Raw genomic sequence first — 63689 nt, forward strand, 5'->3', positions numbered from 1 at the left:
ATTTTAAAACGCCTCGATTCTTTCTTTGCTAAACATTCTGTGATTTCGGATTTTCAATATGGTTTTCACAAAGGAAAGTCAACTGAGTCTGCATTGCTTCAACAAAAAGAAATTATTTTGAAAAATATAGAAAATCGCCTGTTTACCCTTGGTATATTTATAGATTTTAGCGAGGCGTTTGATTTCATAAACCATAACATACTACTTGATAAACTATACTGTTATGGAATACGTGGTGTAACTCTGTCCCTTTTACATTCCTATTTGGAGCACCGCAAGCAATGTGTTGTGATCGATGGTCATACATCGCCTTTTCTTAACATACGATGTGGGGTTCCCCAGGGTAGTATACTAGGGCCAATGTTATTTAATGTGTATATTAATGATATTGTAAATATAAACAAACAAATAAAATACATAATATACGCTGATGATACCAGCCTATTTCTTGCCGAAACGAGTGTTGAAAAATTAATCGTAGACGCAAATGATGTTCTTAGCCAGTTCCTTATATGGTCCAACAACAATGGCCTTAAAATTAACATTCAGAAAACGAAAGCTATAGTTTTTCGACCAAAGAGCAGGGCTCTGCCAATTAATTATAATATTACAATAGGCAGCGTACCAATCGAGTTAGTGAAACAACATAAAACGCTTGGAATAATTTTTTCTGAACATCTTTTGTGGAATGATCATGTCAATTATCTTGTTACGAAGCTGTCTAGGGTGGTTGGAGTTATGTCACACTGCCGCAATATTTTCCCAGTTAACGTGAAAACACAAATCTACTATTCACTATTTCAGTCTTACATTAATTATTGCCATCTCGTTTGGGGGACAACTACACAAACAAACATAGAAAAACTTACTTTACTTAAAAAAAAGATGCTTCGTCATATTGCCAATGAGCACTATCTCGCTCACACCAAACCTTTGTTTGCCAAATATAAAATAATTAATCTTGATAAGATGTATGACTATAGATTACTGCACAGCTTTCGTTTTTCATCTCCTGAGCATGCTTCGCTTTTAAGGCGCGTTCACACTCTTGCAACCGAGTACGACCGAGAAAGACTTCTTGAGACCGGATGCGCTGAGCGGAGCTGGTCCTAAGAGATCGCAAGAGGCTTAAAAACCGGTTTGGTCTCTCTCGGTCGTACTCGGTTGCAAGAGTGTGAATGGGTCTTTATGCAAGATGTCAGAGCTCTCCGAACATCCTCGTAGTTTCAACACCCGTCTTTTCGAAAAATGGATAGTACCACGAGCTCGTACTAACTATACTTACCAGTCAATTACATATCGTCTACCTTTATTACTTAATCATCTTCTTAATAATAATACTGATATATATCAAATGGGAAGGAAATCATTACTTATGCATTTCTTGTGAATTGTTCCGTGAAATTTCTTGGGCACACCCATACCTTTGTATAAGTTTTGCATTTTGTACAGTGCTGTTAGAAGTTATGCGTTTTTGTGCGCCTTGTGTTGTTTTGCGTAATTTTCTTCTATATGTAGCTGTATATGTTTTCAATCTGTCACAAGTTCTGCGAATAATTTTTTTTTTCTTTTTGTATAATGCTGTTAGAAGTTGAATGCATGAAGTGATTACTCAGCGTATTTTTGCATGTAATATCCTTTTGTGTTCTGAATGGATGTCCTGCTGACAAATTTTAGACGGGCCCCAGACCTCGTCAAGCTGCCACTGGCAGCTTTTTGTCTAGGGTCTCCGTTGGCTTAAAGGCCATAAATAAAACGATTGATTGATTGATTGTGAAATGGAATCGCATGTAAGCCTAAATTTTTCAAAATTGAGCGGAGTTGCCCTTTAACGAAAGCTATTTTGCCATGCGTGACCTGGTGACTGGCATCAGCAAAATACATATCGTGATTTGTCTCATGTAGGTAGCATATTCGCTTTTTGTGGGCTTTGGCGCGGAGTTTTCGTGTCTCAGGGTTGTTGTGGGGGTTCATGTTTTTCGGTAGTGGTTCTACTGTAACATTTGGGTTGGCGCTTTTCCACGGAGGGGGAGGTATGGGGACTGGGGGAAGTGAGTCCGTGCTGATATCTAGTGTCTGCAAAATTGTTTGCCCTTAGATTGAGGTAGAGTCGTAATATCTACCCGTCTTTGTGCATTTGTATGCGCTCTGTAATGATGTTGAAAGTTCCCGTGTTGAGAAGGCGTTCGCTAGACGTGTAGCCCGGCACTCTCAAGGCGAGTCGATACAGTTTACGGAGACTGGTTTCGAGCTTTCTGATTTGGGTACAATGTTTACATTTAAGTGATTTGGGTACATGTTGTCGTGAGGTACGGTAGTGTGTATAGGAGACGAGATATGACGAAGGCGTCAATGATATGGAGTAGATTATGCTCTTTGAGTCCGGTTCTGTGATATGTGGTCCGTTGTATCAGATGTGCGATCTGATTGATTTGGGCGTGAAGGCGGTTGAGTGATCCTTCTGGTTTACCGTTGAATTGGAATACTACTCCTAGAATTTTGATTTGATCAACTTGTTGAATTCCCTTGTCCTGTAGCCTGATTTTGATGAGTTTTCGGTCGGGGTCAGGTCCTCTCTTGGAGGATGTGACCAGTAGTTGAGTTTTGGAGGGAGATAAGGTGAGTCCTATTGTGGAGGTGTAGATTTCGACTGCATCACAGACCCGTTGAAGAGTTTCTTCGATTTGTCCGGGGTTTCCTTGTGCTGTCCATAACGTAATATAGTCCGCAAAAATTGAGTGATGGAGCACCGCAACTGTGGCAGGTTTCAACGAAGCGTTTCGACGAAGGAGAGAAACGAGAAAGGGGCAGCCGGTGGCTTGTCGCTCGCCCGACTCGGCTGTTCAAAAGTTGTTGCCGTGGTAACCTGTACCTGCTCGCGTATGCCATGTAATCACGTGGTAGCGGGAGGAGCGTACCGAGGGCTCCCATTATTCATCGCGCGGTGCACGAAGCCTTTTGGGAGTTTTGCAAAGGGTCTATTGCTTCAAGTGGCAACGTGCTCCGTGGCATCAACAGCCAAGACCTGCCATTTATAACAAAAAAAATATATATACTACGCAAATATCAACGCATGGAGTGTCGGCCAAAACGAACTCGCTCCACATTTCGAGTAGGTACACATGGGCACGAGTGCCCATGTATACATGTAGTCGTACACTGGGCACGAGCATGTGGCTTCGTCTTGCATCTTGTTCGCGTGCAGAAGTTGCTTTGACAGCATTGCAGAGATTACACTAGCGCTGACAGTGAAGTAAAAAAAGGTTCGTGCCGAGTCTAGACACTGCTACAAGATTGCCGAGCCAGGAAACCTAACCCAGCCACCACTAAATGTGTTCCGTTTCAAAATGGCCTAATTGGCAAGACTGAACTGCCACCAAATGTGTTCAGTTGTACAACACCAAAGTACATCACCAGACATGAGTGTCAAAAAATATACTTACAATAGCTAGCGACGCCTCATAAAAGTCATCCGATGACCCTCTGCTTGGCCAGTTAAGCCACACGCAGTGCCGTGCAGGGTACAGGACGGCATCCATGAGCCGGCCGGTGCGTCGACACAGGGTCCCACCCATAGTGTTCCGCTGCTGCCTGGGACAAGGTGAAAGCCAGCTCATTGATGTCATGGTCCTCGGGACCTGTGGTGTGTAACCATTGTGTTTAAGTTTTACGGTCACTGACCAATATTTCGGAACATGAAGGGGTCGCGCAAAGTTCAGAATAATCGAGCAGTCCAGAAAAATGAATTTAGCCAAAAAATCACTTTGTTGCAATTTTAAGCGCTAAGTTGCTGCAGAAAGTAATTAATACAATAGGTTTGTGATAATTCAAACTGATATCTCGTACTTCCGGTTAATTCAAACAGACTTGAAAATTTTGGTTGTCCCGCTATGTTTTTAATGTATTTATAAGCCACTTAATTCAAACGGCGTTTTTGCTTAAAGGGCCCATGAAACAAATTTTGGCTGGAATAAATCAATTTATATTGGGATTTTACTAATAACACATCATTCAGTTGGCCAAAAGAAAAAAGGTAGAAAGTCAAATGCCTGACTTTCGGTACGAAAATTCGAAAACACAAGGGACTATTTCGTAACTCCTTCCCTTCGTAAGCTCTCTGCCTTTTCACTGTGATACATCCGCGGTCCCCGCAGCGCGTTGCAAAGCCCCCCCCAGCGCGTCACCAGGTCCAAATGCACGTCACACGGCACCGGACCTCACTTAATCCCTTCACCCCTAAGCTGACATTGTGGTGGAAGCTACGTGCTTGCCGGACAATCAGCCGCCTCCCTTTCATCACCTGGCCTCATTCTCTGCGCATGGGTATGCGCGGGAGAGCGTGATCTTGTGGCAGAAATGTGGCTGGCCCGACGAGCACGTAGCTTCCGCAGCACTGTCAGCTTCGGGGTGATTGAGGTGGGGAAAGCAACTTTTGTCTGAATTTTGAGCGACAAGCTAATCTTCTAGGGGGACAATGGCTGTGTCCCGGTACTCAAACGAGAGTCCGAGCAAGAGGGGACTGCCCCGTTTCCATCTTCTTGAACTGCTTGGTAGAATGCGCGATTTATGAGTTGAAGAGGAAAGCTAAACAGGAAAAAGTTGGAAAAGCATTTCATGACTCCTTTAATTCATACTTTTGTACTCGCGGCCCCGTTGAGTGTGCTTCTGTTCGAGCACCGGTGCACCGCAGAGAAGCGATGCCTGCGGAGCGTGATTTCACGAGTGTTGTTTCTCCGCAGTGCACCGGTGCTCATAAAGAAGCACACTCAACGGGGCTCAAGCGGGCACACATTAGCGGAAAACAGCGTTCACATTATGTGCTTCAAGACTAGCAATGATGACCAAGACGACATCGAGGATGAGGACCAGCTCACTGGCATCGTGCTTTCTGGCCTTGAACCACATAATGTGAACGCCGAGCAGGCGGAATATGGTAGTCTTGACGATGATGTGTGTGTTTGTCGTGATGACTCATTAGAGGACATAGTACAGGAAGTAATGCCAGCACAGTGCAGCAGTGAGAGTGAAGATGACGATGAAGAAAGGGATGACTTGCTACCAACTGTCACAGCCATAGCTTTGAGCACATCGCTCAGCTCCGGAAGTTTCTGTCTGCAAAGGAAGAGTCCCGTAAAGAGCTACTTGCGTTGGCTGGTATTGAAAATTTTATTTTGAGATTGTATGTGCTGACAAAAAACAATCGACAAATTTTTTGCCGGATGAATAAACTCAATGTCACAGCTCTTTCACGAATGTGTTATGCCTGTACTTGCTTATAATTAGGCCTATGTAGAGGAAACTGGCAAAAATCTGCTTTGTATGAGTAGCTATCCATGTAACGAATCATAATGCTGTCTAGTATCATATTTAGATGAATTTCTGATAATTCAAACTAAAATCTGTGACTTCCTGGAGTTTGAATTAATGAGACTCTACTGTAGTTTGCTGTACGGCATTTCGCATTCAGCTAGTCATTTTGCCACTGTACACAGACGAAAGCATAAAAGCGTTCAGACAAGTTACGCATTCACGGCTGCACGATGCTGGCAACTGTAGGGCCGGTCGTTAGACTTTGCCCTTGGTGAAAGAGTCCTGTTTGTAACACTGTGCCGCTGGAGCAAATGCACAGAGTGATTGCTACTTCCTTGGCGATACAACCGCTGCCTTCTCACGTCGACACATGGGAAATACCGCAAACAAAAGCAGACACCGTCACGACTTGGCAAGGTGAAACCGGAGAGGTCAAGAGCGGAAGAATTGCTTGAGTGTTGACGTGCTATGTGGCATCAACAGCAGAGGCCTGCCATTAAAAAAAACAAAAAAAACTAGTTTGCAGTTTCTTTGCTGGACGTGACGTCACGACAACTGACGGCAGCGATTGGCTGGCAGTGACGTAGATTCTTTTGGGGGGAATTTGCCACTGAATTCATAACCTGACATCAAATGTAGTTTCTAAACATGGCAGATATAATCAGGCCAGTTTCTGTCCACAATGCTGCCGCCTAGTCTGTCGCACAGATTATTTCCGTTGCTAAGAGGCAATTGGGGCTTTATGTAAACATAGGCTGGACATGCGTGTAGAAAAAATAACATGAATGACCGACCACATCATTGACTCTTCCAACATATTGCAAAAAAAACAAAACAAAAAAACCGACAAGTCAACATTTTTTTTGTTTTTTCTTAATTTTTTAGTGGCTGTCGTGTAACATGGAAGTATAAGTACCAAGTAAAATAAAACTAAAGAAAATGTACATAACGTAAGGTGTACATGAACTCTATAGATATAATACCAGTCCCAATGGTTTAGCAAAAAAGCCAGTCTTCTCAGAAAAAACCCTCTCTCACTTGAGTCTGTTTTCTAATATTTGAATCTTAAAAAGAAGTTGCCCCGAAAAAACGGCAGAAAATACACAAAACAAAGTGACAGTGCCTAAAAAGGTCACACCTGCCTTTTCACATGGCTCTCGGAACTACATGCAATGCAGGATGCAGAACGGTACCCATGGGCTAGCTGCAGTTGTAACCCAGTGCGTGTAGTGTATCGCAGCTGCTTGGAAGGGAGAGAGGCCACCTCCTTCATGCCGTGGTACCGGGAAAAGCAATACCAATGAGCTGCAGGCGTCGAGCACCTTGTATTTCTGTGCATCCCCAAAGCATTTCTGGGACAGCAACGACAGAAAACTTCAGTAACACAGTGAACAAAAAAGAGACCAAAAAAGTAAGCATGCAGGCGAGTGTGAATTGTAGACACAGCTAAAACTCAAGGCACAAGGAAGCAGAAAGAGGGCACATGAAGAGGCCTTTCGACTTCCTTGCATGTCGGGTTTGAGTCTCGTACCGGGTAGTAAGAAGCAACAATACTGGTTCCCTAGCCTTTCCTGTCTCAAGAAGCCTTGGAACAAAGATATCCTACTCGTCATTCATCTCGTTTTCCCTTCTCGGGCGGATTAAAGTGCACGCTGCAGCAGTAAACTGCCTCAAAGGGGCTCAACTCGCACTTCTAAGAGAATGGTTGGCGAGCAACTTCTCCATTGTGTACTACGTGCACTCCATGTTTTAAAGGGGTACTCCAGCATTTTCTTCATTGTCCCCGATTTGCCTAAAAACTTGCTAAACACATCAACAAACATCGCTGAAATAGTAACCGAAATATCTGGCCGAAATAGCTTATTTTCGCAAAGTTACAGAATTTACAATTTTGGTCATCATTGTGTTTTTCAAAGTGAAAAGCTCTACTGGCAACATTGAAATTGGGACGTCATGCGAAGGCAAAGGTTCACCCTTAGGGCTGTAGACTTTGTTCACAACTGATCACAAACAGTTTCATGGTGTCAAAAGAATGCTTTGGAAGGTCGCCCCAAATCCCACCCAGCAGCACGAAACAAATGCTGGGCATAGTTCCTTTCTACACAGCCGCTCGAACCGTGAGACTGTCCCATCCCGTGACGCAAGCACGTAACTAGAGGGGGTTCATGGAGCCCGGCCCGGCCCGCCCCGCCACTGCCGCCCCCAAAACAAAATCCTGACTATGTGCCTGCTTGACGTCACGGCAATGAAACGCACAAGTATATTTCAATCTTGGATTGGCATCATACACGACAGTGGTAGGAACATTACTTGTGCCGAGCTAGAGAAGCCATATTGGGAGCTACCCCAGCTACGTCCACGCTGGATTTCATGGCAGTTATGTGCGATGCAGACAGCTTTCACTATTTCAACCGAGTGCCTAGGCAAACACAGAAGCAGCCACATAAGACAATCAGGAAAAGACGCCGAGTTGTTCAGGCTAAGGAGGAAGGACATAGTGCAGCGAGCTATCTAGTCCAGGCTATTCCTGAGAAATGCAGTCGGTGGAAATGTAGGTCAGTTATTCCCGCCATTAATTTAGGTAACTAATGCAAGCATTACACTATTTTGCATATTTCTCTACTGCAACGCTAGTCATCCGCAGCAGAAACAACGGCCCAAACTAAAAAGAAGTCTCGTTGCATTGTTAACACAGACATCAAGTCCGTAAGCGACCTGGAGTTCATCAAAGCACAACCGAGACTCTCTCGGAAGTACTTGGTTCCTTTTCAGTAGTTATTAAATGAAAACACAGTGCAGTGGTGATTACCATCAGCACAGCCTTGCCACTGCTGTCCCTCGGGTGGCACATGCACGACATGGCCTGCAAGCCACATATATCCCTAAAAGAAAGCTGCATAGGATGCACTTACCGTGGCTAGCGTCGCCACCCAGCGAGCTTGCACAAACCCTCTGCATGGCGCGCAGTGCTGTTCAGAACAGAGCGGCACTGGCTAGCCAGTTAATGCAAAGGCTTGTAGTGTCTTGCTGCTGCCTTGGCAAAGCTGCAAGTCACCTCTTTCATGCCTTGTGGTGCCCATCAGCTTCAAAAGAAACGGTGTTGAATCGCGACCAGCTGTAACCTGTCGCACAAGGGAAAAAAGGGTGTGAATGTGCAAACTCCTATCTGTTTGCTTTTGTCTAGCGTGTGAGTTCTGTTTGAGAAGAAAACAACAATGACACTTCTTTCACAGTAATATGCAAAACAAAAACGAGAACGGCTCGGTTATTAATAAGTTGTGTGCAGCAGAGGCACGGGTGCGAGTGCGTAGCTCCGCAGAATGTTCTTTTTGCACGGCTGCTCGTGCAAAAAGGGCGCTTTTGTGCTCGGGCCTGTGCCTTTTCTGCACACAGCCTATGTTACAGAGTGTATAGCACGCCTTCGAGAGCACTCGCGTGCGGCGAGAAATCCATAATATACAGGGTACGACCGCAGGAAACCTCGCAGGGGTGCAGGAAGCTGCAAGTGCACGGTGCACCAGAATGTGAAACTAGAGGTGGTGATAGAATTTCACAGTTTGAGAATATGACGTTACTTGGGTCAAAATATAGAAACGAAAAACGTAACTGCCTTACCGGCTGATGATAAGGGCCATCGGAGCACGACCAACTATTTGTTGTGATCGGGGCATTCGATTGGACGCGGGTTGGTAAAGATTTGAAAAACACGAAAGAATAAAACATGCAGGAACGAAGACAGACAGCGCAGTTCTTTGTTGACATGAAATGTAAGATCAAGCACATTATTCTGTCGGATCAAATGGTTTTGTTGAATTAGGTTTAGCTCGCAAGTCAGCCGTTCTTCGGCGGGCTTTCAGCTTTCTGCGATGGTTGTTTTATTTAATCGTGAACGCAGGCTCAAACAATGTACGCAGCGGCGCCAATTAGATCTGAAACGAAGAAAGAGCTCGGACGCGTGGAACGAACACACATAGAGATCACATCACAGGAAAACTCAAACCACTCACTTTTCGTTCGACGACGGTTCGTCAGGCACGATGTTTCCGATGTTTCTCCGGTTTCTCCGGGCGTCCGGGCGTCCGGGCGTTGAGGAGACCGCGTCTGTTTCCGTGCTCCTATTGGTCGTGACGTCACCAAATTTCATCCAATAAAGTGCGCGCCGAAGTTCTCTCTAGTCGCCGGTAAACGTACAACGTCCAAAATAAAACCCCAAAAATGGAGTCGGACATAAAATCAACATAAAATCCTAAGTAGATTATAGTATTTAAAGATTTTGCTGTAAAATACACTGTGCCGCCGAAGCAACAGCCGAATCCGCTTTCTGCACGCCGCTGACGCCGCACGCCGCCGACGCCGCCACGCCGCCACGAAAGGAAAGGGAGGCGGGAAGTTATTTGCGCGGGAAAGAAGCTGGGCACCTTTTCGACGAGATGTGCGAATTGGGTGAGTAACTTTTAATTACTATATAATATTCATTTGCAGCGTAGAATGAGGAAGCTAGGTCTCCTAGTGAAGCGTAGGCACAGTTCTGAGGCTAGCCAGGAGTATCTGCTCAAGCTTAATTGTGTTTAGTGCAATGTCTTTGTTGCATAATGGCGGCTTCCGACAGTGCCGCAGGTCGCCTCTTTCGCCGAAAGCTTGCCCGATGTGTGAGTGACAGTGTTGCGCTACTTGAGACCTATTCAGACTCATCGGAACAAGCAAGCTCTAGCGATTCTAGTGAAAACCACTGTGATGCTGTCGCAGCTGTTGCATGTGCTGTCACTCGAGCGAGTGGAAACGACGCCGACTGGGCGGAAGGCTTGATCGCCGAAAGTGGACTCGGGCGGCTGATCGCTCGTGACCGCATTAGCGAAGAGAATCCAAGTTTACAAGACTTGATTGGTCATGAAGAAGTCGACGACCTCGAGTCGTTTAAACTCAAGCTACGAGAGTGGGCTGTTGAATGTCGTGTTCCGAATGACTGGGTGACTCGCTTGCTAGCGGTTCTTCACAGTCACAAGTGCTTTGCTGACCTTCCCCTCTCTGCAAGAGCTCTCAAGGGAACACCGAGAAAATCCGGAGTGATAGAAGATCTCGGCAGTGGAAAATACGCCCACTTTGGTCTGGCAGCTGGTCTTGACCTTCACCTGAAGAAGGAGGTGGAACTGCCAGACTTTCTCGTGCTAAACTTCAATGTTGATGGCTTGCCATTAGCCAAGAGTTCCAAGAATCAGTTCTGGCCTATCCTTTGCCAAATTAGCAACTGTGAAAATAGTCATCCATTTCTTGTAGGAGTGTTTTTTGGGCAAAGTAAGCCCTCCTCAGCAAACGACTTCCTTGCTGCATTTGTTCGTGAACTTCAGCAGTTACTGATCTCAGGAATCTGCACTCTCGGTAAAGTAATTCCTGTCAGAGTAGGGGCTATCATTTGCGATGCTCCTGCTAAGGCATACATACTGAGCACTGTAGGTCACACTGGGTACTACAGCTGCTCTAAATGCACAGTAGAGGGGGTCTACCTTAATAACAGGGTGTGTTTTCTTGATTCTGCTGCTGAGCTAAGAACAGATTCTAGCTTTCGAGGCATGTTGCAGGAAGAACATCACTGTGGGAGTAGCATCCTCATGGAATTGCCGATTGACATGATTAACCAGATACCCCTAGATTACATGCATCTTGTTTGTCTGGGGGTTGTACATAAGCTCCTGATCTTGTGGGTTAAAGGGCCTAAGAAAGTGTGGCTGGGGCCCTTGGTACGGGAAATTTCTGCAGGAAACATCGAGCTTGTACCGTATGTTCCCTGTGAGTTCAATCGGAAACCGCGAAGTCTGAATGAACTTGACCGCTGGAAGGCGACCGAGTTTCGTTTCTTTTTGCTTTATGGTGGACCAGTTGTCTTGACAAAAATCCCTGAGAGGATGTTTCACAACTTTCTTGTTCTCCATGTAGCAATCACCATTCTGGCTACTCCCAGTTCAAGTTCAGATGATCTCGACTATGCCGATAGACTGTTGAGATATTTCATCAAAGTCTTTTCAAAGATCTATGGACAGGAGTATGTCTCGCACAATGTCCACGGGTTGTGCCACTTGACAAACGATGTACGATCGCACGGTCCTCTGGATTTGTGGAGCGCCTTTCCATTCGAGAACCGCATGGCTGCACTAAAAAGGATGCTTAGAAAACCTGGCCAGCCATTGGAGCAGCTCTGCAATAGAATTGCTGAAGAGAGAAATGTTGCACCAGGGAAAAAGGCAACCATCCAGGCAGAGCTTTCCTTCGCTGTTGAACATGAGGACGGCCCCTTGTTGCCACAATGTCAGGGCCCTCAATTCGGACGCGTGACTGTGCCGCACAAATTTGTTTTAAAGAGAGGCAAAAGGGACAGTGTATGCGTTCTTGACGATGGTACCATCGTTAAGATTGAGAACATTGCTTACTTCTCAGGATCAGGTGTTCCTTGCATCATTGGTCGCAAATATCTCAAAGTGAATGATTTGTACACTACTCCTAGCTGTTCTTCAATCCTCGGTATCCATGAAGTTTCTGGTTTGTCAAGCCTGCGTTGCTGGCCAGTTGACAGTGTAGCAAAGAAGTGCCTGAAATTCATTGTTAACAAGCGACACACCGTGTTTCCTCTTGTTCACACAAAACTGTAATCTGGACTCTGTGTTCTGCAAGGCATGTGTGTACTGTGACACAATAAAGTGTAAGTGGTTAAGCTTCACATGTTCTCCTATTTCACTTATGTGCAGAGGGAAAGCCATATGTTGTGGTCAAGTTCCCGGATGAGGATGATGGTGACACTGTGGCGGTGGTGCATCAAAGATGGATAAACGGTGATTGGTGCTATTGGCCCAACGCAAAAAGTTCGAAGATGATAAACATGCTTACTGAAAGAGGCGCAAACCCTACAAAAGATTGGAAGCGTGTGCTGTGCATTCCAATACAGTCATTTCGTAAGTATGATAGTTCTTCTTTATAGCACCAGTTTATTTCACCAATAGCCCAAAATGCGGGGAATTGAATACTTTCTGGGTGTTCCTATAAAGCTTTTTAATGTAGTGATGGTCAAAGGGCAATAAGAATTAACACAATGCTGCTTGTATATCTGGCATCATGAGGCATATACAATTTTTCTGTGACTTTCAGGCGACAAAACAATGTCACGAGTAGTTATTTTAAAAAAGTTGAGATTTTGCTCCTATAGGCCTTTTTTCTCTTTGCCCTAAATAATTACAGCAGCGTGCCACAGACAGCCTAAAACATCAAGCATTGTTTTCTCAAAACTGTTCTTTTAGCGTTCTGTTTGGCTTGAGTGGGGTTTTTGGGAACCACTGTCCATTTTTAGTTTGTTTGGCTTGTTGCAATCTGTGATCCAGAGTGCAGGGAATTGCATTATTATTTTTTGGTTTATATTTAATTAGTTACATAGCCATGCATTTGCATGTCAGACCTGTATTTTCCATCCTGGTGACAAAAAAAAACTTGAAAATTCGGGGATATTGCGTTTGGTAGTTAAAGCAGCCTTTTAACAGTAAAGCTGTTTCGGCTCACCGTAATTTGTCTGATGTTAACAAAAACTCGGAGCGCAGTGACCTCCTCGCCCACACGTGCGCAGGGGCGCCGACAGTGGCATTGTGGAAGGCGTTCGTGCCTTCCACAGTGCTGGTTGCGTCTCTGTGATTGCCTAGGTGAACACCGCCACCTACGCTGCGTTTCATGTGTAGCGTGCAGCGCTGTCAAGGCTACTAGCGTGAGTGCGTCGCCTTGCATACCCTTCGCCTCATTCGAGCGTGCTCTCGTGCAGATGGGACGCTAAAGCCTGGTTCAGACAGTTGCGTTTGACTGCGTTGCAGCAGCGAGAAACCAGGACATCCCTGCCGCTTGTATCGCGTGCCAAGATGATTCCTTGAATTGGATTCCACGCTTCATACGAAGCACAGATGTGCCGGTGACTCGCTTTCGGTTCTCGACGCAACGCAGTCCAACGCATTAAAACGCAAGTGTCTGAACCGGCCTTAAAAGAGCCATGCTCTCGTGCCTGTGGCTCTGACCGGTTAAGGCGAGCACAGCCAGTCAAGCGACTTCAGGCGGCGTGAAAGCAGTCCCGGCAACCGAGTCATGCGAAAATTTCAGTGTCGATTCCGCCAGTGCATGGGTGGCGCGAACGGCCGTTTCCAGTGGGAATTTCTGGGCATTGAGTTTGGGCATGGCTCTCGCGTCTGTGACAGTCTTTGGTTCGACGTCAACCTGTCTACCCTGAGCTCGGTTCGAGACTATGAGAAGCGGAGTGCGGCCTTGCAAACCTTTGTAAAACTTAACTGAACTTAGGCAAAGCTAGGTCGACTCCCAGCTCCGCCGTTTCCCTAGCCTTGGACCGCTAGTGCAAGCTGCTCAAATTTTTTTATTTTACAAGCCCTGCATGCTTTCCACAAGGTTTAAAGAGAAGAGAAATATGGTAATAAGTTCTTGAGATTTCAAACTCATATTTTTATGGTGGATATGTTCTAAGAGTGTAACATATTTGAGAGTTTTTATTGAAATCTGTGTAGAAATAAAACAAGATTTTGTTGAAGGCCATGTTCTGCGTTAAAAAAAAAGCTTTGGCTCCGTAGCTCGAGGCTCACGGAGCCAAAGCTCATGGTTCGGAGTGCTGATAGCCTGACTTCAATCCCGAACCAATCTTGTGGAGTTTCTGTTAACTTGCTTTTTGCGAGGAAAGCAGCTTATGGTGTACATCTCATGTTTACATATATCATTCAATCATATATACCATTTTTTTTTTTGGTGGCAACTGTGTTCCAACTTAACTTCTAAATTTTGCAGAGTCTTTTGAAAAAGCTCGCAGAAAACTCAAAACAGCTGAAGATACCTCGGACCTGCAAAGCGAAACAGACCTCGGAAAAGGAAAGAGGAAACGAAAAGCAACACGCATCAGCGACTCCTCCGATTCGGATGTTCCACAAAGGAGAAGGCGACAGCCCATGCCTCTGGCAGGGTGCAATGCCATGGATGATGAGGGCTCCTCTGGTCCACCCACTCCACCTCCTGCAGCGACTCTAAGAGGTACCCTGGTTGTCTGATGTGCCACCTTTGCAGATCTATATGCCAACTAATCAATTGATTCTTGAATAGCTTGTTCTATTTTTACTTATGAAGTCTTATGAGAACAGAAAGGAGCATCATGCTGGAAAGAATGACCCGAGGTACAAAATTGTTACCCCAGGCTTTTAGTGCTTATGAAAGGCCGTGAAGCAGTTTTTATCTTGTATGCATGCTAATATTGCACCGTTACAGAAGATTCTGTTGTCATTAAGGATGATTTAAAGAATGGTCTATGAAAAACTAGTAGCATAAGAAAAGAAATAACACCTTTGTCCTTAGAAGTACCTTTATAAACCTCGGGAATAAAAAAAAAATAAAAATACTGGGTAAATCACTTGCTATGTGCTTGTTCACATGAGTGCTCTTCCTGTGCAGTGTTCAAAACACACAAAATAGTTCCTGACTGGAACAATAGCAAATAGAATAAGTGCTCACGACCTCCAACGGTTTTAAGACTGTTCGGTCCTGAAGTCACTTATTTGTCATTGATTTGTTTTCAGTGAAACTGTGTATTTTTGTGCAGCACTCAAGCAATCCAGTACAACCTTCAGCTCTACACCTGCTTGCCGTAATGTTGCCAGTAAAACTGTGTCAAAGGAACCTGAGCCTGAAGGTGTGAAACCTTTCTGATAGCCTTTGATAGTTGGTTTTAACAATTTTATACAATGCTCCTGTTGATGGTTCAGGTTTCAGGCGACACACCTTGGAAATTCTACACATGATCCGGCTGAGGCTTGATAACCTGACTGCCCTGATGGGCACTGTGTTAGAAGCTCTGAACAAGCACAAGGAGGAGGATGATGATGACAACTGCCCCGTTCAGGAGCCACACGCAAGCTACGACAGCTTCATGGAATTTGAGTGCCAGCTGCAGGCTAGCGAAGCTATGAGAAAAAAGCTGGTAAGTAAACTATGGAGCATTTGGCTAGATGCCATGGAAGTGCCTGTTATTTATATAAACCTGTTTTTCTGTGACACAGGTAAATTGGTTCGCGGGACTGGGAGGGAAGACTGTGGGAGCCACTACTCGTCGACTGCTGGAAGCTCTAATGACCCAAAACGTTGCGGTGAATTTCAGCTGGAAAGGGCAAAAGGGCAAGGCGAAATTCCAACAGCTGCAGTGTGTTGAGCTCATATACCGTAAGTACACAACACATTATGGCAATGCTTTTTTGAAAGGATGGTGTTTGGGAGTAGTGTTTTTTTCCCCTAAGTAATTGATAAATATCTAATATATGCTCTGAAACAGCACCACAGTTTCACAGTGTGATCAGTTGGCTGGCTATAATAATCAAAGTATTTCTGATGGTTATAATAATCAAAGTATTTCTGATAATTCCTCGATCACCTCAAGGAAGGAATGAGCATACTCATGCCATTGTTGCGATTTTGCCCTATAGCTAGCACTCTGGGTTTTGGGGGACTAGTAATAGCAAACCTTACAACTTTTCAGAAGCTGTAAAAAGAAACCCCCGTATCACAACGACACGTCACGACGTTGAAGAGGTAATCAAGACGTGGCTACGACACGCGGCGGAGAAGCTCAGGAAGCTTGAGGAATCTGGTCTCGGCAACATCCCCTAACTTTTTATGAGCATCTATATCCAAGTATAGTGTGCACCTTTTTTAATTCATTTTGTTTTTTCAAGCCCATCTTCAGGTAATACCTGTTTGACCTGCAGCTGCAAGCACACTACTCAACAAGTTTTGTTAGTTTGTCATTATCATTTCCAATTATTTTAGTGTTCAAATTCTAGTATCTTTATGTAATTTTTTTTTTGCTCATTATTTCTAGTCATTTTACTCCTGTTTTCAAGTATTGCTCTTGCCTGACAAAGCTAGTCATTCTTAATCATTTTACAGGTGTTCATATTAAGGCATAATGAATGCCTCTTGTCTGCAGCTAAATGATTACTTGTTAGACCAGCAGCCACAATTGCACAACACGAGAAGTGATTATTATTTCCAGTTATTTTATTTTCCAATTTTAGTACCCTCGTCTTGTTCTTTGATTTTTATTGTTTCCAGCAATTTTGCTTAGGATTCCTAAGAAGCCCAAATTCATACTTTCTTTGTCTAAATAAAAAAAAATAGAAAGAAAAAAATCGCTCCTCCTTTCGTTTATCTAGGGACATTGCAGGAAGCCTTGTCGCTGTCATTCCTCAAGGCTTTCCCATGACGTCCCTCGATAACCGAAAGGAGGAGCCCAGATGGGAAACGCGGACCGGGATTTTTAAAGGGTGCGCTAGCGTGCTAGGAATTTTGTTTTGAGAAAAAATGATCTTAGTTTTTTTTTTTTTTTTTTAGGACAAAAATTTGAAGTTTGGTCTTAAATTGATTAAGAGTACTGTTCTTCCTTGTTCTATTCAATAAATATTTTGGTTGGTACTTTCTGCCTACTCTTCTGTTAAAATAATTCAAATTTTTTGTGTGTGTTGGTTTCATGGTTTTCAAGGAGCCTGCGCAGCATCCGTCGCAAGTCAGTTCAGCATTTGCATGGGTGACCCCAAAAAGACCAGTCAGCTATCAAGCATCGCCTAATGGTTCTTTGGAGACATGGTGCCCTGATAACATGCAGCAAACGTTAAAAAGAATAAGCACCCCAGGTGAATGAAATCAGCTGTATGTTCTTAGCAGCAGTGTCAAAATTTGTCACTATTTTTAATTGTGACTATTTCTGTAAAATTAATTAAGTCAGCTCTTTAAATATTGGTTTAAGAGCTGAACTGATTAGCAATGTTGTAGAACATCAGGAGAAAGCAATTATACTGTTTAAAACAAGGTGTGGTTTCTGTAGTCCTGTTTACAAAACAAAAAATGCCTTGCTATAGCGGTCTGTGTGCCTTGGTTCACGGGTGTTTTTTCTTGCCTTCCAAAGAGGACTAGTCAAAGCACACACTGTTGTAAATATCATAATCGGTCATTTCTCGTGACATTCCAAGACTTCAAATCTCACTTGAGCTCCTAACCAATAAAGAAAAAGTTGATTAATTAATTTTACCTAATTAGTAAACCGCAATGAAATAAATAGGGACATTTCTTGAAGATGACTGCATCATAATATAGTTGCTTTTATCTGTCTAGAGTGTTTCATTATTTCATGAAATTCGCTGCATGTTATCTGGGACACCCTGTATATATATACAGGGTGTTTCACGAAAGGTGGACAAATTCGATATTGTGAAAACTACGCATCACAACAAAAAAATACTTGTGTTGTTTTCGTCCTGGGCCAGGGGCCTATTTAGGAAAATTATTAGAGTCCGGGATAATTAGATTAATTATTTTTTTGTCATTAACTTCTTTAGTATTGTGCATAAGGACATGGTTTCAATTAGAAAATTCCTCAGCATCATCGAAAAACACTAAATCAACAAATTGCAGAACGATAGAATGCACGCGCAACATTTTACGACTTTCTGAAAAACGGCACAAATTCAACGGGCTTTTAAGTTCGGGTTTGCTATCGGAGCGCATCTCGGCCCCGACGGCACCGCGCCCCGTGGAGAGATAGTGCAACCAGCCTGTGCTGCGTCGTGTGATGACAGCACAGCAGAGGTTGGTCGCGCTATTTCTACACGGGGTGCGGTGCCGTCGGGGCCAAGATGCGCTCCGATAGCAAACCGAAACCTAAAAACCCGTCGAATTTGTGCTGTTTTTCAGAAAGCCGTAAAATGTTGCGCGTGCATTCTATCGTTCTGCAATTTGTTGATTTAGTGTTTTTCGATGATGCTGAGGAATCCTTTAATTGAAACCATGCCCAATATTAAAATAATACACAATATTAAAAAAGTTAATTGCTCAGAAATAATTAGCAATCTAGTTATCCCGGACTTTAATAATTTTCCTAAAAAGGCCCTGGCCCAGGACGAAAACGACACAAGTCTTTTCTTGTTGCGACGCATAGTTTTTGCAATATCGAATTTGTCCACCTTTCGTGGAACACCCTGTATATTTCTGACCTTCATAAATGATCAAATGCTTCCTTGACGATATGCATTGACTGAACCAGTGGGGTGCCTTTATCCCAGAAAGGTCCCCATGCAGTCCTTAGGGCTGGCAACTCAGGATGTTCTCAGGACATAATGGGTCTGGACAAAAAGACCATTTGAGGATCATTCGAGACTCTTTCAGGATGTCCTCGGGACTACCCATCATCCTGGACTCGACATCCACAGTACATCCTCAGGATGCCATTGCGTTGACTGGGTTCACTCCTCAGAGCAGATTAGGTCGGCTTGGATAGAATCACTGCAGACAAAATAAGGAACAGGCTAGCTCAACAAAACGCTTTGTCTATTCAAAAGGTCGTGGGCAGAAGGCAATTTTTAAAGCCACTTGCTCGCGCCTTTATGGCAGCAATGAGCGCTCCATTTTCTTTCTTTTTTTTTTCCCCCGGTCACACGTTTGGTTGCATTTTCTACCTGGTGCACAAAACGGGTACCGGACATTTCATCGAACACCGTTTCATTGAACGCCGTTTCATCGAATAAGTGGACATTTCATCGAACACCCTTTCATTGAATCGCTTGACGCCGTTTCATCGAATTTTACTTCACCTAATTTTGGAGCATTAGAGTGTGTTTTGTATCATTTACTCCTTCTCGTCTGAGTTGTTTCAACGCTGCTGTCGAATCGCCAGAAATAAAATTACTACCCTGGTCACTATTTCTCCAAATATTTGATTGCTGAATCATAGAACATAACAAAACTTGAATGGGTAGTAATTAGTGTTCTTTGTTTCCAGGTAAGATAAGCGGCTGTATTCCACCAGGTACTTTGTTTCCTCTCAGTTCAAGCATAAAAGAAAGACCCGGAAAACTAACCATATTCTTCACTATGCCTTTTTGTTTAAATTTATCTATTAACTTGATTTTTCATATCCTAGGAGAATAGCTTGCTTTCTAACAACAAAGGTTGAAAAGCCGCTTAGTCCACGATACTGCCGATCACGAATAATAAACGAAGAAGACACTAGTTCCCCTTTCTGTGGGAAAAAATAAGGTCTGCCAGTTTAAGACAACTATTTCTTAGATACAAATGACTTCGATGAAACGGCGGTTTATGAAATGGCTTTCGATAAATGGCGTTCGACGAAACGGTATTCGATGAAATGATTTTCGATTAAATGTCCGGTCCCAGAACAAAACACGTGTCCAGACAATCTTTTTCTTTCTTTCTTTTTTGTGTTTACGCGGTTATAATATCCGTGAAAAGATTAAATGCGCAGTCGGGGTGGTTGTAGACTGTGGTGCTAAAAAGGAAGAAAACTCTAATCGAAGGAACATACACAAAAGGGAACGTATCCTGCTGTGTCTGTTGCCTCAACTAAGTGTGTTTTGTTTTTTTGTTTATTGAATTACTGAAGTGTCACTGACAACCCCCTAAAACCTTCTCTTTTTTTTTTTTTTTTTGGCCAGGCGATTTATTATGGTGTCACAAGACTACTCTAATCAATATTTTGTTACAGCGTCACGTATGTTATTAATAAAGTCTAAAAACACACTGCTCGAAAACGAAACCAAAACTGGACTGGAAAAAAAGTTACTCACGTTGCTATGCAACTTTTGTTTTTTCAATTAACGTATTTTTAGTTTTTTAAAAGCCGAAAAAGATAGGTATCATATTTTTTTGTCCGACATTGTGATATCGGTTGAACTTATGGTCGTAACAAAACGAGCAAAACGTGAATCCGAAAGTTTCTTCCACTACGCGGCGGTTCCAACAACATCCGTTTCCGGTCGCATAGATTTTCTTTTCTTTTTTTTTTAATCGCGTTTGTTTTGTTATTGCAGTTTCGCTTCAAAATTTTGCCGTGTGTTTGCTTGTACAAACCTCGCGTTTTCTGTTTCCTCGGGCACCAATTCGCCAAATGAATCAATGCAGTACTCTCAGCTGATACAAGACAAAGACGATTCGGAAGAAGAAATCTACGATGTACGTGAGTTTTCGCCTTGAACGCCGCGCGAACATATCGTCAGCTGCGATGTCCCGATCTCGCTTTCACGGTGAAATCCGTTGGACTATTTCGCGTATTCAAGCTGTTGCCGCAATGTCCTCGAGCATTCGCTACGTTTGCCGGTTAACCGTTTACAAACGACCGCACAAAAGCCACGTAGACGTGATAACAAATAGCTCGATCCCGCTCGTTTCGCAGAAAGTTGCACACAACTACGTCAGTGTCGTGAAAGCTTTTGGTCGCTGACCACGGCCATCACTATGCTGAAATCGTATAAAGTTGTAAACCGGTGCTCATAACCATTTCGTAGGGTTTGCAGGACGCTGTGATAGAGCCAGTTCTTGCCATATGCACTTCTGTCGGTGCAGTGTATGTGGTACTGGCACAAAGCGTTTGCATGTTTGCTCAGAAATGTACGATAACTGGGAAAGAAGGAAGGGCGAATTTCAGTGTGGAAAAGTTTGAACGGTGCTCTATCTACTCGTAAGGGGGCTGGAAAATACCCGATCGCCAAACGGGCAACGTTTGCACAGTGCATCCTCATACGAGACCCATTCAGTAACGTTCTCCGCCAACGTGCCTGAATGAGCTATGGCGAGCTTGTCGGTGAGTTCGAACCATTTGAAAGGGATCCCAGTCGGAAAACGATCAGTACTACCGGTACCACATAGTACCGGAAACCTGCGTTTTCCGTGTTTGCTGCGTTCATATCGCTCGTAATCTCTTGTGTCCTTATCGGCACTGTCCGCGCTCGGGGGTGTGCTTCGCAAGATCCAGTTTGTTCACCTGAGTTTATTTCGAGCGTTTTGGAGATAAGTCTAACGTTTTAAGTGTCCAAGAATGAGAAGTTCGCAGGAGTCCACTGGGCGCTGCGACGTTTGGACGACGTCGGAATCGCTCTTGGTACGGAGTTTAATTTTAGTCTTCCGTACGTTCACTGCCGTGCGGATCTTTCCGTGGCCGTCTTCGAACATGCGACGGCTACGTCCCTTTCTCATCCTACCCTCTCCAATTTTGCGTATCACGACGTCACGCAAGCAGGCGCAGTGAGTCACGCAGGAGCATTCAGTGTAGTCGCTCACGGGGCGGTGTATGTATGTAGTGCGAGGACAGACAGGCTTAAATCCCCTGAAGCAAGCTGTACGCGCGCGGTAGGCGGTCGCAGACGCGACGAATCACTACGCAATCCTGTAATCGGAACCAAAGAAGCGCATCTATTGAGGTCTTGACGTCCGTAGTCGAGCGCATGTGATTGCCGCCTGCGTTTGCGGTTTCGGGAGATCCATGGACGTGAACAGCGATTCAAGCGCGTACGTTCGCGTGGCAGACGACGCTCTCTTCAAACTGAGTGGCCTGTCTCGTCATTCCGATGATGTAAGTGTCTTTTTTATGTTTTTTTCCCCCCTTTCTACCCCCCATGCTTTTATAGGCTTCAGAGTCAATTGGTAGGCAAGACGTACAGAGCTGTTTCAAAACCGCACCACACTTTGCTTGTATTTTACCATGGAATTACCTCTCAGTTATCTTATTTTTCTGCACAACCAGGTTACTTGTCTCCCCAAATCTGGATTGGGCTGCATGAGTGGGTAGCACGCTTAAAGTCAGCTGATCCAAGTTTAACAACAAATGGTTAAAGGCCGACCTACAAAATCATTTTCCGCAATATAGGAAAATCCTTCTCACCCTTTTCCCATTTCCTCCTCTCCTAATCTTAAATTGACAGGTGGGGGGACTCCTTTTGTTGCTGTATCTTAGGGCTGGATAAGCCAAGAGTTTGCCATGGCTCATCCAGACCCAAGATGCAGCAACAAAAGAGTACTTCCCCCTCTTCCCCTTGCCATCAAGTTAAAAAGGGGAAATCGGAAGGGTGGTGAGGAGGATTTTTCTAGTTTGCGGGGAGTGAACAGGTGATACAAATCAACACATTAAGCTGACTTTGGGATGATGGAGCTGGATCCATTTTTCATCTGTCATTTCTTCCCTTATTCCTAGTCTCAGCCCAGGTGAACATTCAAATGGGGACCGCTTGCACGTGGTGCCATTTACAAGTGGTACCACTAGCAAGTGAGGCCGGTTCCATTACCCACTTGCAAGTGGTACCACTTGTAAGTGGTACCACTTGTAAGTGGATCCAGTGTCATAAACCCTTTGTAAATGCCAACCAACCGCAGATATTTGGTGGACATTCACTAAAGGTCTGCGGATCTCCAGTGGACAGCCGTCGGACATCCAAGTGGTAATCGATCGGGCACCTTAACACTCATTCGTGCTCAGCTCTTCCATGTTCTGAACTGTGTCAAGGAACAACCACGAGCCAATTGATATCGGCCGGATCATTTTATTGCCCCTTCCGTCATTACATATCAGTGCTTTTGGTGGCCCGGAGCATCTTCGAGGTTCGCTGTTAAACCTTCATGCGCTGAGAAGCCTTGTTGCCGTGTCATATAGAAGCCGTCTTGCCATTGCCCTATAAAATAATTAAAAGAAGAAAAATCTGAATGTACAACGCACAAGCTTTATGTCCCTTTTTTTTTTCTAATGTCCACAACCGCCAATCCGACTTGCTTAATACAGCTATCATATCAAGACTGGCACTTACTGCTTCCTTCCATTGAGACGGAAGCAATCCATTTGTTACTGGGGCTCGTTTTCAGTCCTTAAAGTGTTTGAAGGTTACCACAAAGACATAACATACGACGAGTGAAGTACGCAAGCCAGCGGACGCCGAAGGAGTCGGCAAAAGGCTCGAGCAATCGCAGTGATTCAGCAATGAATGAGTGTTCGGCAGTGAATATGAGTGTAAACATTTTTCAAAATACTGGCATAATAGTTATGCAAGACTTCTTTTAAAATTATTATCTCAAATATTTTACAATTTTGTACATTATATTACCAACCATTTGATTGTCTATGCATTCAATTCCTATTATTTGTCATTTACTCAATGGCTGCTTCTATCAAGATGTTTACTCCTGTCAGTCTCGCTTGTTTTTTTAACTTTCGAGCTTGGGTAGGTTTGTGAAATTGTGTTGTGTGATTCGCATATGCTTTGGATAAACATATCCAACTTTTGGTTTTCCTATATACGTTGTATATTAGTTATTAGCCCCGAGAGCGAACACAAGCGTCGCTGCGGTCGCCGCGCCCTGATTGGGTGAGGCGTACCGTGACGTCAGGGCGATGACCCCGCTCCACGATTTCGCATCGGATCGCTTCCCAGCACCGGTTTCCTGGTTTGGCATTGTGTGCCGCAAGCTCTTTGAGGAGCTGGACTTCGTTTACCCGGTATACAAGACGTTGAGTTAGGCCGATATTGACGTGCTTCCGTACATTTTATAAGCCTGCTTGTCCCTTTTACCTTTAAAATTGGGTTACAAATCCCGAAAGCCATCGGCGGAGGCAGTTCCGCCGATGAACCTCCCCGTCCGCCCACACAACACAAGGCAATTTTGCAAAGGATCGGTGAAGCGGTGGCGCAAGTGTTTCAGACGCTGGAATTCTGTTCCTTGCATGTTCATGATTTAGGACAATATTACATCCCGCTTTCAAGGCATTTGAAGTGGCATTTATATCATGGGCCTTTGGGTGGTCGGCAAATTAGCTCGAGACTCCTACTTTGCGCTGCCACTCTGCATGCGCTGGTTCGCAGATGTTTAAAAGGCCCTGTGTCTGATTATCTTTGATGTGCTCGTGGAACAGGGTTGTTTTACATAAATGGACCTTCTTCGTGAATTATTTATATAGTTTATACACGTATGCAGCCATATTTCTTAGAAGATGCACAATTACTGGAAATTAGTTTGTATGGTAGCAGCTTCTCGGGGCTAATAGGCTTCCCCGACTGTTTAAGTTCGTTGAAATTTATGAATATTTCTGTACTTTTTTGGCGCTGTGAATTCATTTGCGAAGTTTCTCCAGGTAAACTGTTTATTTAATTTATGGGAGTGTGTTATGTTTCTTATCGCTGGTTTTTCTACAGTTTTGTAGCACACTTCATGTTCTGATGTGTGAACCAAATATATATGAAGGAATATCTTATGAAATTACCATCTGTAGGAGGCAAGTGGCATAACTAGATTGAAATAATAGCTTATTAAGATATACCCAAGTGGAGCCAAATGGGTATTGGCACTGACATCTTCGAAGCGCAAGGTGAAAATAGTAAATTTTATAGCTGACTGATTACATAGATGGGCTGGAACAGAAGTATTCTGACTGACCACTTAGGTCCAAGTGGTCTTCTAGCTGTAACCACTTGAGAGGCAAGTGGAACCCCTTAAGACCAAGTGGTCTTCTGACTGACCACTTTGAAGGGAAATGGAACCACTTGGGGCCAAGTGGTTTTCTGACTTCAACCACTTGCATCCCAAGTGGGACCACTTGGCAGTTCAAGTGGAACCACTTTAACCAAAGTGGTATTCAAATGGAACCACTTGCTGGCAAGTGGGACCCCTTGCAAAACCACTTTGAATTTTCGCCTGGGAGTCTAACTTGCACTGTGGTTTTAAGTTAATCCACAGTGCATCCAATCCCTGGCAGTCCTGTCCAGCTCAGCTGCTTCAGAATTGACATGCTATGGGGAAATGTGAAGAGATTCTTGGTGTTTTTACATCCCTATCTGTAGCAATTGAGACTCTGCATGAGAGCTTTTTCAGAGCAGGCTTCTAAGCCTGCATTGATGAGCTTTTTGACCAGCTAGTTCTGACAATTCACTGAGCCTGGTTTGTCAAATGTGTCAAGGCATTGACACTACCTTTGCAGCCACGCAAGACTATGGTCTCGACGTAAACTTCGTCTTGACCGTGACCATTCATGGTGGCATTGCCCTTCCTGTCTGAAGACCTATTTCTGAAATGCCATTATAGTATGTCGCAAAATAAGATGCTGAGAAGCCTCTCCCACAAAGTTTTCTGCTTGCCGTGATTGGTGCATGGTTTCCTCCTCTCTAGCATTTGCTCTGCGAAAGTGGAAAGAGTGGACGACTTTATGGGAGGAGTTTGTATGGCTATTCTTTACCTGTAACTAACTAGAAGCCTCCTTATAGTGGAGGATTCTTCAGTGAAGAGCTTTCCTGGAGAGTTCAAGGTTTTTTTTTTTCGAGGCAACGATAACCTTTGCAATCAGGCTGCCAGAGCCTTGTCCCCAAACCCAACAATGGAAACAACAGTTGATTCCCTAATCTGCTGTAGGTTGTTTGCTCACCTGTCTACTCTATATTGTGAGATTGCGGTCAAGCATGCAGATTGAAATGGCCATATCGCTTCTGTTCCCAAACGAAACGCTGTGAAAAGTTGGCTCTTTTCCAGGTTTGAATAGGACTATATCTAGATTATCATGGCATCTGAATATTTGAACCAGCATTCAGACTTTATGGGTATTTGCCAGTAATGCCAGCACCATTCCAGCATGAAGCTGTCAAGGCATCGGCCTCTTTATCGATTGACTATTTACTCCTATACCAAAACTCCTAATCATCTGGCCATCTTGGAGGAGGGTCTGTAAATGTATTTAATGCTGGTCATTTTCTGTTCAGCAAATTTTTAAGAGCTTGTCCTTTCAATGCTAGTTGAGCACTGCAATGGTAATGGAAACTGAACAATGTGAGGCAAAAGCTGAAACTGTGCGTGTTGCATGAAATTTCATCTTTGGCCAATGATGAAAATAATAAAATAAAAACTGGTACAGTAAAACCTCGTTATAACAAAACGGGATATAACAAACTAATGGATATAACAAAGCAATCATAATTCCCCTGGCTTGCTAATAGTGGGAAGAAATGGACATTGGCTGTAACAAACTAATGGTTATAACGAAATAATTACGACTGCTCCTTCAACTTTGTTATAACGAGGTTTTACTGTATTCGCATTTCTACGATGACGGAAAAGCTGTTTCTCGACGGCAAAAGAAGCCGCAGTAAATTATCAAAGACTGTTTCCAAAATTTTCTGACCCCTTCATTATTTTAGAAACATATTGGTCCCTTCCTCTCTTCATTTCACTCATTGCAATTTCTTTCAGTCCCACCTTGTGAACTGCAACATTGTTTCACCTCACACTAGCCTACTGTTTAGCTCCATTGTAGCCTTCAGTTTAGCTTCAGAGGAGCCTTTGATATTGCTCCCACAAAGCCTTTGGTTTTGCTTCAGAGTAGCCTTTGGTTTTGCTTCAGAGTCACCTTTGGTTTTGCTTCACAGTCGCCTTCTGTTTAGCTTCAGAGTAGCTGTCTGTTTAGCTTCACTGTAGCCTTCAGTAAAACTTAGAGGTGCCTTTTACTCTGCTTCCGAGTAGTCTTCAGTTTTGCTTCAGAGTAGCCCTAGGTTTGCTTCAGAGTAGTCTTCAGCTTAGCTTCACTGTAGCCTTCAGTTTTGCTTCAGAGGAGCCTTTGATCTTGCTCCCGAGTAGCTTTCAGTTTTGTTTCAGAGTAGCCTTAGGATTTGCCTCAGGGTAGCCCAAGATTTCGCTTCAATGTAGCATTAGATTTTGCTTCAGAGTAGGCTTCATTTTTGTTCTGGATTAGCCTTTGATTTTGCTTCAGTATGGCCTTCGGTATCCTTCAGTTTTTACTTTAGGGTAGCCTTCGGTCGTGCTTCAAGGTAGCCTTTGGCCTTGCACAGGGAACACCCACAAGCCATGGGGACGCCGAAAAAGACTCGGAGACAAGTCCACTCTGCGTGGACCGGTCCATGGACCCGGAGTGCGCGACATCGAAGTCGGGCTCGGATCATCAACTCACCACGTGAGTCGGAAGTTTGCCACCCCAGCAGGTGGGGCTGAAATCGGGGAAGGTGCTGCGAAAACCTTCTCGACCATTGTGCTTCCTCGCTTTCAGACAAAATTCAAGAATTTGCAGCTGGGGTGTATTCGGTGTTTTATTTTTCGTATACAAACGTGTGTGTGGTTTTTTTTTTGAGGGGGGAGGAGGGTATTTTTTCCCACAGACTGCGCTTTTCGGTGTTACTTTTTGCTGTCGGGTAAATCTGGGGCGTTTATTGCAAAATAAAAGGTGGACTTCCACGATCGCTAGGGAATGAGTGTGTCGCGGTTCCGGTAATTGAAAGGAACGGGATGAGGGTCAATTTAGAGTTGTTGTGGGCTGGGTTCCCTTTCAAAACGGAATAATGCTGTAGATAAAGTTTTTCTTGCGTGAAGCTTGGGTTTCTTTCTTATTCGGGCCAGTTCTTACTCAGGGTTTTTCGGTTTTCGTCAATTCTTGTGAAACCGGTTTATCGGTATTCACCAAAAACACACAACTCTAGTTACAGCTGTTCTCGTTGTCACCTCAAGAAAAAAAAGGCAAGTTTTGCGCATTGTTCATATGCTGTGCGATGTAGTTTTTACAAGATTTGGTTGTCAGAGAAAGATGCGATGCTATGTCTTGATAAGATGGAGTGTATCTAATCTGAAAAGCATCTACGGGTATCTTAATTCTCTATATAAAGTTGGAAATTAGCAATGCCCCACGGGGAGGTGTACTTGTTTTACTATGTTTCTTGAGGTGAAAACGGGTATATTGTCCCATGTTCTTGGTAAAAATCCCAAGTTAGAAAAACAATCACTGGCAAAACCTTTCACTACTGGAAAGAGAAAAACTGAATTTTTGGAGATCACGTTGACAAGAAAGAAAGAAAGAAAAAAAAATTGTAAAGCCCATTCACTTCACACGGGTTTTCTTTACAACAACTTTACAACATCATAGACCATTTCATTTAGCACTCTCAGGGCGACGCCATTTTGTTAGACCGCAGCGCCTTCTCATCCGGGAAGTTCAGCAGGTTCGGCAGGGTAAAACGAGAAAGGGCACGTGCCCGACTCTGCTAGTAGACAACAAACATGGAGGTTGCTAATCTCAGTCTTTGGGCTGTACCGGCGGGCTGTACTAAACATGAAACTCTCGCTCGTGGCTGCCATTATGAAGTGGTTCGCGTTCTTAGAATATTTATAGCTACTCCAAAATCAGCCTTTAGCGCTCTGTTGTTTTATTTCAGTAAATGTTACTTCAATAGCAGTGGAGTCAGCCGGCAACTCACCCACCGCATCTATTGCACCAGGAGAGCATGTTTTTATTATTCCAGGCTTCCACTCATTGTCGCTAAAGGCCTACACCAGTATGAACTTCGTATAGTAAAATAGCTACAGCGACCGGATTTACTTTTCGCCGGAGCGACCGGCCACTCTGACACAGTTTTTCCATTTTTTTTTTCGTATGCAGGTAACATCGCAATGAGACTTGGTTAGTCTTTTTATTGAGCATAGCATTACACGATAACTTGCATATCAAAATCTGCGCTTGAAATTTCCGAAATGACGCGATTTTAAACAGAGTTTGAACGCCAGCCGTATGTTAGGTACAGTCTACACGACGGAGCAGACGATGCGCGAGGTGAGAGGGGGTGGCATTTTTTCTCTCTCTGCTGTTCCTAGTGGAACGGTCTATATGATTTACATATGATTGCAATGAAGACACATACACGACTTAGTTGTTTAATTGTCTTTATTTAATTCTTAGTGACTAAAGTAATCATTGCCTTATGGTCAGTTATGGGCTAGTTCTAAACCCAATTTTTCGAGCCACAGCTCGAGGACAGTTTTGTCTGATTGAGCCCACGTCTCTTTATCAGCATCGCGGAAGCGAAAGAAAAGAAGGTTAGATCGGCGATCGGCGCGTTCTGCTTTCAGACTCATCACAGAGCACTCTTAGCTGAGATAAGTTGGCGACCGTAGATGATTACAAGGGATCAGCACCTCACTATCTAATAATGCCAAGGAAGGCTGACCCACGTGGGTTGCCCCCTTTTTTTATTTATACTTGCCACGACCAGTCGGAACGAAGGAGCGCCGTTTAAACGGGAGTTTTTTTTGTTAACATCCATGGACATATTTTTTTTTTACAAATCCTAGCACATAACAGCTTAGCTGTAAAAAGAAAAAAAAAGGAAAGAAAAGAGGGTTTAAGTTTTGTCTGATCAGAAGGTGAATGGTTTCAAAGGGGGCAGCTCCAGTTTCTGTTTAAATGTCGGGACTATCGACAAAAAGGGGTCAATTGTTTATCTCGTCGGGGTTCGTTCCGGACAACGGATCACTTTACTTCTTGGTCAAGGCAAAAACCAGTTTCCAGTTTGGACCATGCTATTTACACTTAGAGGGGTGAAAGAGTTGCACTTTCATGATTAAAAGCTGTGAACCCATCGATTTCGTTAAATTTTGTCTAAGGGCAACTGAAACTTCTGTGCTTCTTAGCGACTATGTCCAGGAGTTCAGTGATGTTTAAGTATCAAGTTCATTGAACCAGCACTTATTTGCAAGTTTTGTTGTGGGATAGGCAGTATGGCAAGGGGCAAAAGTGACGGCGTAGAAATCCAGTTGAAAAAATATTGTTTGATACAGGTGAGTTCTTACGAATTTAGGGTAAATTCGTGTTTGTATACGTTTTATTTTTATCTTGAATTTTGAGAAAATTGGGAACAGGATAAAATTACATTCAGTTTCTGGGAATTCGGAATATAGTAAAAATAGACTTTGATATACCCCAAGTTTTTGGCCAGAACTGAACTCCAAAAACACCCAGAAAAGAAAATAAACTCAGAAAACATGGAATCTTGCCTATAGCCGTCCCTTGTCTATATTGTCCTACAGCTGACTACCAATAAGATCACGGCTATACAGTGCAATCCACTTATAACGATACTACATAAAACAATCTACTGCTTATAAAAATGAGTTTCTAGACTAAAAACAATCAGTTTCTAGTCCAGGTACAACAGTAATCGGTTATAACGATTGAATTTTTTAATTTTCTCATTATCATTATAAGTGGATTGCACCGTAGTGAAATACCATTTAAAGGGACCATGAAATGACCTTTTTACTTTTTCCAGATAACTTTTACATTAAACCGTCAATGTTCACTGAATGCCGAACAGGCATCCGTTTTCGTCTCGGTTTATTAACTTCTACACAAAAAATTATTAAAGTATCGACTTTTTCATTCTCTCCAACTGACCGCAAAAGAAGCCGTGACGTAGGCCGTTTCCGGAACCGGAAGTTCTCTCGGCAGTAGGAGAATGGGAGCGTTAACGGCGACGAGTTGGGGTGCGCCGGTAGGTTTTACTGCGCTGATGTCACCGACGTATTTCCTGAATCGGCGCCTCTCATCGCCGCATCGCAGCTAAGCGAAATTCAATGAGATATGTTGCGCTACAGCGACAGCATGGGACTAGTCCCATACGCCGGTATGCCTGTTGGGAAGTGCAGCGAGTCTTCCGGTGAAGACTCCAGAAGTCAACCACCCCGTCATTGTTGGCAGAAGGGCCGTCCCGTGTCAGTCGTTTGCAAAGCGACGTAGATGGCGTTTTTCGCGGCCTCGGAGATGCAGGAGCGAGCCGACGTTAAAAAAGATACGTTTGAACTACGAGTGTCAGCAAGAGCCACGTAAATACCTGTTTACACTCGGAGCGGACGCGCGCGCTTGATGGAAGTGCCGTATTCGCGCTGTTTGTAAGCGCTTCGGGACCATTCTTTTACGATTGCAACTCGATACTGACGCGACACTCGGCAAAGAAAGGTTGGACCGGGGTTGTACGTATACCTCTCACGAACTGTTATAGCTCGACAGTGACGTGCAGTCTGTCAGAATAAAAATGGCATACCAATAACAAAGTGTACATACCGTGTTACGAAGGTAATCCATACGGCGTTTATTTCAGCTCTATATCACACAAAACAAGAAGATAGAATCGACGAGAGTCCCTTTTCGACCTCGGAAAACAAGGGGAAGAGATTGACCTCACCTCTTAATCTAGAATTGAGGTCAGTGATCAAACTATAATACGGGAAGGGTCCACAAGGGTCGCGCGGGCATATTCCATTTAGCACGCCAGCCGATCGTAGGCAGACGGTCTTGGGACGAAGCAACGCAGCGCCGAGTCGGAACGCCTGCTAGGCCTATACGCTTCGTCGGAGTCGGTGGATCCAGCCTTCTTGTTCGTCGTGGTCTGTTTTAAGTACTGTTTTCTTGCTGCTTGAAGTCGGCACGCGCGGGAAGAACACATAGAAAAATAAACGTTCAGTCAGTCAGAGTTTTGAGAGGAAGGAAAACAAAGAAAATAAACGTTCGTCGCTGGCCGCCACCCAAGTAACTGTCGGCCCTGCCCTACTGCGCACGCGCAGTAGTTGCTTCGTTTACCACACGATAGATGGCGCTTGGCTCTCAGCATTATCAAAGTTGGCAATTTTCGCCACACATCTCTAATTATGCTACAAAATGTGGATCTGAATATTATTTAAGAAAACTTTTAGGAAACATTCGCCGGCTATTTATTGTTTACGATCGCGGTGCTGGTGAGGTAGACTCTTACCCAATAGGCGACCTGGATTTGGCTGACGTGCTCCATTTCCGCGGATGCATCGTAGTGAACAGGCGAAGGAAGGAAGGCGCAAAAGAGTCCAGTTTTCTTTTAAAAGTTCTATAGCAAATAATTTTTTTTGGCTCCCTATTTTTGTGTTTTTGTGTTTCTTTTCACACCTTTTACGACACGCGGTGGATGAAACTCGATTTTAAAATCGTTTCATGGTCCCTTTAAACAAACTCCAGTTGAACAAACTATTCAGATGAACCAACTTCTCTAGTAGAGGTCCCCAGCAAAATTTTATTGTAACGCATTTTAGTTGAGTGAGCTTTCACTTAAATCTTTCTTCTAAGGTACCTCGAAGTTTCGTTGAAGTGGTATTTCGACATACATAGCAGGAACTGGGTAACAGTCAGATACAAGTCAAAAGTCCACAGGTTGAGCTTGCAAAAAAGGATCACATGGTGCGGCAGGAAAGGGCCTTAGACCAGGGCTAAAAAAAGGCTGCTGGCTAGTATTCAACAAACAGGGTTTGGTTTTCAAAATACAGCTTAAACCTGAAGCCCAGATAAGTTTTTGTCCGCACAGAAGTGCCCTTTGCTATGCAAGCCTTGTTGACCAAAAAATGGACTCGGCAGTTTTAACTTGCAGTTTCTAATTTTTTAAATTTTTTTTTTTAAGCTCGGCGATGCACAGATTTTTAGGTGTTAGGAGCTTGTTAGTTTTGCTGCTAGTCTTTTTTAATTTTTTTTTGAAGCTCGGCGATGCGCAGATTTTTAGGTGTTAGGAGCTTGTTAGTTTTGCTGCTAGTCTCTTTATCTTGTCAATTCCTTGCTGTTACAAACGATAGGCGAGGTGAATCTGATGAGGTTGAAGCTTGGGCTAGTTGTCGTGACATCTCTAAAAGGTTAAAACAGCGCAAACGACGAGGGACAAGAAGCAGAAGGACATATACACAGCGCCGACTCTCAACTGAATTTTTATTCATCGTGACCGCACATTAAACACTTGTTTGATCAAGACCATAAAAAGAAGGTAAAACAGTCATGCACCAATGCCAGAGAACCACCGTATCGCAAGCAGACATTTTACACTAATGACGAGCAAGATAATCTATTTTTCTGTTAGATAGGGCAATAGATTCGGATACCTTGCTGAGTCGGATACCTTGTTGTTGTGCCTTGTTACACTGTGAGCACAGCTGCTTGCTTGATCCCGATCAAAGTGCTGCCTTCCTTTCATCTCCTAACATAATGGGAGAGTGTGTGAAGCAGCTGTTTCTCTTGCCCTGAAACCTGGGAGCCATGAACTTTGTGGGGTGCCGCGTGCGGCTACTTTTGAGTCAGTGTAGGGTGGAGCTGTAGAGCTCCGCCGCCGCTCAGGCTGTTTCCGCCAGTGCGGTAGCCCAAGCAGTAGTGATGGGCGAAACTTTTGCCGAATCGAAAATTCGGCGCCGAATCTTAGGATTCAGCAAAGCCGAATTTTCGCCGAACTTTTCTAAAGGTTCGGCAGAAATACATTGTCGCCAGATCTAGAAGTTGATATTTCGTTTTTCCGGGCAAGAAAGGTTTATAGTTTTTTTTGTTTTGTTCATTTTTTAAATGCATATTGACACAGTTGTTACTAAATAAGGTGATTTTCTACACAATAATTGTATTGGTCTCATTTTTGTGTGTTTACTGGCAATTTTACTGAGACTTTGCAAAGTGGTGTGACAACGTGGTTGGGTGGTAGTGGGGTAGCGGGCGCAGTCATGATATGCGAGTTTCGGATTTGAGGTCTCATCAGCGCATGCCTGCAAGTGTGTACGTAAATTGTTGAAATAAAGGCGGTAACACTGTGTTCTTAGTTCCTCTGCAAGTCACCGTTTCGTGCGCGAAAATGAATGCAACGGCTGCTGAGCCTTCACGAGAAAAAATAACAATGTTATTGTAAATGTGCAGTTTTTTTATTTTCTTTTAGTTTGAGTCATTTTAGCTTTGCATGAATCTGTGTTCTCATATTCGCAATGTCTCATTTTTAACTTCTAAAAATTCCGGTTTCAGATGTTGGGACACACGCGGAAATTTAGGAGTTAAGAATGTCGGACGTTGACCATGATAGTTCTGTGTTTAGTTTTATGCGGACAGATGGAAACCATGAAATAACGCTCATTAAAAAGCAATAATATTTTGTTTCGGCACAAACTACTTGCGAGCCGAGAACAGGATTGCTTTAATGGCAATAAGTGCTTGAAGTTACTTGTCAGTCAATGTTGTAACTACCTCGTGCATCACTGGAAATATCAAATGAAAATCATGTTATCCAGAATGTATCGCATCCTAGTCAATCTTCTGTTCTTGAGGCAGGAAATATTGAAGAAAACCACACTCACAAAAGCAGTTACCATATGCTCCGCACCTCGACGTAACCGCCGGTAGTACTAGACTGTACAATGGTAACCGCACAGCATCCATTTGCAATTCATGGCCCTGCAAACCCCGTCACTTTCTCGTACGTGGCAGGTGTTTGCTGAATTTTTGTTGATTCTTTGCCCAACTTTCCTTCAAAAGTTCGGCATGTGCCAAACTTTGTCGAGTCTGAAGTTCGGCAGATTCGGTCTATCACTACCAAAAAGGCATATCGACCTTGCAACACCCACCAGTGTATCACTGCAGTCAAGCTGCGACTGCCGAGGTCGCTTCCCGATGAGTGTGCGCAACGCTATTGCGAGAGGTGTACATATCAGCGCTGAGTTAGATCTCCAGGGTGCCTATAAAGTGCTGGGTGTGCACCTCTTGCTCTTATACACCTGACCAAAAGCATGTGCATCACCTGCCTCCTGACTGTTGCACCGTTTTTTTCTCTATCTGTAGGAGCTGCCAGACTATGATGCACTTGCTGAAGGGAAACATTGGAACTGGGGTTCTTGCAATGCCCAATGCATTTGCAAACGCCGGCATTGTGGTGAGTGAAACCCCTTTGTTCGTTGCAGGCATGTTCACGTCCCAAAGTAATAACATTTCACGGATTACTAGATCAGTGTGGTGTTGAGCAACTATTGGGCAATTGGGTGTCCTTGCTGTTGTTATTTCACGGATTTTTTTTATGTACGACGTTTCCTAGGACCACCGGGTAGGCTGCGCTTCAGGATGACGACACTTTGGCCATCTTGGTGCTCACAATTATTGTTGCCAGTTATCTCGTGCTCTATTTGGAATCGCAGGAAATGGTTTTCCGTCCTCCAGAAGTGTTTAGACATTCTGCGACAGAGCAAAGCAATGTCGTCCGACATTTTCAGACATTGTACCCAAAGCTCGAAAACACATTTTCGATTGTGCCGATACTCTAAGTGTCACCTATTGGTGGCTCTGGTGTTTCCTAGTTTACCTGCAGTTCTCTCGAACTAACACTGACAATTTGTGTGACATTTTCATTGGAAATGCTAGCAACTCGGTCGGTCTGGTCCTCCCTGTTCTTGTCGGTCCGGTAGGCAGCTTTTTCGGTGCGATTCAGGCAGTCTTGGGTAAGTTACTTTTAAAAAGTAATTCGTTACAGTTACAGTTACTTTCTGAAAAAAGTAGTGAAGTTACCGTTACAGTTACCGCAACAAAAAAGTAACTCGTTACAGTTACAGTTACTTTTAAAAAGTAACGACGTTACTTTTCAGTTACTTTTTCTATAACACAAAAAAAAAATTAGGAGAAACTAGAAAACGCTTTTCCCCAAGTTTATTTCCATTAAATTAAAAAGTGTGTTTTTTACTTCGTATTGTAAGTTGGCAGCAGTTGCTTCTCGAAATTAGTTTCTGAAAGATTCCCTTGTTCGATAACAAACACGTCCCTGCCCTTGCTGAACAGGCGCTCGTCTAACGCGCTGGATGGGATTGCAGTGTTGTTTCGTCGAAAAAGGTTTTTGATTGCCGGGTAGGCGGTGAGGCAATAGAGTGCCATTTTCTGCGGTCAAGGTGTTAGTAACCTCCTCCACGTCAGCAAAATACTCTCTGTACGCCGGCCATGGTAGTTTTTCTTTATTCTTATCAACATTCATATCCTTCGTAGCACTAGCTTATTGCTGGCTCGTTGACGGTTGCGCTGGGTTCATACAGTCCCTGGACATATTTCAGCTTGTACCCGGCAAGCCAGAAACAAACCCCGCGCAAATAGCAGTAAATTTTGCCTCGACTGTTGACACTACACCAGATTAATGGCGCATATCAAAATACGAAACATGCGCAGTGCGGAGTGGCGGCGCTAATCAAAATACGAAACATTCGCAGTGCCCTCCGCGTGTATTGTTGTTTCACGTTTGATTCACCCGATTAAAAAGTGTTTGCGCAGAAAAGAAGAAGAACCGCAAAAGAGATAGTTCTTCAAGACACGAAGATGCAAGTGTTCAGTCACAAAGTACAAGCGCGTGCTAAAGATAACTACTTTTTTTTTTCACCGAACCTACACGTGGCTATATGCGGGTCGTGACTGGCGAGAAAGAACTTATTCACAAGTCTGTGCAAAAAATAACTTGACACTCGAAATGTCGGAAGAGACAATTTGGAAAGCGCAAAAAATGGCTAAATTGTACTCGTTCAGTGATATATTATTCATGAAAAACTGGAAAGTAACGACAAAAGTAATGTCGTTACTTTCATCGTTACCTCAGAAAAAAGTAATAGAACTACAGTTACAAGTTACATTTTTAAAAAGTAACTCGTTACAGTTACAAGTTACCAAAAAAGTAACGAAATTACAGTAACGCGTTACTAGTAACGCGTTACTACCCCAGACTGGATTCAGGGAGGCAAAGTTGCACATCGTCATGGCCCCCTCATTCTTTACAGGTTTGCAGACTTTTTCACGCTAAAGGCATTGCAACCGCTTTAATTGTGCATCGCTCATGCAGTAAGAGTGCCTTTTGTTTCTCGGACATTGAATTTGTCGTTGTGTAAGTTGCAGCGTAATTATTATATGGCACGGGTTCTCAAACTGGGTTCCGGGGAACACAGGGGTTCCACGAACTGGTCTCATGGGTTCTGTGAACACCCAAATTGCAGCCCCCCCCCCACGCTGCAGGCTGTGCAGAAGGACCATGCAAAGCGCCTTCATCTCACTTTGTACTGACATCGCAATTGATATGGTGAGGCCAAAAAGTTTGAGAACCCCTGTTATATGGAAATCGTGCCGGCATTAACAGCCTGTCTTCTTGTGGCACATTATCGTAAAAAGCAACAACCGGGTGAGGCTAGAACACTGTTCTGATCTTGTCAGTGTTGCAAACATGTAAACAAAAGTGATAAGATGGGTGATGTGGTAGAGAGGATGAGGGAGTGAAAAATAGAAATAGTTATCCGTCTTCTTTCTCAGTCTAGTGTCTCCACCATAAACTTATGAACGATAATACAGAAAATATCAAAACTGTTTTTTTGTTTTGTTTTCAGGTTGGTTCTGTAGGGGTCCTGCTGATGGGGTTCGTCTGCATACACTGCATGCACATTTTGGTACGCTGCAACCACATCCTGTCAAAAAAGTAAGCGATGGGCACTTGTGTGTCGTGTTGCAAAACCTCTGTGCTTCTTGGTGGGTTCTTACTCTCTTTTGCGTCTGCTTCTTTCACAACCCAGAATCGGATGCCGGACATTGGACTTCGCTGGCGTAGCACAAAATTCCTTCAAATTCGGTCCGCAGCGACTGCGGCGGTTTTCTGACACTGCCAAGTGGGTACCTAAGAAGTTTCTCTCTTCATTTTGGTCTCGTTTCTGACCATGTTACGACTTTTTTTCGGCTTGTGTTTTTACGGTGTCGTCTCTTTCTTTCACTTCCAGGACAGTAGTGAACACATTTTTACTCATGACTCAGTTTGGCTTTTGCTGCGTCTATTTCGTGTTTGTCGCCAAAAGTCTGGAAGAGGTGAGTTGCCATCGTCCTCACCGTTTTTACGAACTCATTGACTCAACTCGTAGTCCCTCACTTGCGCTCGTAGATTTACTAGCGCGCCACGAGGCAACAAATTCTATAGTTGGTGGCAAGTCGAGTGCTCGGCGGCCAATGCCTTATTGAAAGAGATTCATACACTTTGCCATTCATCGCTTTCAGTCATCCTTCTGACATCACACCTTTGATAACAAACCTTTTCTCAATAGGACGCTATCTCGATTGTGCTGACAGAGACAGAGAAGCGCTGAATGTGTCGAGCACAAGCAGTAGGCTCTAGAGCATTCCGCAGTGGTTTGCGTTCCTACGTTGAAAGTGTGCTTGTTGTTTCCCTGCCGTTGTTTCTGCTGCTTCTTATGCTGGCAATATGCTCGCATACACTTGGCAGTGGTCTGCATCAAAGTCATGGCGATGCAAGGAATCGAGGCGAGCCAGCTCTTAGCTTATATATGAGGGAGAGCTTGCTTCACCTTATGCAGCTCTGGTGTGATATGTGACGTATGTTGACATCAGATGAGGCAATCTACGACGCGATATGGCACATACTGCTTTTGTAAAGTTAGCTGTCTCCACGTGCCTTGTCTGCTAGGCTCGGCCTGTGTAGTATCTGGCTGGAAACCACTTGGTCCCAGGTTCAATCTCTGTCGGGAGTACACTTGTATTTGTTTTGTAATGGCCCGTGGGGGTTTACATGCTTTATATAACTTTTACTTATGTGTAACGGTCGAACGTGATGGTTTTTCGTAGAAAATGGCCAATATAACACATTTTGTGCTGATATCGAACTTACGAAAATGAAGTCATTCATAGTAGCAGCAATGTTCATTGCACACTCTTCAACCTACTTTCACGGCTTCGTCTTTAGATTACCATGTGCTGTGAATATCTGGTTTGTTCGAGCAGGCTGGTGAGCGAACCTGCCGCAACAGCCTTTCGTTTTAGCCGCTAGGTGCCAGTACTTGCCGGAGTACAACATTTTTAGCTAATAAAACCGTGACATAAACACGCTTTGTGTGTTGCCTTTAGCCAAGGGTAGCTTTCCATCTGCGCTACACCTTGCCACTTTCCGCCAAACGACCCTACCAGTGCCCGAGAGTTGCGCAATGTCCTTGGCTCTTTTCGAACGCTATCGTGACCATTCCCCAGATTCTGCGAGGCCTGGGGACGAGCTTGAACATCTACACCTGCCTGGCCATCCTCCTTCCCCTGATGATCCTGTACAACTTCATCAGGAGCCTGCGAACGCTGGCGCTGGCGTCCACGTTCGCCAACGTGCTCCAGATCCTGGGCATGGGGTTCATCTTCTACAACCTGCTCCAGGACATGCCCAGCGTCTCAGAGCGGCCCTTTTTCCTGGGCTGGGAGAGGCTGCCCCTGTACTTCGGCACGGCCATCTACGCCTTCGAAGGGATTGGCATTGTGAGTTCGCCGCTTCCTCCGGGTTTTGTTGGGGCTTATGCGGGCCTTGAGTTGCGGGCGACCGTCGTTTCGATACAGTTAAGCCTTGTCGTGCTGAGCGGCGTGTCACATACCGTATTCACTCACATAATGAACGCAATCGCATAATAAACGCACCCCCCCCCACCCCCCAAAACTGGTACCAATGTTTGTACTTTTTTTCCTCGCATAATCAACTCACTTTCAATTTTCGGCTCCGCAAGTCTTGAATTGCGTCCAGTTTAGTGAGCCACCAAATAAATTTTCTTTTGCCGCTAAGTGGTCAGGCCAAGTCAAGCCAAGCCAAGCTGCTCTCGTAATGGCTGCAAGTGTGGAAGTGCAAGTGCAGAAGTGATCAACCATGAAATGGAGCGGCGCACCCACTTCACGAAGCTTGGGTCTAGGAATTGCCCAGCTCCGGACATTCTTCACCTATCGGATGCATTGATGTCAACAAACACCCCATTGTTTGTGGTCTGCTTTTGGACAGTGAGCGAAAGTGGTTAGGCCTAAGAATAGTTGTGTTGCTGTCCGTGCTGAGTGAGCTTCGTAAGGTGCTTTTTCTTTGGCAAAAGGCACGCCAAAAGCGCCCTAGAAAAGGTTTGGAATTTATATACAGTTAAACCTCAATTTAGTGAAATTGACTGGAGCTGCAAATTACTTCGTTACATCGCGGAATTCGTAAAATCGGGAAATGCATTTTTTGGCCACTAGATTCAATAGTTACGACTTTAATGCAGCGGCATCCAAGCTGCTTCCGCGGCACCGTATTAAAGCTTTCAATTCTCGGGAAAACAACAAATTTATTGCTCAAGAAAGAAGCTGATGATCTTCGACTGTGAGCGCATATTGACGCACAGCAGCATCGTCACCCTTTGCTTGCTTTGCTTGCCACCGTGACAGGACGCACCTTTTTGGGCAAGCGTTCTTTTCGGTAGCATTTGATAGAAGAGACCGCTTTCGTCGGCGTTGTATATGTCCCTGGGGGCATAGCCTGTTAGGATGTCCGGTACATTCTCGGACAGCCAGTCGCTGGTCTCAAGCCTGTTGACGCTATTTTCCTCACCGCATATCACCTTGTCTACAACTGCGTAACGCTCTTTAATATGCGGCAGCCAGCCAGAACTTGCTTTGAAGTCATCAAAGCCCAGCAGACATGCAAAAGAGAGCGCTTTCCGTTGTAGCACTTCCCCGGATATCGGAACGTTCTTGGCTCTCATGCCCATAAACCACGTGTAAAGCGCTGCTTCCAACTTTTCGTATGGCGTAGTCTTCAGGTTTTTCTTTTTCATCGCCTTCCCTGACGAAGCCGCTCGAAGGATAGCGTCCTTCCCCTTCAAGATCGTTGACAACGTGCTCGCTGGGATGCCATGCTCTGTAGCAACGTCACATTTTTTACGTCCACTGGCAACAGCGTTAATTACCTCCGCTTTTTCTTCTGGAGAGAGAACTTTTCTTCTTTAGCAGCTTCATTTGGCGGCGACGTAGACGTGTTGGTAGAGGAATCCAAAGACGTGACAACACGGAGGACCTAGGAACGAAGAAACACGAATCTCGGCTCCGCAAACGGCCAAAACGGCGGCGAACATCAGCGGCGCCATCTATTGCACGCGACGTGAAATACCGCCGCCAGCGCCATCTGGTATAGTTTACTCAAAGCTTGTGATGCACAGTTCGTTTTTGCGTGGAGTTCCGTAAAATACAGACTTCGGGTTCCTCAATGTTACTGATGCACCGTAATGACAATCTTCTGAGTCTTTCTTTTCGAAATATCCTTGAAACAACCTCGTTTTACTTGAATTTATTTTCAAAAAAAGCTTAAATCCCAACATTATTTCGTCATTTCGAGTTCAGAAAAGCATTGAGCCCTATGGGCACCTTACAGAGAATCAAATTTTCTTCGTTAGATCGCGGAATTCGTAAGATCGGGTTTCGTAAAATCGAGGTTCAACTGTATGGAGCATGATTACTATGGCACGCCCACGACCAGCCGTGGGCGTGCCTCCGTCAGTGGAGACGTGCCACAGTACCCTGCCATGTCATATTGGCACCTAAAATGACATTTGTGCAAAGTGTGTAAATGCAAAAATTTTGCCCCCTCCCAAATATGGGTCAATTTTTCGGAAAAAAAAGTGTGTTCATTATGCGCGTAAATACGGTACTACACGACGTCTTTTGATTGCATTGTGCATCTTAGCCCCTCAAATGAGTCTAAAAGCTTTAAAAAGTCAGAGAAACATAAACACAAAAGATGTCTAAAATTTCTAAAAAAAAACAGGCCAATAGACGTGTAAAAGTCTGAAAGCACCTCCTATGCACTTTTAGTGCACAAAATAATAATTGTGCCATGTGTATGTTTATACAGCCGTGAGTTAGTCAGCCCCAGTGGGCATCTGAGGCCCACTGAGGTACCGATGCTCATCTAGATCAATACGGGCAGGGTGAGGATTGAGCTCGGGGATGCTGGGTTCAATTTCATTAACACCCTCGTCCTCCAATCCCCCTTGTGCAGAAAAGTGAGCTTTGTGCAAAGTAAGCTAGGTTCCTGACACCTTTTTTTTCCGAGGCTGAGATCAATTTACTCTCGCCCCTAGTTAGCCAAAGGGAAAAGAAATTAAACGGTCTGACGGTTCCTTTTAGAAAGAATGTTTGTCATTGCGCCTTTGCTCCAGGTCTTGCCACTCGAGAATGAGATGCAGAATCCGCAAGACTTTGTGGGAATCAACGGCGTGCTCAACACGGGCATGATGATCGTGGTCTGCCTGTACACGGCCATAGGATTCTTTGGATATCTCAAGTATGGCAGCGACGTCAGAGGGAGCATCACGCTCAACTTCCCGGCCTCTCCGTACGTTGGACTCAAATGTTTTATGTTTGTACCCTGAAACATCTCTATGGTCAATGCATATGATGAGAGAAGCTTTACCATGTCACTAATTTTACTTTAGCAGAACCACAAAGTTGTGTTAGTATTAGGCGCTTGCAACGGGCTTTCAACAGCTTCCTATAGCATTTCTGTGAAAAGAGCTATAAATGTGGAGAGCAAGTTTGTCTGCTTCTTGCACGGGGGTTGCACTGACATCGGAATGCTGAGCTTTGATTGGCGCTGATCGAGCGATAGTGGGTAGACCTCCAAGCTAGCTGCCTCGAGGTCTACCCGCTATCCCTCCAATCGGAGCTCGGTGTTCTGGCGTCATTGCGGCCTCTGCCGAAGAAGCAGACGAACTTGCGCTGCGCATGGGAAGACTGCTCTCAGTGTTCTGTAGGTTAGGTTCCGGTTTATGTAAACTATGATATTTGCTCATATTACCGTAAAGTTCTGAAAGAACGCCCACCCATAATGAAGAAATAAATGGTGAAAAACATGGTGTGGGCTATCTTTGGGGATGCCACAGCAAAGCTTTATGAAAAATTAATGATACACACGCTGGCACCAGATACAAACCATGTCACGCAGGAACTGATTCCACAGATTGTGGACACGGTGAATTCGGATTTCATGATGCGAAGGACCCGCAGAAACCCACCGAGAACTCGCATCTCACGGGAACGAATACCGAAAACCGCGAATGCAGCAGATTTAAGTTTTATGGTGCAATAAACATGTGGGAACCCGCTACAGACTTGCCTGTCATGGGAACTAATGTTGCGCATGCAGATCGCGGACAAAAATACGGGAGCTATGAACTTCCTTGTCAGATGTGCCGGTACAGCAAATTGTGTGGTTGATGCGATTCTTGCCGAACATCGCGTGACGCCCGACGGGAATCGGGGTGGGCAATGTTTCGGAATTTTGTATGTTACAGATATTTAGCCAGAAAAACGGTATAGGCGATTTCTCAAGGGCGGGCGTTCTCTCGGGACTTTACGGTAGGTTGATGACAGGTATAGGTCAGCCCCGCTATTCTTAGCTGGGTAAGGGAGATAAAAAATATTTTAATTTCACTCTGTGGAAGGAAAGCGGATTTGTACAAACCTCTTTTTTTGGTGTGCCCAGTCACCCTAGCTAAAAATGTTACTCTAGTTATGTTACCGTCCAAACTTTCAAAACCACAAAGCTTTAGCGCTGCTTGAATCAAGCTTCACCGCATTGCACCAGTGCTCTTGTGTGAAGCGTCACAGCCTTGCACCGGGGGACATGAGTTGAGCTTCAGCACTTTGCTCCAGCGCACTCACAGAAGCGGCTGGCACTGAGGAGCACCTCGGTCAGCTCGATAGTCGTAAATTATTCTGCCATGGTGACAAGCCCAAGACTTGGGCATGAAAAAGAATCTCTAAATTCTGCTACCTATAACAGGCCATTCCAGAAACTGGTGTGTGGCCTGTACCATTTTCACCATTTGTGCACATGTTGCTTGCTTTGCTTGCCTTCCATAGCTGTGAACATACGCATGCTTGGGTGTGATTTTGTAAACGTTGTAATGGGCTATATGTTAACATTCTTTTGTCACAGTTATGGTCGGCCCGTAATTTTGAAGTACTTCTGTGGTAAAGAAAGTCGAGCTGTACAGTCGCCGACCGATTTTTTGGACTTCGCAGGGACCGAGAAACATGCGAATGCAGTCCAAAAACTGCAGATTCAAAAACTTGCCTTTATTATGTCTAAGTGGGCTTAAAAAAGCCATCTATAGTGCCTTGCTTCAGGTTTCGCCTCCGCTTGCGTTTGGCCATTTTCTATTAGCTTGAGAATTGCTGCCTCCTTTTCTTGTGTTATGGTCGCATACTACTTTCCAACAGATAGGGCCATGACATCCAAGCCAGCATAGTCCCAAAACTTGATTCATTGAAACAAGATGAGAGGCGCAGGTCCCACGACTGCAGAATGGCAAATGAACATAGCAAAGTGGTAACAATGATGATGATAAAGACATGCAGCTAGAGAGAAAAAAATGCCATAGCGTATCGTCACCTAGTGGTAGGTGTTAGCAGAACTCAAGTAGCGCTGCCAAACCAAGCCAATCCGCGTGCAGCCAACATAGTATCTAAAATGGCGGCTTCTCTGCGACGTTTCCCACTAATCGCTAGTGGCGATTTCGTCCGTAAAACCAAACTCTCAAACTTCAAGCTGTCCGAAACATTGGTCGTGAATATGCACTGTTTTTATCAAGTAGGTCACGGTTCCTCCTTTAGGTTCGAAATATTGAACAAGTGCGAATTATCAGCGCCCAAAAAATTGGTCTCGGCGACTGTATTTGAATAAATACAGGAAGCTTCTTAAAGGCCAACATACAACCTTGGTTTTCTGCAGGGAAGGCAGCATTCTTAGCTTCTGCTCTTGCTCACAATTTTCTCCACATCTGATACTCTCTTGATGAAGAATTGCTTATTAATACTTTGCGTCTCCCTAAACTGCGAGGAAAGCCATGTTGTGGTAAGGTAAACAGTGGAGAGGATATAGGAAAGGAGAAAGGTGCATAGCGTAAATAAAACAACCTTCCTCATACTCTTAATCAAGTATCATCCTCTTAGTTCTGCCACAGATGTGTCATAAAAAGAGTAGGCAGACCTCTTGGTGTGTCTCTTACCTCTCCCATGACTTCTCACCTCGTAGACTCAACGAAGTGATCCGGGTGATCTTCGCCGTCTCCATCTTCCTGTCGTATGCCCTCCAGCTCTACGTGCCGATGCGCATAATCTGGCCGGCGCTGGCCAAGCGCCTTTCCCTGGACCAGGCCAAGCACTCTCCCCGGAAGAAGCTGGCTGCCGAGCTCGCACTCCGCACACTCCTTGTCTGCCTCACCTGTACAAGTGTTCTTCCCCGTTGAAGTTCGATGTGTGGTTCAATCCCCTCCTCTTTCCTTCCTCTTCTCCTCTGACCCCTCTCCTCCACACTCCCTCCTCCAAGAGGTTGATGCCATCACCTCTGATCAAAGAGTGTGCAGATCTATCACCCCCCTCTCTTACTCTTCCTATTTCTCCCCACCATCTTGCAAGAAGGGAAAAAGAGGAAACTTTTATCCTGAAGAGAAAAGGATTCGCTAAGTAACATGATATGCCAAAACAATGACGAAGACAAGGGGACGCGGTGCAGGCCGTGTCAAGCTGTCCTCGTTTACTTTTGCCTCTTCCTTTTGGCACATAATGTTTAAGATAAACCACAACCGAATAGCCCAACTAGCCCTTTTAATCCTTAAATTTCCCTAGAGGAATCTAGGCAACCCATTGCAGAAGGTCCTTTCTGTCTCCCAAAGGTGAAACTAGTAGGATATTGTGCCTTGCAGCGGGTCGATATTGTATGTTGGCGTTTGACCCTCTCTCTGCTTCTTCAGAGATAATCAAATAGTTAAAAATATAAAAGTTATATTTTCGTTGCATCTAAATGAAGTGTGAGCTTACCATAATATTAATTTATGCTCGTAACCTATTTCTGCGTTTACCACAACCCAACAATTTGACTGTACCTGTATGAACGTACGACTGTCCCCTTTGTGCCAGCGAGTATGTCATGTCTCCTACCAGCGTTGTCATTAATGATGCCGTTATGTAGGCCTTTGTACCATTGACCGAGCCACGAGATTTTGCTGACAATACAATCATGTGGTGGCAACTAACTATTAACACTCCATTCCCCAATTTTCTTGTGTGTGCCGCCATTTTGGTGGCTAGTGCAGAGGGATACGATCGGCAATTGTTGCGATTCTAAAATGCGACTTCCTGCGCTTCAAATAGGCGTTTGGAAGCTCGGGCGTTATCGTTTCGCTCCGTTGCAGACTATTTTAACGCTTCTGGAGGAAGTAACACTATTTCCCACAATTTCAGCTAAAGCTTAGCACAACTTGCAACTTGCGACCGAGATTGCCAAATAGTCGTTGTTCTAAAGCGTAGCTCATCTGCAGGGTCGTCGAGATAAATCCGTAAACACACAGAGGAAAAAATAAAATGTATATCGACCATTTTCTGCGCTTTGCTCGGTCAGCAGTCACGTCTTCCTGGATGAGAGATTATCTGAACCTCTTGGCAATGCTGAAAACTTGTGTCTTCTTGTAGCCATACCATGCAATGATTTCCTTAGGCGACTTTCCGGCACGAAGTGATTCAAGTATTGCTGCCCTCCGGTCGTACTCTCTGCTCATTTTTGAGCCAGTCGCGAATTGTTAATCACGCGATGGTCTTCTGTCTAGTCGCATGGAAGCGCAATACGGCTGGTTAGCTTCACTGTGTTGAGAGAAAACCTGGAAAAAGCTTGGATTTATCTCGACGACCCCTTAGTGGCCCTTGCGGCAGTTCCTAACGCGTTTGTACCATGCAGTCGTCCTGGCGGCTGCCATTCCACAGTTGGATCTGTTCATCTCCCTGGTGGGTGCTTTGGCAAGCAGCAGCCTGGCGCTCATACTACCCCCGGTGCTGGAGCTCTTCACCATGTGGGACGCTGACTGCAGTAAGGCGGCTTTCTTCCCACCACCAGAGCATTGCGGTGTCGGATTCTCCATGTAACGAAAAAGAAGTCTTGCGAGTCGAAGCTGGTTCGCACAGATGCATTTGGGCGGGATTGACTGCGGTCCTTTTGCTTGTGACCGCCTGCAATGAGAGGGCACACGGGAGTACAGTGCAACCCACTTATAACAATAATGAGAAAACCCAAAATTTCAATCGTTATAGCCGATTATCGTTGTATCTGGACTAGAAACTGATTATTTCCAGTCTAGAAACTCTAGAAACTGATCGTTATAAGCGGTGCATCGTTGTATGTGGTATTGTTATAAGTGGATTGCACTGTACTTCCAGTCTGCGTATAGCTAGACTGAAAATTCCAGGCTTCTCCCTTTTCATTCAACTCAAATTAAACAATAGACAATGTTTTTAACTATTTCCGAGATAAAGTCTACACATTAGCAATGAGAAATGGTCGCTTATAACCTTGTCAGAATTAATTTGAGCTCGTGGTGAAATACGGATGCATAAGAAACTTTCAGCCTTACCACTTTGGTGAAGAAGGAAGACCAGCGGAGCTGTACAATGAAAAGTAATGGCCGGTCGCAAGATGGCAAGCCAGAATGGAAAGGCTGCCACCATCTATGGGCGACGGCGGCAACCAGATACGTGGCTTGCTGCTGTCGCTCATAGGTGGCAGTAAGTGTTTTAGAGTTCGGTGCCTTATTTCTTTGTGGGGTACACGATCCTGGGTAAACTAGCCCCTAACAGCTCCGCTGTGAAAATGAAGAAATATAGGGTGGCATGAGCGAAGCATCCGACGTTAGACGAGCTGGAAAAAATTGGCGCACATTTGGCAAATTCTTGCCAAATGTGCACCAAGCAGGTTAGTTTTGCCTCTTGAAATTTGAAAGGGTAGTTCTCTCCCTGTGGAAAACTAGACCAAAAAGAAGTAAAGGTTGGATGCATTGGTGGGCAATTGAGTTAGTAACACCATTGACTCGTGGTGTCATCTCCAAAGAGGCACCAAGCAGACAGCAGGGCGTGACGTCTGCGCGCTATGCCTATTGGAAGGGGTGGTTCTCATTTGAATCCGTTCGCATTTCTGCCTTCTCGTTTTGACCTTCTCATTTCAACCCATGGCAAAACAACTTTCACTTTTTTTTTCTTTCGCGCTTAAGCCATTCTCAAAACAAATTTTCGGGTTTTGACCATTGTCAAAACAACTTTTCTCATTTTAACCTTTCTCCTTTCAAACTTACTAAAAACATATTTTCTGGTTTCGACCATTCACAAAAAGACTTATCTCATTTTAACCCTGTACATGGTCAAGCTATGGAAAAGCTATAATTTCAGCATACACTCACGGGAAACCGAAATAAAGGAACCAATGACATTATGAAGTCCAGGCTCCTGAAGCTTTATTGTGTCTTGAAATGCTTCTTGGGGAATGACATCCAGAGGTCATGCCAATCTACGGCATGACAGACAACAGATAGGCAAATATACAATGATCGTAGATCTATACGACCACTTCCACACCGTTCGTAAATAATTCAATATCCTTACAGGGCATGCCAGATGAGCATAATTTGCATCCGGTGATTCACGACTGAAATAATGAAAAAAAGCTGTGCCTGGTAAGAAAGCTCTCAAGCCACGCAACATCCGCACCTGCACATTTCGAAAAAAGAAAACGCTGCAGCTCCCAACGCCTGTCTGCATCGTCATGGCATGCACACCCCCGGCATCATTGGAGCAATGAACAGCCCCCAGCGTAGATGTGCTCATCTCAAACAGTGTGCACATAATACTCGCATTCTCGATAGGACCACCAAACCCAAATTAATCCAACATCATGATCTTGCAATCTTTCTGCGGTGCTTACATGCAATAACACATGACAAGCACAATGATCCATCCACTCCACACAAGGACAACTTAACGACGTCAACAGCGCCAGAAGAGAAATAAAGTACCGAAACAGTGCTAGCACTTTTAAAACCACGTCACCATGTGACCGCGTAGCTATGTCAACAGTTAGGCGGCACGCAGGTATACACTCCGTGCGACGCGACTGGCGCGCCGCCGCGCGGCCGTTACCGAAGGTAGGCAGTGAGCACCCCAGAGAAAACGAAACCGAAACCACGCCGGCGTACGTTGGTACGCGTTGAAGTCGGAGTGGTGCTGTTGCGCTGGGTTCACAGCATGAAGTGCTGCCTGTGCTGCGTCATTAAGTGCTTCAATAGTTATGCGTCGTATCTCGTGGAGACAAAGTTTCACAGTTTTTCCCCTCGCCGATGTTTTGTGGGACAGCGACAACGATGGAGCCGTGCCGTACGACGCGAGAAATTTGGTGTCCCGATCATGTCTGCCACTGTGTCGGCACGGCTGACATATTCTACACTGCCGCTTGGCGCTCTGCGTTTGTTTTCGTACCAGGAACGCCTACATGTGTCAGCGCCGATGGGACGAACTGAAATGCCATCCCACACTCGCGGGTATGCAGTGCCGATTTCGTTGGAGGAATGCCCTCCAAAGAAGTTTCGTCCCCATCGTACGTGTCGATGATATTTCCGGACAAATATGGCACGCAATCTGTACTTCATGAAGAAAGATTTGAACGGTAAAAAAAGTGACAAATGTTAATCTAAAGAAAACAACCATGAAACTCGGAATCACTGGAGAGTCCACGTTTGAGTATGGAAGTTTATGTGGTGTGCTTTCTTTCTTGATAAGCCTCCTTTTGGATGTGGAAACACTGACACCCCGAGTTCTGTAGACAACAATTTTTTTTCTCGGCTTTAGAGCCACCTATCGCAAAGTGGTTCGAACTGGAAGTACCGCCCGCTGGTCCCTTCCTACCTGTAAAGTGTGCACCTCCCACGATGAGTGGTATTTTCTGACAGCCTTTGACGGTCAAAGCCAGTTCCCATTTAGTTACGCCGCCCAAACTAAATTTCCACCTGGTTTCGCTATGCCAACTATTTTTGTTATAATAAGTGTTGTGCCAAGTGACGGTCATGTCAAAGTACCTGTGGGCCGAAAATCAGCTCCTTGCACAACAGGTTATTACACAACAGCTGACCGCAAAAGCCCTTGGCGGCCAAACCGTGTGTTGGCCGACAACTTCGTTTTCTCGGCTTTGGAACCACCTTTCGTAAAGTTGTTTCGATTGGAAGTGCATTCCACTAGTCCCTTCCTACCTCTAAAGACTCCACCTCCCCCGACCAGTGGTATTCTCTTGACAGCCTTTTCATGGTCAAAACCGGTTCCCATTGAGTTACGCCGCCCAAACCAAATTTTCACCTGGTTTCCCTGTGCCACTTTTTTTTTTTTTTTGTATAATAAGTGCTGTGCCATGTTACTGTCAAGTCCAAGCACCTGTGTGCCCAAATCTGCACTATGCACAGCCCGCTATAACACAACATTTTGTGTCCAATATTGGATATACCATACAGCTTTATTTCTTCATTAGTTAGAAACAACTTTCACACCTGCTGTCTTAATGAAACTTGGCACACTTCGTGCAGAAACTTAGTGGACATCTCACTCGCCTCCAATATCATCGTTCCAGCAGTCCTACGTTTACAGCGACGAGCGAAGTAAATTTCCCACTCAAAGCAATTATGGTGGCGGCCGTCTTGCTTTTCGGAAAATTGCTCCAACTCCTTTTTTTGCCGCAACTAGAGAAATTCCCCCGAATAACGACTAAAACTCAATATATAAGAAGAGAAGAACAGCTAAATGCCCTCCTTAGGTCTGCCCCAGCATTCATGCAACGTCACCCTCAACGTATCGGCTCAAAAAGCAAAAGTTTCGTCCGTGCGCGCTTCCGCCGCCACAGCTTGGCATGCGAAAAGGCGCCGCAGGCTGCTGAACGCGACTCACGGTCGAACGCCAGCTCCTCCGCTAGCGGCGCTGCGCGCGTTTTTCAAAGCGCCCCCTATAGTTCCCGCACGGAGTGTATAAGGAGACTTGTTTCATGTGCTATGCACAAGATGGCGCCATTTTGCAGCATTTATGTATCACCTTCGCTTCACCTTCAACTGTCACCCCTCAACTGTTCCTCCTTTCTACACCTCACTGCCCTTTGTTTTTTGAACTTTGAACTTTATTTCAGCAACATTATGCCGAGGACACCGGACAAAAAGCTAACAGAAGCTAGCTTGACTGGGTCCGGTGCCCTTGCATGTACAGGGAACACAATCATATTTAAACAATCCTAAATATTTCTTACAATATTCAAATCAAACAGTTTAAAATGTTCCAATAAAAATTTTAAAATCACCGACATTAGAGAACATTTTTTTTTCTTAATTTAACAACACAAAAAAGTATGCAATGTTTTCTTAGTTATACAATGAATATCGATGCGGTTCATTACAATGTTGTTAAGCAATGTAGGTAGATTATGAGCAAGCGACTGCAGTGCATAATTTGTACGGAAATGGGGAACCTTCCAGAATTCTCTACGACGAACATCGAAGACTGATTCACGCTCAGTCAGGTTTGCTAGCTGTGACAAAAAAGCAATAAACTCCAAAGTTGAAAAGGCGTAAGAAAATAGCAAACGATAGTCATAAATACAAGAAACTTTCATGATATTGTAGCTCAAATATAATGGTTCAGCATGTGTGTCGTACGGAACATTAGCAATGAAACGAATAATTTTTTTCTGAAGAGTTATTAGTTTGTTGACGTTACTCTTGGTCGTTGTGCCCCAAACTAAATGGCAGTAGTTGATTTGTGAGCCGAACAGAGCATGATAAATTTGAATCTTAACTTTTGTGGGCAAAAGAGAGCGACAGTGACCGATGATGCCAGCTACCTTTGCCAGTTTGTGAGTTAGAAATTCTATATGATGATCCCATTGCATAAACTCTGAAAAAATTATGCCTAGCGTTTTCATCTTGTGCATAGCACATGAGCATGTTGTTCAAATATGGTGTTCAAATGAGAACGGGTTCAAACGAGACGGGCCCAATCCAGAAAAGGTCGAAACGCGAAAGGGTCGAAACTCGAAAGGTTAAAATGCGAAGGGCGTTTTGCGAGTTGGTTCAAACGAGAGGCGTTCAAATGAGAATGTGTTCAAATGAGGCGCGTATAAATGAGAAAGGGTTGAAAAGCAAAAAGGTTAAAAAGTGAAGGGCGTTTTGCAAATGGGTTCACACGAGAAGGGTTCAAATCAGAATGGGTTGTTTTGATATACACCCATCATACGATTGTGCCACCCCAACCTCGACTTTGGCAAGTTTCTTGCTCTCATTGTTTTACGTGAGGAGAATGACACCTTCAAATTTCGCACGGCGAAACTGACCTGCTTCATGCACATTTGGTGAAAGTTGAGCTTTGTATGTGCAGGCGCTGATTTTTCTGGCTCCTTTTAAGCAGAAGGTCTACTTTTTCCACCCTATATGTGCAAATTAAAAGTGTTTTGGCTTTCATAGAATATCTCTGTTGCTCAGAGCCTACCCAAAGTAGGACGGGCATGTGCATGTGCACATGCCCGTCCTACTTGTGAGACACGTGCACATGTCCCAATGTGCACATGTCCACGTGCACACTGCGCACATATCCTACGGTTAGAATTCCTGGCTTTTGGAGTCAGCATCGTAAATAAGCTGCATCTGGTTGTCCTTTTTTTAAATTTTTCCCTCTGGTGTTGTTTATTATGAAGTTTTTATTCTTACCCTTTTTTTGTGTGGGCATAACACCAGTATAAATAGCGAGTGGAAAAAATTTGAAGCAGCAAATTGTGGCACACACTAAGTACAGTGGTATGGTTGAAGAAACTGGTAGGTTAATGTCTAAACAAATAGAAGTTCAGCAAAAATAAGATGGGCCGACATTTACCTATCTAGAGTCAAAGCCAAAATCGCAAGTCATGGACCTGCACATCTGTGGCAACCATCTGTAATGTGCAATATGCTGTTGGAAAAAGTGACAACCAAACTGGCTTTGTGGTCCCACTAGCCCAGTGGTTTTCAACCAGTGGTGTTTCGCAGGCACCTTGTGGATCGGCAGAGGTGATGGAGGACCCTCGTTTGTGGTGTGGGGAAGGGAAAGGCATAGGTTAATTATGATAATGTTTTATAAGTGGACATAACTAAGAGCTGTGCGAGGTAGACTTCTCTCATTGACACACACACAAGATAACTTGTCCGAAAATTGGAGCATTTCTTCTCAATCTGAAAATAAGGCAACTTTTATTGCCGGGCTTGACTGACGAGGCAGGGCTTCGCAGACCCTAAGGAATCTGCGGACATCCATTGAGAACCACTGCTTTAGCCATTTTATTTATAAAGTGACTTACAATCATTATCGACTCTTTCTGTTCTAGGCAAACCCATGTGGTGTCTGCTCTGCCTCAAGAACATCACCATATCCGTGTTTGGAGTTGTGGGTTTTGTGACTGGCACCTACACCAGCATTAACCAGATTGTCTACTGCTTCTCCAACACCTGCAACGGCTGACTGCCAAACGTCGTAGGAAAAACAAAAGAGGTGCATCGAGCTTCGCATCTTCGCAGCTACTAGGCCGTCCGGCTGGTTCGCCCGTGATGACCTCGGTGACGCAAGGTGAAGTGAAGTGCCGAAAGTCAAATTTCCAGTGCAAGGGACCAAAGCCGCTTCAATGTTAAATCCTCGGAAGGTGGGAGGGGAAGTAGCAGTCACCCATGTGTGGTTGCACGTGTTCCCTTGCCTTGCCTGGGAATGCTGCCTGCAGCGTTGTTTTCTCGCCTACATGCTGGTAGTTGTCGAGCTGTTCTTCCATTATCAATGCCAATCTCACAATCGACTATTTTTTCTAACCAATTTGTGCAGTATGCAGTTACGGTGCAGCCGTTTGCCTGTAAGCAGTGTGGGCGGCATTCCTTCCCATGTTACCGTATATGGTCATGGACCAAAGAAACTGAAAACCATCTTCTGCAATGTTTGTACCATGCAATGCGTAAATCGACGCGCTACAATTTGGCTTGTTCCTGTCACATGGCACGTAACCTGACAAACGGACCATAGTAATATATTTTTTGTTGTTTCTCAATGACTGCGCATGACAAGGTGCCATTGGTAAACATCCCATGTTTGTTGTTGCTGAACCTCAACCTCATACATTCCCTGCGTTGTTGAGGAGGATTGATCCCGAAGTGCCTTGGAATGTCGGCGGTATCATTTGTGTGTGAAAGGTCTTTGTCAGCGGAGCTGTGATACTGTCCTGGGGTTAGCAGGGTTGCAAAGAATTCAATCATCTTTGAACGATGTGCCTTCATGAAAATTGATGGAAAGAGTTGATTACCAGAAAATGCTCTGTTTGTTTGACAATACATGCGTTACTTGATAGATCTTTTTGTGCTTCATCCCCATGATGTCTTTACAATGAGGTCATATCTGACAGTGAAATGAATTGAGCAATAAAGCCATCAAAAGGATGGTTGCCTAGGTATATGACAATATGTGAATCCTTCCGTAGATACCTACATGCTTTTGGTATAAACTGAGCCATGTGCCTTATGCTAAGCCTTGGGGATTCTGATGTATTTTTACTTGACTCTGTACGGAGCAATTTGCTGAAACTCCATTGAGATTACCTGCAATGTTGAAAATGAGTAACCGGTTTGCTTTGCTACTTTTCTCAATCAAGGCTATGCAGTCTGTTCCTATACTGTTCTATTTCTTTACTTAATGATTTATTTAAACCCTTGAGGTGTGGAATTGTACTCCCAACATTTTAAGCCTCAGACTGTATTTTTGTAAATAGGTATATTAATAGAAATTTCGCTCATGCACACAATGTTTTTTTGTGCATCTGTACAGAACAAGATGTTAACATCATATTTCTTATATTGTGTTGCTTGATTATCTTTATTTTGCTCTGTTGTTGTTGTTCCCATATATATAATGTAAATAAACGTGTCAGAATCCTCCGGGAACGATGAAAACTGCTTGGTTGTCTGAGTACATCAAATCTTTTTTTTTTAATGCAGTTGAAGGTGGTACCAGTATAGAAAGGTTTCACAGCTCAAACCTTTACTCCAAATGTAGGAATAAACTGCCTAATTGAACTAAACCAACATATTCCTCTTTCATCAATCAGTCATCATATCTTCTATACATTCAGGGTGATATTGTTAATTCGTCATTATTATCAATTATTATCACAACAATTTTCCCAATATGTTTGAAAAAGAAAACCTTTAGAGCTGATTTGAGCGATCTGGTGCAATAAATATTAACTAATAAATACACCTTTATTTAATGGCTTCAAACAGGAGGCACGGGCAACAATGTTGTCTGTCCCCTCTGTGTTACCTTCCACATGTTTGAAAGTGTTACCAACACTCTTGTTTTGTACTTGATTATTTAATGGATATGCAATGCCTTATGCTAACACCAGGGGACCGCTGCGAGGCACGATGTTAGCGAAGTGACGGACGCCTGGTAGGCCACAGTGAAGTTGGTCGAAAAACGTTTTGGCCATATAGGCGCTTATAGGAGGCTAAAATTTTCCTGATAACGAGACGTTTTTTTTTACCCGCTCAGAAGCGCCTATTTGTGGGTATACATTCATGCAACCAGCACACGTCAAAGAAGCGTCGCTATGACAACGCAAGATGATCGTTCTCATAAAGTTACCAATCGATGCACCTTTACTGGAGTAATTTCGTCAACCCTTTTGTTGTTATGAGCTGTCTGAAGCGTGCTGAAAGTATTCCGAAAATTTAGGTGACACAGTGAAATCAGGAGAGCACAAAAGCTTGAGTAAGTTTCACCGCGCCTTTTTTCTAATGAATAAAACACTTTCTCACTTAATCTGACAACAAAATGGCGGATTGACATCACGTGAAAACTCCCTATTATTTGAGGACATTCAACGCCAGTGACTAGTGCCTTCAAACAACACCAGGGGACCGCCGCAACGCACGACGTTAGTGGAGTGTCAGACGGCTGGTAGGTCCATCGGGGTTAAACAGTGAAGTTTGCCGAAAAAAAGTTTTGGCCTTATCAGCGCTGATAGGAGGCAAAGATTTTTCTGATAAGGAGTCGTTTTTTTCGCTCAGAAGCGGCCTATTTGGGGGCGTGCTTTCACGCAAGCAGCGCACGTCAAACCGCCCCTATTAGACCGCTAAATGATTGTTCTAATAAAGTAAGCAATCAATGCACCTTTATTAAATAGCTATTGTAATTATATACATAACGCCCGCGACTAGTGCCTTCAAACGACACCAGGGGACCGCTGCGAGCACGACGTTAGCGGGGTGTCAGACGGCTGGTAGGCCCATCGGGGTTAAACAGCGAAGTTGGCCGAAAAAAAGTTTTGGCCTTATCAGCGCTGATAGGAGGCAAAGATTTTCCTGATAAGGAGGCGTTTTTTTCGCTCAGAAGCGGCCTATTTGGGGGCGTGCTTTCACGCAACCAGCGCACGTCAAACCGCCCCTATTAGACGCTAAATGATTGTTCTAATAAAGTAAGCAATCAATGCACCTTTATTAAATAGCTATTGTAATTATATACATAACGCCCGCGACTAGTGCCTTCAAACAACAGCAGGGGACCGCTGCAAGCACGACGTTAGCGGAGTGTCAGACGGCTGGTAGGCCCATCGGGGTTAAACAGCGAAGTTGGCCGAAAAAAAGTTTTGGCCTTATCAGCGCTGCTAGGAGGCAAAGATTGTCCTAATAAGGAGGCGTTTTTTTCGCTCAGAAGCGGCCTATTTGGGGGCGTGCTTTCACGCAACCAGCGCTCGTCAAACCGCCCCTATTAGACGCTAAATGATTGTTCTAATAAATTAAGCAATCAATGCACCTTTATTAAATAGCTATTGTAATTATATACATAACGCCCGCGACTAGTGCCTTCAAACAACACCAGGGGACCGCTGCAAGCACGACGTTAGTGGAGTGTCAGACGGCTGGTAGGTCCATCGGGGTTAAACAGCGAAGTTTGCCGAAAAAAAGTTTTGGCCTTATCAGCGCTGCTAGGAGGCAAAGATTTTTCTGATAAGGAGGCGTTTTTTTCGCTCAGAAGCGGCCTATTTGGGGGCGTGCTTTCACGCAAGCAGCGCACGTCAAACCGCCCCTATTAGACCGCTAAATGATTGTTCTAATAAAGTAAGCAATCAATGCACCTTTATTAAATAGCTATTGTAATTATATACATAACGCCCGCGACTAGTGCCTTCAAACGACACCAGGGGACCGCTGCAAGCACGACGTTAGCGGGGTGTCAGACGGCTGGTAGGCCCATCGGGGTTAAACAGCGAAGTTGGCCGAAAAAAAGTTTTGGCCTTATCAGCGCTGATAGGAGGCAAAGATTGTCCTAATAAGGAGGCGTTTTTTTCGCTCAGAAGCGGCCTATTTGGGGGCGTGCTTTCACGCAACCAGCGCACGTCAAACCGCCCCTATTAGACGCTAAATGATTGTTCTAATAAAGTAAGCAATCAATGCACCTTTATTAAATAGCTATTGTAATTATATACATAACGCCCGCGACTAGTGCCTTCAAACGACACCAGGGGACCGCTGCAAGCACGACGTTAGCGGGGTGTCAGACGGCTGGTAGGTCCATCGGGGTTAAACAGCGAAGTTGGCCGAAAAAAAGTTTTGGCCTTATCAGCGCTGATAGGAGGCAAAGATTTTTCTGATAAGGAGGCGTTTTTTTCGCTCAGAAGCGGCCTATTTGGGGGCGTGCTTTCACGCAAGCAGCGCACGTCAAACCGCCCCTATTAGACCGCTAAATGATTGTTCTAATAAAGTAAGCAATCAATGCACCTTTATTAAATAGCTATTGTAATTATATACATAACGCCCGCGACTAGTGCCTTCAAACGACACCAGGGGACCGCTGCAAGCACGACGTTAGCGGGGTGTCAGACGGCTGGTAGGTCCATCGGGGTTAAACAGCGAAGTTGGCCGAAAAAAAGTTTTGGCCTTATCAGCGCTGATAGGAGGCAAAGATTTTTCTGATAAGGAGGCGTTTTTTTCGCTCAGAAGCGGCCTATTTGGGGGCGTGCTTTCACGCAAGCAGCGCACGTCAAACCGCCCCTATTAGACCGCTAAATGATTGTTCTAATAAAGTAAGCAATCAATGCACCTTTATTAAATAGCTATTGTAATTATATACATAACGCCCGCGACTAGTGCCTTCAAACGACACCAGGGGACCGCTGCAAGCACGACGTTAGCGGGGTGTCAGACGGCTGGTAGGTCCATCGGGGTTAAACAGCGAAGTTGGCCGAAAAAAAGTTTTGGCCTTATCAGCGCTGATAGGAGGCAAAGATTTTTCTGATAAGGAGGCGTTTTTTTCGCTCAGAAGCGGCCTATTTGGGGGCGTGCTTTCACGCAACCAGCGCACGTCAAACCGCCCCTATTAGACGCTAAATGATTGTTCTAATAAAGTAAGCAATCAATGCACCTTTATTAAATAGCTATTGTAATTATATACATAACGCCCGCGACTAGTGCCTTCAAACGACACCAGGGGACCGCTGCAAGCACGACGTTAGCGGGGTGTCAGACGGCTGGTAGGTCCATCGGGGTTAAACAGCGAAGTTGGCCGAAAAAAAGTTTTGGCCTTATCAGCGCTGATAGGAGGCAAAGATTTTTCTGATAAGGAGGCGTTTTTTTCGCTCAGAAGCGGCCTATTTGGGGGCGTGCTTTCACGCAAGCAGCGCACGTCAAACCGCCCCTATTAGACCGCTAAATGATTGTTCTAATAAAGTAAGCAATCAATGCACCTTTATTAAATAGCTATTGTAATTATATACATAACGCCCGCGACTAGTGCCTTCAAACGACACCAGGGGACCGCTGCAAGCACGACGTTAGCGGGGTGTCAGACGGCTGGTAGGCCCATCGGGGTTAAACAGCGAAGTTGGCCGAAAAAAAGTTTTGGCGTTATCAGCGCTGATAGGAGGCAAAGATTTTTCTGATAAGGAGGCGTTTTTTTCGCTCAGAAGCGGCCTATTTGGGGGCGTGCTTTCACGCAACCAGCGCACGTCAAACCGCCCCTATTAGACGCTAAATGATTGTTCTAATAAAGTAAGCAATCAATGCACCTTTATTAAATAGCTATTGTAATTATATACATAACGCCCGCGACTAGTGCCTTCAAACGACACCAGGGGACCGCTGCAAGCACGACGTTAGCGGGGTGTCAGACGGCTGGTAGGTCCATCGGGGTTAAACAGCGAAGTTGGCCGAAAAAAAGTTTTGGCCTTATCAGCGCTGATAGGAGGCAAAGATTTTTCTGATAAGGAGGCGTTTTTTTCGCTCAGAAGCGGCCTATTTGGGGGCGTGCTTTCACGCAACCAGCGCACGTCAAACCGCCCCTATTAGACGCTAAATGATTGTTCTAATAAAGTAAGCAATCAATGCACCTTTATTAAATAGCTATTGTAATTATATACATAACGCCCGCGACTAGTGCCTTCAAACAACACCAGGGGACCGCTGCAAGCACGACGTTAGCGGAGTGTCAGACGGCTGGTAGGTCCATCGGGGTTAAACAGCGAAGTTGGCCGAAAAAAAGTTTTGGCCTTATCAGCGCTGATAGGAGGCAAAGATTTTTCTGATAAGGAGGCGTTTTTTTCGCTCAGAAGCGGCCTATTTGGGGGCGTGCTTTCACGCAACCAGCGCACGTCAAACCGCCCCTATTAGACGCTAAATGATTGTTCTAATAAAGTAAGCAATCAATGCACCTTTATTAAATAGCTATTGTAATTATATACATAACGCCCGCGACTAGTGCCTTCAAACAACAGCAGGGGACCGCTGCAAGCACGACGTTAGCGGAGTGTCAGACGGCTGGTAGGCCCATCGGGGTTAAACAGCGAAGTTGGCCGAAAAAAAGTTTTGGCCTTATCAGCGCTGATAGGAGGCAAAGATTTTTCTGATAAGGAGGCGTTTTTTTCGCTCAGAAGCGGCCTATTTGGGGGCGTGCTTTCACGCAACCAGCGCACGTCAAACCGCCCCTATTAGACGCTAAATGATTGTTCTAATAAAGTAAGCAATCAATGCACCTTTATTAAATAGCTATTGTAATTATATACATAACGCCCGCGACTAGTGCCTTCAAACAACAGCAGGGGACCGCTGCAAGCACGACGTTAGCGGAGTGTCAGACGGCTGGTAGGCCCATCGGGGTTAAACAGCGAAGTTGGCCGAAAAAAAGTTTTGGCCTTATCAGCGCTGATAGGAGGCAAAGATTGTCCTGATAAGGAGGCGTTTTTTTCGCTCAGAAGCGGCCTATTTGGGGGCGTGCTTTCACGCAACCAGCGCACGTCAAACCGCCCCTATTAGACGCTAAATGATTGTTCTAATAAAGTAAGCAATCAATGCACCTTTATTAAATAGCTATTGAAATTATATACATAACGCCCGCGACTAGTGCCTTCAAACAACAGCAGGGGACCGCTGCAAGCACGACGTTAGCGGAGTGTCAGACGGCTGGTAGGCCCATCGGGGTTAAACAGCGAAGTTGGCCGAAAAAAAGTTTTGGCCTTATCAGCGCTGATAGGAGGCAAAGATGTTTCTGATAAGGAGGCGTTTTTTTCGCTCAGAAGCGGCCTATTTGGGGGCGTGCTTTCACGCAACCAGCGCACGTCAAACCGCCCTATTAGACGCTAAATGATTGTTCTAATAAATTAAGCAATCAATGCACCTTTATTAAACAGCTATTGTCGTTATATGAATACAATTAACGCCCGCGACTAGTACCTTCAAACAACACCAGGGGACCGCTGCAAGCACGACGTTAGCGGAGTGTCAGACGGCTGGTAACCCCATCGGGGTTAAACAGCGAAGTTGGCCAAAAAAAAGTTTTGGCCTTATCAGGGCTGATAGGAGGCAAAGATTTTCCTGATAAGGAGGCGTTTTTTTCGCTCAGAAGCGGCCTATTTGGGGGCGTGCTTTCACGCAACCAGCGCACGTCAAACCGCCCCTATTAGACGCTAAATGATTGTTCTAATAAAGTAAGCAATCAATGCACCTTTATTAAAGAGCTATTGTAATTATATAAATAACGCCCGCGACTAGTGCCTTCAAACAACGCCAGGGGACCGCTGCAAGCACGACGTTAGCGGAGTGTCAGACGGCTGGTAGGCCCATCGGGGTTAAACAGCGAAGTTGGCCGAAAAAAAGTTTTGGCCTTATCAGCGCTGATAGGAGGCAAAGATTTTTCTGATAAGGAGGCGTTTTTTTCGCTCAGAAGCGGCCTATTTGGGGGCGTGCTTTCACGCAACCAGCGCACGTCAAACAGCCACTATTAGACGCTAAATGATTGTTCTAATAAAGTAAGCAATCAATGCACCTTTATTAAATAGCTATTGAAATTATATACATAACGCCCGCGACTAGTGCCTTCAAACAACAGCAGGGGACCGCTGCAAGCACGACGTTAGCGGAGTGTCAGACGGCTGGTAGGCCCATCGGGGTTAAACAGCGAAGTTGGCCGAAAAAAAGTTTTGGCCTTATCAGCGCTGATAGGAGGCAAAGATTTTTCCGATAAGGAGGCGTTTTTTTCGCTCAGAAGCGGCCTATTTGGGGGCGTGCTTTCACGCAACCAGCGCACGTCAAACCGCCCCTATTAGACGCTAAATGATTGTTCTAATAAATTAAGCAATCAATGCACCTTTATTAAACAGCTATTGTCGTTATATGAATACAATTAACGCCCGCGACTAGTACCTTCAAACAACACCAGGGGACCGCTGCAAGCACGACGTTAGCGGAGTGTCAGACGGCTGGTAACCCCATCGGGGTTAAACAGCGAAGTTGGCCAAAAAAAAGTTTTGGCCTTATCAGGGCTGATAGGAGGCAAAGATTTTCCTGATAAGGAGGCGTTTTTTTCGCTCAGAAGCGGCCTATTTGGGGGCGTGCTTTCACGCAACCAGCGCACGTCAAACCGCCCCTATTAGACGCTAAATGATTGTTCTAATAAAGTAAGCAATCAATGCACCTTTATTAAAGAGCTATTGTAATTATATACATAACGCCCGCGACTAGTGCCTTCAAACAACGCCAGGGGACCGCTGCAAGCACGACGTTAGCGGAGTGTCAGACGGCTGGTAGGCCCATCGGGGTAATTAAAGAGCGAAGTTGGCCGAAAAAAAGTTTTGGCCTTATCAGCGCTGATAGGAGGCAAAGATTTTCCTGATAAGGAGGCGTTTCTTTCGCTCAGAAGCGGCCTATTTGGGGGCGTGCTTTCACGCAACCAGCGCACGTCAAACCGCCCCTATTAGACGCTAAATGATTGTTCTAATAAAGTAAGCAATCAATGCACCTTTATTAAATAGCTATTGTAATTATATACATAACGCCCGCGACTAGTGCCTTCAAACAACGCCAGGGGACCGCTGCAAGCACGACGTTAGCGGAGTGTCAGACGGCTGGTAGGCCCATCGGGGTTAAACAGCGAAGTTTGCCGAAAAAAAGTTTTGGCCTTATCAGCGCTGATAGGAGGCAAAGATTTTTCTGATAAGGAGGCGTTTTTTTCGCTCAGAAGCGGCCTATTTGGGGGCGTGCTTTCACGCAACCAGCGCACGTCAAACCGCCCCTATTAGACGCTAAATGATTGTTCTAATAAAGTAAGCAATCAATGCACCTTTATTAAATAGCTATTGTAATTATATACATATAGCCCGCGACTAGTGCCTTCAAACAACGCCAGGGGACCGCTGCAAGCACGACGTTAGCGGAGTGTCAGACGGCTGGTAGGTCCATCGGGGTTAAACAGCGAAGTTTGCCGAAAAAAGTTTTGGCCTTATCAGGGCTGATAGGAGGCAAAGCTTTTCCTGATAAGGAGGCGTTTTTTTCCCTCAGAAGCGGCCTATTTGGGGGCGTGCTTTCACGCAACCAGCGCACGTCAAACCGCTCTATTAGACCGCTAAATGATTGTTCTAATAAAGTAAGCAAGCAATGCACCTTTATTAAATAGCTATTGTAATTATATGAACATATAACGCCCGCAACTAGTGCCTTCAAACAACACCAGGGGACCGCTGCAAGCACGACGTTAGTGGAGTGTCAGACGGCTGGTAGGTCCATCGGGGTTAAACAGCGAAGTTTGCCGAAAAAAAGTTTTGGCCTTATCAGCGCTGCTAGGAGGCAAAGATTTTTCTGATAAGGAGGCGTTTTTTTCGCTCAGAAGCGGCCTATTTGGGGGCGTGCTTTCACGCAACCAGCGCACGTCAAACCGCCCCTATTAGCCGCTAAATGATCGCTCTAATAGAATAATCAATCAATGCACCTTTATTAAATGACTATTGTCCTTATTTTATTATTTTAGGACATTACACGCCCGCGACTAGTTCTTTCAAACAACACCAGGGGACCGCAACAACGCAGGAGGTTAGTAAAGTGCCCGACGCCTGGTGGGGCTGGTATAGGTTAAACAGCGAAGTTGGCCAAAAAAAGTTTTGGCCTTATCATCGCTGATAGGAGGCAAAGATTTTCCTGATAAGGAGGCCCTTTTTTCGCTCAGATGCGGCCTATTTGAGGGCGTGCTTTCACGCAACCAGCACAGATAAAAACAGAACGTCCTTATTAGACCGCTAGATGATCGCTTTAATATAATAATCAATCAATGCACCTTTAATAAATGACTATTGTCCTTATTTTATTTATTTAGGACATTACACGCCCGCGACTAGTTTTTTCAAACAACACCAGGGGACCGCCGCAACGCAGGACGTTAGTAAAGTGCCCGACGCCTGGTGGGGCTGGTATAGGTTAAACAGCGAAGTTGGCCAAAAAAAAGTTTTGGCCTTATCACCGCTGATAGGAGGCAAAGATTTTCCTTATAAGAAGGCGCTTTTTTTTTCCGCTCAAAAGTGGCCTCTTCGGGGGCATGCTTTCATGCAATCAGCACACGTCACACGTCAGGGCGTTTGTCGTTGGTCCGGGTCGTTTTCGAACTCATAGCTGAGGTCGTCATTGACGTCACTGTGATCTGGCCATCAACGAAGCCATAGTTGAGGTCGTCGTTGATGTCACACTCTCTAATTTTCTGGAATGTTCCAGATAACTAGAGAATTATGTTGTTTTTTCAAGCGCGGAAACTTCTAGATACCCACGCACTTACAGAGGAGCTTCGCATGGCTGCTTGAGTCAGTCGTCCTTCCGTCGCCGTCAAAGTATGTACATACGGTCTTCGTTACTTTATGTTTCTCAGTACAAGTTCGCCGCATGAAACGTTCATTTTATGTTTTATTACTCAAGTTCTTTTTTATTAGTGACAATATAGTCTTAGTGGATATGATAAGTACTGT

General features: G+C 44.7%; 2 protein-coding genes across 4 annotated transcripts; both read left to right on the plus strand.

The window, feature by feature from the left end:
- The first annotated feature begins 9678 nt into the window (after positions 1-9678).
- LOC121835553 lies at positions 9679-16076 on the plus strand. Its single transcript, XM_042289940.1, has 7 exons — positions 9679-9753; positions 12048-12251; positions 14122-14361; positions 14924-15013; positions 15087-15301; positions 15381-15540; positions 15854-16076. The coding sequence occupies exons 1-7, from the start codon at positions 9741-9743 to the stop codon at positions 15982-15984; spliced, it is 1053 nt and encodes a 350-aa protein (XP_042145874.1). The 5' UTR covers positions 9679-9740; the 3' UTR covers positions 15985-16076.
- A 4067-nt stretch (positions 16077-20143) lies between these two features.
- On the plus strand, positions 20144-54366 carry LOC8030786 (proton-coupled amino acid transporter 1). Of its 3 annotated transcripts, none has more exons than XM_029986547.4 (11): positions 20144-20337; positions 26976-27097; positions 34562-34652; positions 37120-37208; positions 37303-37395; positions 37504-37588; positions 38759-39031; positions 41722-41897; positions 44601-44791; positions 46299-46427; positions 52764-54366. In XM_029986547.4, the coding sequence occupies exons 1-11, from the start codon at positions 20281-20283 to the stop codon at positions 52895-52897; spliced, it is 1440 nt and encodes a 479-aa protein (XP_029842407.3). In that variant the 5' UTR covers positions 20144-20280; the 3' UTR covers positions 52898-54366. The 3 variants fall into 3 exon arrangements, with proteins under 3 accessions (XP_029842407.3, XP_029842406.3, XP_040360928.2); XM_029986546.4 differs by lacking the exon at positions 20144-20337 and adding an exon at positions 20844-21733; XM_040504994.2 differs by lacking the exon at positions 20144-20337 and adding an exon at positions 21055-21262.
- The last annotated feature ends 9323 nt before the right edge of the window (positions 54367-63689 follow it).

This window comes from Ixodes scapularis, unplaced genomic scaffold, assembly GCF_016920785.2.
Source record: "Ixodes scapularis isolate PalLabHiFi unplaced genomic scaffold, ASM1692078v2 PGA_scaffold13__105_contigs__length_92229423, whole genome shotgun sequence".
NCBI lineage: Eukaryota > Metazoa > Arthropoda > Arachnida > Ixodida > Ixodidae > Ixodes > Ixodes scapularis.

Bases quoted from the DNA above. Each gene is read 5' to 3' on its own strand.
- LOC121835553 (XM_042289940.1), top strand. The intron at 12,252-14,121 runs GTAAGTATGATA...TAAATTTTGCAG, and splicing joins CATTCCAATACAGTCATTTC to AGTCTTTTGAAAAAGCTCGC. The intron at 15,302-15,380 runs GTAAGTAAACTA...TCTGTGACACAG, and splicing joins AAGCTATGAGAAAAAAGCTG to GTAAATTGGTTCGCGGGACT.
- LOC8030786 (XM_029986546.4), top strand. From the start codon at position 21,644: ATGGACGTGAACAGCGATTCAAGCGCGTACGTTCGCGTGGCAGACGAC. The intron at 34,653-37,119 runs GTGAGTGAAACC...TTTTGTTTTCAG, and splicing joins TTGCAAACGCCGGCATTGTG to GTTGGTTCTGTAGGGGTCCT. The intron at 37,396-37,503 runs GTGGGTACCTAA...TTTCACTTCCAG, and splicing joins CGGTTTTCTGACACTGCCAA to GACAGTAGTGAACACATTTT.